The sequence below is a fragment of the Tachyglossus aculeatus genome, chromosome 2 (genome assembly GCF_015852505.1).
Source record: "Tachyglossus aculeatus isolate mTacAcu1 chromosome 2, mTacAcu1.pri, whole genome shotgun sequence".
Lineage (NCBI taxonomy): Eukaryota > Metazoa > Chordata > Mammalia > Monotremata > Tachyglossidae > Tachyglossus > Tachyglossus aculeatus.
Genome location: NC_052067.1, coordinates 61952849 through 62018899, shown reverse-complemented (window position 1 = coordinate 62018899; position 66051 = coordinate 61952849). Strand labels below are relative to the sequence as shown.

The 66051-nt window shown below is 45.2% G+C and overlaps 1 long non-coding RNA gene across 1 annotated transcript; it reads right to left on the bottom strand.

Annotated features, from left to right (window-relative positions):
• Nucleotides 1-20837: 20837 nt before the first annotated feature.
• LOC119923143 lies at nt 20838-45309 on the bottom strand. Its single transcript, XR_005448781.1, has 4 exons — nt 45209-45309; nt 41788-41899; nt 41442-41545; nt 20838-21224 (listed from the first exon to the last, which is right to left on the bottom strand). It is a non-coding gene; the product is annotated as an uncharacterized LOC119923143 (long non-coding RNA).
• Nucleotides 45310-66051: the final 20742 nt, after the last annotated feature.

The window sequence follows — 66051 nt, the reverse complement described above, 5'->3', positions numbered from 1 at the left end:
ACCATTATTTTTATCAATAATACAAAGTCAATCATATTTATAGAGCACTTACTGTAGGCAGAGCACTGTCTTAAGCACTTAGGTGAGTACAATTTAACACCTAACTGCAGCTCCCTGTACCAGGAGTGCCACCACCATTATGTCAGTTATCCCCGATTTTGGTCTCCCTTCCTCACCCCTTTAATTCAAACCCTGAGCCCAGCCCATTCCTCAACCCCCTCAATCACCATGATCAATAAAGTCACTAATATTCCAAATCTAAGCATCCAACTCCCCTCACAAACCCCTCCCTCACCAATTAGGTCAACATCAGTTAGCCCAACCTTAAGCTGCCCCCCAAAACCATCAAGCCAAGTCACTCCTGCACCATCAAAACCAAACCATTTGCCCTACCCACCTCGGGAGCACCAGGGCCAGTGGTGTATCAAGTATGGAGAGAAAGCCCACTATATCAACTACCACAACTGAACAAAAGATAAGCTAACCAAGAGGGCATCACAAGCCCTCCTCACCACAGCCCCCAAGTAACACACTCTGTCTTCTCTCCACAGCCTACAGCAAATAAAACCCACAAGCCTTACTTCTGGGACTTTAAAGGGGCAGCAGCACTTACTCCATTGAAGGGCACCTAATGGAGAGATTGGGTTTTCAGAGGATGGGGCTGCAGCAGGAGCAAGGAAGAAAGAAGCAGAAGGCTATTAAGGAGAAGGGGATTTGCAGCTGCTCATCGTTTAAAGGATCTGGAAAAACATCCTTAACTATAAACACCTGCAACCCATTCACATACTCCTCGATGAGAGGGTCGAATTCTCCTCCAGGGCTTTCCCAGCACCTAGTACAGTGCTTTGCACCCAGGAAGATTTTCAATAAATAAGAATGAATGAATGAACCAATCAGTCAATGAACTCAAGCTCTTCCCTGAGGCCTTCCTAGTCCCCAGGCCCTACTGTCCTCTCCACTCTGTCTCTCCTTTTTGTTTCCTTTTTAATGGTATTTGTTAAGTGCTTTCTGTGTGCCAGGCACTGTGCTGGGAGCCACTGTGTATACGAGATAGGTTGGACATGGTCTCTGTTCCATGTGGGGCTTACACACTTTTTCCCCCACTTTGCAGATGAGATGATTGAGGCCCAGAGAAGTGAAGCAACTTGCCCAGAGTCACACAGCAGATGGGTGGTGGAGCAGGGGTTGGAACCCAGGTTCTCTGACTCCCAGACCCGAGCCCTTTCCACTAGGCCGTGCTGCTTCTCTCTTACCTGCTTCTATTCCTCTCAGCCTCTGAGGAACAACTGTTGGTGTCAGAAATAATTAGAGGAGGCCAGGTTTGGGGGGCTCTTAATCCAAGAGCCTGGGGAGAGTGGAAGGAAAAGGCAGGGAAGGTGAAAAAGACAGGAAGGAAGGGCAGGTCAGCTTTAAGGCTGGCCACTGGGGTGGCCGCTAATGGCCCTTGCAGATCTTGGATTGACAGATAATAATAATGGTATTTGTTAAGCACTTACTTGGTAGCAAGCACTGCACTAAGCCCTGTTGCCCAGGGTGTCACATGTCTTACGGAACACTTTTTTATGCTATTTGTTAAGTGCTTACTATGTGTTCAACACTGTTCTAAGCCCTGGGGTAGAAACAAGTGAATTAGTTTGGATACAGTCCCTGTCTCTTATGGTGCTCACAGTCTAAAAGGAGGGAGAACAGGAGAACCGAGGCCCAGAGAAGGAGAGTGACTTGGCCAAGGTCACACAGCAGACAAGGAGCAGAGCCAAGATTAGAACCCTTGACCTTCTCACTCCCAGGCCCATGCATGACTGACTTTTTTGAACTTCACAGCGTTGATCCTTTCCTTTCCACTCATTCTTCAGTGTGCCATTATTTTACTCAAATTCACCCTTCATCTGTGCTCCTCATTTTAGGGAGGTAGAATTTAGGGAAAATGGGGGAATTTTATGGTTCTTTCCAAGGTACATCTCCTCCGAGAGGCCTTGCCTAATTAAACTCTCATCAAACCTGGGGAGATGGGAGAATTTTATGGCTCATTAAGGCACAGCTCCTCCAAGAGGCCTTCCATGACTGAGCCCTCATTCCCTTTTCTCCCACTTCCTTCTTTGTCACCTTGACTTGCTCCCTTGATTCACCCCCTCCTTCAGCCCCACAGAACTTTTGTCCATATCTGTAATTTCTTTATTTATATTAATGTTGACTTCCCCCTCTAGGCTGAAAGATTGGTTTGGGAAGGGAATGTGTCCGCTAATTCTGCTGTATTGGACTCTTCCAAACAGTGCAGTGCTCTGCATACAGTAGCCACTAAATAAATATCACTGATTGATTGGCTCTTAGATTGAAAGCCTGGAGCTTGGACAAGGTCCCATGATGCTTTCTCATGCTGCCAACAAATACCTCAAAGGTGCGGAAGTTTCTGGGTCCCAAGTGGGACAGAAACTTTGAGGTGATTGTCTTCTGATCTAAAAGCTTCATATATTAGAGGCCACACCATTTATCTCGTGCCTCATCAGGTGCATGAATGTTTGCAATTTGTGGTTAGGTTGCTGTCTCTTTGAAGTGGCCCAACTAATTCCACAGAAAGTAGTTTTTTCAGCTGGGAGAATTTGGTCAACAAGCCAAGCTGAAAAATTGCTAGGGGTTCTTGGCACTAAGCTGAAACCAATCCAGGAATTGTGACACTGATAATTGACCTTTGGGATGTTAGTCCCAGCTCAAGTCCATGAATATGCCTTGCTTGTCACTATTCAGTCTATCAGTCAATGGTATGTACAGAGCCCTTACTATACGCAGAGCAGTGTAAGTACTGGGGAGAGAACTATAGGACTGAGTTTGTAGATACACTCAAATGGAGCAATCAATGGTATTTATTGAGTGCTTACTCTGGGCAGAGAACTGTATTAAGCGCTTGGAAGAGGACAATAGAATAGAGTTGCTAGATGCGTTCCCTGGCCACAAGGAGTTTACAGTGTAGAAGGGGAGACAGACATTAATATAAATCAGTAAATTTCAGATATGTGCATAAGTGCTGTGGGACTGAGGGAGGGGTGTATAAAGGGTGCAAATCCAAGCGCAAGTGTGAAACAGAAGAAAATCTTCTCTCTTGTCCAGGCTTGGTGCAGTTTCTAGTTTCAAAGAAAAAACTTAATAAATACCATCACTATCATACACACCTTGCTTCTGCTGCAGGCACATGGGACAGTTGTGAGGAGTGGGGATAAACACATACACATGTGCTTCTCCCCTCTTTCCCTTTAGCTCATCTTTAAACTCCATTTCTCCCCTCTGCTTATAAGATATTGTAGTGTCCATCTCTCCAACTAGATTTTAAGCTGAGGTGTTGTGTCTCAATGTTTCAGCATTCCTTGCTCCCCACTTGTGCTCTTAAATTATGAGCCCCCCCATTCTAATTCTCACCTGTGCCTTCTCTCCCCACACTTAGTATAGTGTTCTGCATCCAGTAAGAAAGTAATTATTACTATTATCACTAGTAACAATAGTAATGATGGCATTGGTTGGTTAAGTGCTTACTATGTGCCTAACAAATACCATTATTGTTATTATTATTCTTATTATGAAGTCAATCAGGGTGGGTTTCCTGGAGGAGGTGAGCTTGGATCTTTGTCATAGTAGCAATAACAGTCTTTGTAATGGTATCCATTTTTCTCCCACCCCAACAATCTGTGTGACCTCGTGCCATGTGTGTCCCGCTCCGTAAGTCAGGAGTCGCGGTTCACCAGTGACCGAGCATGGCCATGGACTAGTGTGTGGTCCGGATTCCCTCGGCCTGGGGGAATGATGCCCCCGGCTACCACATGAGGCTCTGGGTCCGAGGCTGTGGTTGACCATAGGCCACCTGTTCAGCCCCACCCCCATGCCCAGAGGAGATGCCCTCTGCTTCACTATCATTCATTCATTCATTCATTCATTCAATCAATCAATCAATTGTATTTATTGAGCGCTTACTGTGTGTAGAGCACTGTACTAAGTGCTTGGGAAGTACAGGTTGGTGACATATAAAGACAGTCCCTACCTAACAGCGGGCTCACAGTCTAGAAGGGGGAGACAGACAACAAAACGAAACATATTAACAAAATAAAATAAATAGAATATGTACAAGATAAATAAAGAGTAATATGTACAAACACATATACAGGTGCAGTGGGGAGGGGAAGGAGGTAAGGCGGGGGGATGGGGAGGAGGGGGAGAGGAAAGAGGGGGCTCTATCTGGGAAGTCCTCCTGAAGGAGGTGAGCTCTCAGTAGGTCTTTGAAGGGAGGAAGAGAGCTAGCTTGGCGGATGTGCGGAGGGAGGGCATTCCAGACCAGGGGGAGGACGTGGACCGGGGGTCGACGGCGGAACAGGCAAGAATGAGGCACAGTGAGGAGATTAGCGGCAGAGGAGCGGAGGGTGCGGGCTGGGCTGTAGAAGGAGAGAAGGGAGGTGAGGTAGGAGGGGGCGAGGTGATGGAGAGCCTGGAAGCCGAGGGTGAGGAGTTTTTGCCTGATGCATAGGTTGATTGGTAGCCACTGGAGATTTTTGAGGAGGGGAGTAACATGCCCAGAGCATTTCTGCACAAGGATGTTCCAGGCAGCGGCGTGAAGTATGGATTGAAGTGGGGAGAGACAGGAGGATGGGAGATTGGAAAGGAGGCTGATGCAGTAATCCAGTCAGGATAGGATGAGAGACTGAACGAGCAGGGACCAACATATGCCTTATTGAAGGCACATCTCCAAGAAGCCTTCCCTGACTAAACCCCTCTTTCCTCTTCTCCTACTTCATTCTGCCTCACACTGACTTGGTCTTTATTCATCCCCCCCCCAACCCCCACACCACTTCTATCTGTAGTTTTATTTATATTAATGTCTGTGTCTCTACCCTGTAAGTTTGCTGTGAGCAAGGAATGTGTTTATATTGTACTCTCTCAAGCGCTGAGTACAGTACTCTGCACACAGTGAGCACTGAATAAATATGATTGAATGAACTGAATGAATCAAGCGTGGCACCATGTGAACCACCAGACAACTGCTCCTCCTCCTCTTCATTATCCCCCACCCCCAGCACTTGTGTCTCTGCAGAGAAAACAGAAGCACAAACCCTGATGAGCTGGTGGTGTTGGCATGTCATTTAACTTCTCTGTGCCTCAGTTGCCTCATCTGTAAAATGGGGATGAAGACTGTAAGCCCTACATGGGACAACCTGATAACCTTCTATCTACCCCAGTGCTTAGAACAGTGCTTGGCACATAGTAAGCAGTTAACAAATACCAACATTATTATTATTATTATTATTATTATTATTATTGTCAGATGGGATTTTAACAACTTTCATTCACTAAGATAGTGTTTTGGAGAAGTAAAGCTCTCCTTTGAATACCTGGAAGGGGGAGAGGTGGATCAGGTTTAGGGAGCTGGTGGGGTGTATGGGGGAGGGGGCGTGTTGGAAGGAGGGGTACCCAGGGTTGTGGGGGGAGGTGGACAGGGCTGTCAGAGACGACCCCAGGCCCCAGAAGACACCCTGTGTCTTGGGTATGGAGTTGTGTGGGGTTGGAGCAGAGTCAGGAATGCTTCAGGATGGTTTCCCTTGGAGTATGGAGAGTCCAGGAAGAAGTTAGAGCTGGCTTGGCTGGAGGGCTTGGATCCTTAGGGTGGGGGCAGGAGTGCTTCAGGATGATTTCCCCTGGGGTGTTGAGTGTCCCAGACAAAGATAGAGCTGGCTTGGCTGGAGGCCTTGGGTCCTCAAAAGTTGGGGTGCTGTTGAAACAATATTTTTTCCTTTTATTTTAGGGAAGAAAGGGAAAGAGGAGAAATGTAAGTGGCTGGGGAAAAGATAGAGAAGGGGTCCCCAGCAACCCCCTCTTCCCTGGCGCTCCCTCCCCTGCACTGCCACTGTCCCCCCTGCAGTGGTCCTCCCACTGAGGATCAGGGGGCACCTAGTGGCAGGGCCACAGTGGGCTTAGACCCTCCATCCCCCAACCTCGCCAGGCAGGCCTGATCCACCACCTCCCTCCTCCCCTGGTCCCCTCTCACCAGGCTGCCCCTGCTTCCCCCCTCCCCCTGCCCCGCCACTGCAATAAGGGACCGTGGCTATGCCTCCGACGGCAGGCACAATCGTGTGAATTCTCCTTCTTGGTCTGCTGTCCCTTCTCCTCATTTCTTTCCTGCATTTAGGAACACCTATTCTCTCCTTGCTGTGTGTGCAGAACAAAAATCCTACCTGCAGATTTTGAAGTGAAAAGCCTAAGGCATGCGCAAATGCACTGACACCCATCAAAGCAATACTTGCCTGCTCCCAGGGCCACCCTGAGAATATTCCTTGAACCACTCTTCCCGGGAATTAGGACATTTCTCCCTTCTGGCCCACATTTACCTCAGCTCCTACCAGGGCCTACCTCATCCAGGAAAGATCCAGTTCAGAGCAGCAGCCCCTCAAATCTGTACAGGTTCAAAACCTTGAGGACAAAATACTCAGTGGGTCAGACATTCTTAAACAAAGCATAGGAAGTGAAATTGCTTTGAAATTGGATGGAATTTTCCCTGGAAGTCTTTGCATGGGTCTATACTGTTATAGTCAGTTTGCGTTCTTAAAGCCATTCATCGAATAACGTTAGAATAGGCAGAGATAAACCTCACCGTTTTTGGTCTTTGACTGCATGGTGTTTTTCTTTGGCTTTTTTTTTTAATCCTAAAATATCCCAGACATCTACGTTCAATGGAATGAGTTTTGTATGGATCTATATGTCAATTATATGACCCCCTTCTATGTTCCCCTTCTAGACTGTGAGCCCAGTGTTGGGTAGGGACCGTCTCTATATGTTGCCAATGTGTACTTCCCAAGCGCTAAGTACAGTGCTCTGCACACAGTAAGTGCTCAATAAATATGACTGAATGAATGAATGAATTATTTTATGTTAGTGATTTTAGTATTAATTTTTATTTTAAACTATTTTATTGCTTATTGTACTGCCTGTAGTTATGTTTTACTTTTAGTTTTTATTTTATTTAGCTATTTTATTTACTTTTAAAATGTTGGTGTGATGTGCTGCATAAATCTTTTAGTTGTTTTCTATCAGTTGAGTGAGAGAAAAATAACATTCCATTGAACATTGAGTTGGCCAACCAGGATTTAGTGAAGAACAAGGAGTTATCTCTGTTGTGCTTTTGTCGAACAGGTTAGAAATTGAAATCCTGACAAAACACTATAGAATTTTCAAAGGTATCTCCCGATAAACCTGGACAATTTCTTGACATGGAAAATGAGCCTACACGGTCCGATTGGAGCAGCTCTAACTTTTCTGAAAACAGGAAGGCTCCCAAGAGAGACAGCCCAGAGTGTCTATGAGGATAATAATCTCTTGGTCCAGAAGTGCAGCCCTAAAAGGCCAACTGGGGATTTCTTGGACAACTGGACCATGTTTTTCAGGAGATTCTGCAAAAAGAGACTCTCCTCCCATACGCCCCCATGAGTTTCTTCGTAGTTTCCCTCCTCCGTCCACCCCCCCTCCCCCCGCCCATTAGCCCGGCCTCCACCAACCAGCACAAAGACCAGAGTAGACAGATGGGAGATGATGGAGCAAACAAGATATTTTGGCAAGAAGCTACGTTCTCCCTACTAGCCCCTGGGCCTTGAGACCCAAGGAAGGAGATCATCGGAGGAGAGGCTGTTGGATGAAAAGCTAAGTTTTTCAAGAATTTGGCATGATGCAAAAATCACTCCTCCTTCTCCTCCTCTACCTCAAATTTTCGCTGATCACCCTCCAATACCCTAGATCAGAGGCTCGAGACTGAGCCTGGGGTCCAGAAGAGATTCCCGATGGACTGGCATGAAGCACATGCCACCTTTTTCATCTCAATTCTGAAATGAAAGGGCCTTGAAGGCCTGATGTGAAATAATAAGCAGAAGGGTTGTTTGCATGAAGCAAGTTTTACCTTTTCCTTTTGTCCCAAATATTTTCTTTTCTCCCCTAACGAAATGGCTTTGGAAGGCATTATGCCTTTGGTGACATAATAAAGGGGAAAATTTTGCAGCAAGAAAATTTCTCCTTTTCACACTGAGTAGATCATGTTTTCTATGTCAGAGAACACAAGGACTTTAAGGATGAGGTTAAGAGAGTAAGGAGTGAGGAAATTTGCAGTTGGGCCTTGTCTCCTTTCCCTCCTCAAATGTTCTCTTTGCAGGCCTTAGAGGCCACGGGTAGAGAAATAAAAGAGAGATTTTTTTGGCATGAAGCAAATGACTCTTTTTCTACCTCATATACTGTCTATGCAGGTTTTGAAGGGTTGAGGTTAGAGAAATTCAAGCATGGAGATTTCTCCTTTTCTACCTCATAGAGTCTCTTTTCAGGCCTTGAAGACCTTCAGCAGAAAAAAAACCAGGAGATTTTTGTGCATGAAGCAAATTTCTCCTTTTCTACCTCAGATAGTCTCTTTTCAGGCCTTGAAGACCTTAGGTATACAAATTGGCACAATAATTTTTGCATGAAGCAAATTTCTCCTTTTCTACCTCAAGTATTCTTTATTCAGTCTCTCTTAAAAGGCCTGCAAAGCTGCAGGTAGACAAGCTCAGGAGACATTAATGTAGGAAGTTACATTTCTCCCTTTCCAGCTCATATATTTATTTTCTCCTCAGGTCTTGTAGATTTTATGCAGACACACTTGTGGGAGAGTTTTTGCATAAGGCAAATTTCTCTTCCCCTCCGATATTCTCTTTTCAGGCCTTGAAGACCTGCGGTAGAGAAGTAAAAGTAGGGGGTTGTTGGCATGAAGCAACCTTCTCCTTTTTCACCTCTAGTAATCTCCACTCACTCTCCCTTCAAAGGCCTTGAAGGCCTGAGGTGGACTGAAGGCCTGAGGTGGACCAATGCCCAGGAGATGTGTCTGCTTGAAGCACACTTCTCCCTTTTCTGCTCATCTTTTTTCTCTTCAAGCCTCAAAGACCCTAAGGTAGAAAGATGATCAGGTGAGTTTTTGCATGAAGCAAATTTCTCCTTTTTCAATCTCATATATCATCCTTTCATTCCCTGAAGACATTAGGTAGACATATTCAAAAACGGGAGACTTTTTGCATGAAGTACGTTTCTCCTTTTTCACCTTGTATATTCTCTCTAAATTCACAAGTAAAGGCCTTGAAGGCCTTAGGTGCTGTAATAAACAGGAACACGTTGCACGAAGTGAAAATTCTTCTTGGCCAGTGCATATGCATTCTCTTTTAGCAGGCCTTGAAAACCATAGGTAGAGAAATAAGGGGATATTTTCTTCTAGGAAGCAAATAATTTCCTTCGCCCATTCGATAGTCCCTCATTCTCAATTAAAACAGTTGAACAGCGAGAGGTGGTAAATGTTTCCAAGTTTGTTGTGGTTAGGATATGAGGAGATACTTATTTCCCCTCCCTCCCCCACCCCCCCACGGATAGGTGGACTCCCATCTTCTCTTGGGGATCCCACCCAAGGAGTCACCGGGAGGTCAGGTCGGTGCCTCTCTGACCTAGTGGGCGAAGCCAACGCTGTCTCTCTGACGAGTTGGGTAGGGACCGTCTCTATATGTTGCCAACTTGTACTTCCCAAGCGCTTAGTACAGTGCTCTGCACACAGTAAGCACTCAATAAATATGATTGAATGAATGAATGAGTAGATTCCCCATCCTCACAGAGTACCCCCAACTGGAAAAAAAACCCTCCTTTCCTACCTATTCTTTTAAATCCGATTAATTCTGCCTTTAGATAGCAAAATAACCCCTAAAAATTGTGAATACAGTGCAGAATCTGAAACCTATTCATTGTATGCCACCAAAGACAGTTTTAGGCAATTTCTGTAATGAATCCTTAAATCAAACCAATGATCGTTCCTCACATGAATAAACAAATAAAAAAATAAAACTACGAATGAAATGGGCTCTTTTTTTTCTGTCCTGGTCTAATGTCGCCTTCTCCCCCTCCCCATTCCTTTCCCTTTTGTGTAACCCAGGCAACTGGATTTGTAAACTTTAAGCACCTTCCTAAGTGTTTGGGAGGCTACAATGCAATTGACACACGTGATCCCTACCCACAAGGACTTTACAAATAAAGGGGGAGACAGACAGGAAAGTCAAGTGGAGAAACAGCATGGCCTAGAGGCAAGAGCACGGGCTTGGGAATTGGAGGACGTGGGTTCTAATCCCTGCTCCGCCACTTGTCTGCTGGGTGACTTTGGGCAAGTTGCTTAACTTCTCTGTGCCCTCAGTTACCTCATCTGGAAAAGGGGGATGACTACCGTGAGCTCCATGTGGGACAACCTGATTACCTTGTATCTCTCCAGGAGCTTAGAACAGTGCTTGGCACATAGTAAGCATGTAACACCATAAAATATTTTTCTCAAAGCACTGAGAACAGTACTTGGCACATGGCAAGTGCTTAACAAGTAGCATAATTAGAATTATTATTATCATTATTATTAATTAATGAGGGGAAGTGATGGAGTAGATGGATGTATTGATGAGGCATTTTTGTCACCTAAACTGCTGGCAGTAGGATGTAATTTTTCCATACTTAACCACTGCTGTTGGAGCAATGGCCCCCACGGGTCACGGGACCAGATGAGATGCCCAACGGTGTTTTTATGGAAAAAACGTGCAATAGCCTCTCTCAAAAATACAGATTCTCATAGATGCAGTCTCACCAATAGAGTTCCTTAGGATTGAGAGCCCAATCTCGGTCATGTGCCATACAGCTTTCCAGGAGGAAAGCAAGAAGTCACCAGGCGAATGTCCAGTAGTAACCAATGATTATTCTGATGTTGAATCAGAATATCAGAATGCTGACCCTTTACCTTTTTTAATGTTCACCTGTAAGCCTGGTTTCTAAAATCCTCTCTGTGGAATTTTCTAATGAATGCTTTCCATTCATTAAAAACAGAATTAAAAACACTATCTGATACGTTTTACTGTCATTTGCTAAGCAGCATGGCGTAGTGGATAGAGCATGGGCCTAAGAGTCAGAAGGTCATGGGTGCTAATCCCATCTCTGCCATTTATCTGTTCTGTGGCCCTGGGAAGGTCGTACCATGATTAGTAGTAATAGCAGTATTTCCTATGCTTAATTATAAAAAAAATGCTCTATTACTGTTTCCACAATGGGAGTTAAGGATTTAATTTTTTATGGCTATTCTATAGGTCCCTCAATTTTGAATGGAGCTAAGAGTACAAGTGGGGATACTTGAAAGTAGAGAGATAAGCCTTGCTAAGAGCAATTACAGCCATTTTGCCATGGTAAAGTAGGCTGGTCTAGACCCAGCAGGAACTCTTGAGACCTGCAATTGTTGGCAGCAGCATATTTTTCTCATCTGCTCTACCAGTTTCTGCTCCCTGTCACCAGCTCTTACAACCCAAAATACAGAGTCAGTGAGGGGTATATTCAGTTAAACAGTGGCAGAGAAGCCGTGTGGCTTAATGGGTAGAGACCGGGTTTGGGAGTCAGAAGGACCTGGGTTCTAATCCCAATTCTGCCACTTCTCTGGGCCACAGTTCCCTCATTGGTAAAATGGGGATTCTGACTGTGAGCCCCATGTGGAACAGGGTCTGTTCAACCTGATTAGCCTGTATCTAACTTATCGCTTAGTTCAGTACCTGTCATGTAGTAAATGTCCAACAGATACAAAAAAAAATAGGTATGGTGGACCATTTTTAAACCAAGGAAACTAAAGAGTAGTATAATGTACCATATCATTCAGAGAATTAGGTAATTCCAGAACCTCAATTACATTATGAGTCACAGTACTTCTCTCTTCAGGAAGCAATTTTTTTTTGTATCAATGAGCTGGCTATTTGACTAAGTATCTTAATAACAACAAAAATGACTTTCTGTTGGATTATTTATTCAAAAGCTGCTCTCCTCTATCTCCCTGTGACTGTGTTTCAGGCTTTTGCTCCAACTCATCAAATCTCAGCAGACCTACTTTGCCTTGGAAAAGAACTTTAGGCTCAGGAAGAAATTGATCTCTGAGGTGAGTGTAGATGTCAGGTTTTCATTTTATTTTTGTGTGGTTTTGTTAAGCACTTACTATCTGCCTGGCTCTGTACTAAGCGCTGGGGTAGATACAAGCTGATCAGGTTGAACATAGTCCATGTCCCACATGGGGCTCAGAGTCTTCAGTCCCATCTTACAGTTGTGGCAACTGAGGCCCAGAGAAATAAAGTGACTTGCCCAAGGTCACCCGGCAGACAAAAAGTGGCAGAGTCAGGATAAGAACCCAGGTCCTTCGGACTCCCAGGCCCAGACTCTATCCACTAGGCCACGCTGCTTCTCAATGGTGGTGCCTTCATTTTCATTCAATAAAGTAGTTCTCATTTATTCAGTGGTTGATTTTCTAGTGCATTGATATTTCAAACCCCTGTTTTTTCTCCCCCCTTCTCCGTGCCCCCCACCCCTCACCCCGGCCTTCAATTTTTGGACACTTGACTATTTTTTTAGGTAGATGGGCACTTAAAAGAGCTCAACATCAAACTAGGGGAAATACATAAAGGAGACGTGTCAGAGGCAGGAGAATACAGAAAACTAACGAAATTACAAAGATACCAGAGATCTGTGGGAGGAGTTAGAGTAATTAGAATAAGTACTAGTGAAGGCCTATTTCTGCCTAGTTACTGGTGACAATCTCCTCTTTCTTATATTACATCTGTAAAACAAAGCCTTTCATTTCTTTTCTTTTCATTTCTTTCTCCCATCTGCAAATGTAGACTCATGGCTAACCCTCATTTTAGTTCCCTGAAGAATCTAAAAATTGGTTTAAAACTCTGAAGATGGAAAAAATTTATTGCTTGTGATAGGCAGGACAGCTAGTTAAATTTCGGTTCCTGGATAAGGGATTCCCCCAAATAAAGATGGAAACCCCTAAAGGAGTCCAGACTGTAAGCTCGTTGTGGGCAGGAAATGTGTCTGCTAACGCTGTTGCATTGAACTCTCCCAAGTGCTTAGTATTGTGCTCTGCACACAGTAAATGCTCAATAAATTCCATTGATTGATTGACTATAAACTGTGCTTCTGAACTGTAAGCTGCCTGTGGGCAGGGAAGATGTCTAATAATTCTGTTGCATTGTATTCCCCCAAATGCTTACTACATTTCTGTGCACGTAGTAAGCGCTCAAGTGATTCCATTGATTTATTGATTCCATTTCAGATTCTTCCCACTCCCCGCTTCTCAACCAGTAGCTGACTGCGAGCTCGTTATGAGCAGGAAATGTGTCTATTGGTTGTTGCATGTACTTTCCCAAGTGCTTAGTACAGTGCTTTGCACACAGGAAATGCTCAGTAAATACGATTGAATGGAATTGGTGGAGATTTATGGCTATTCCCTGACCAGCAGAAGAGACTCCGACACCCATAAAGATTGAGAACCACAAGAAGCATTTCGTATTTCTTTGACAGGTACTTTAGGGATGCTTTTTTTATCTAGTATTCATTAAGTGCTTACTATGTGCTAGGCACTGTACTAAGCACTGGGGTAAATACATGCTAATCAGGTTGGACACAGTCCCTGTTGCACATGGGGCTTACATTCTTCATCCCCATTTTACAAATGAGGGAACTGAGGCCCATTTCCAAGCTGATAAAGTTATATTTACCCCAGTGCTTTGAACAGTGCTTGAGGCATAGTAAGTGCTTAACAAAAACCATAAATAAAAATCTGACAAAACAACCACTAGTTTAATCGTTTAAAAATAGTCCCTCAGAGGGAGGAGAAGTCATAATCATCGCACTGCTTGGGTAGAAACATTTCAAACCATTTTAAGTGTATTTCTATTTCTGGGCCACTGCCTGATGTAGCAGAGAAACAGTGTAGCTTCATGGAAAGAGCATGGCCCTGGAAGTCAGAAGCACCTGGGTTCTCATCCTGGCTCTGGCACTTGTCTTCCATGTGACCTTGGGCAAGTCACTTCACTTCTCTGGGCCTCAGTTCCCTCATCTGTAAAATGGGGATGAAGACTGTAAGCTCGTATCCACCCCGTTGCTTAGTTCAGTGGCCAGCACAAAGTGAGTGCAAAACAAATGTTTTTACTTCCCTCAATTGCAGGTTATGGGAGAGGATATTGTTCCAGATAAAGTCACAGATGAAGGTCATGATGAAGTGAAATGTGTTGGCTCTGCAGCTCTGGATGCCTTCATAATTGCATCCATAAAATAATTTGAAGACAGGTGGTTCAGAAAGATTGAAGATCATACCAAAGCTTTTGAAATAGGGGCTGCTAGTAGGTAGACATTTCAACCTAGCACCCAATTTTAAAAGTTCTTGCTTCTATTTGGCTTTTTTTTTTTGGTATTTATTTCAGGCAGGAGTTGTGGCTAATAAGAGATGTACTGAATTAAATTGTATCTTTGTGACATCTATGGAGTGCCCCCTACCCCCCCAATTTTCCACTACATTTATTATTTTTGTTTCTTTTAGCCCTTCACTCTGCTTTGGGCACTACTTGAATTTTATTTCTTCCAGAGCTCTTGATGTTTTTGAAAGAGTATTTGTGCATAGTATATGTTTATTATCATCAATGGTGTTTATGGAGTGCTTACTGTGTGCAGAGCACTGAACTAAGGGTGTGGTAGAGTACAATATAACAGGGGTGGTATACATGTGTCCTGCTCACATTGAGTTTACAATCTAGAAGGGGACACAGGCATTTATAAAAAAAACCCTGATCAATCAATTGCATTTACTGAGCACTTCCTGTGTGCAAAGCACGGAACTAAGCACTTGGGAGAGTTGGGTACGTTGTGGGCAGGAAATGTGTTTGTTTATTGTTATATTGTACTCTCCCAAGCACTTAGTATAATGCTTTGCACACAGTAGGCACTCAATAAATATGACGCAATGAATGAGTGAACATAATAGGTAGACATATGCCCTCCTACAACCAGCTGCATGAGAACTCGGGTCCTCTCTTGTCACTCTACTGAACCATACTGCCACCTACTGGCCGCCCTTGAGGGTGACCTCCCTCTCCAAAACAGAGTCAATTCATTCATTAATTCAATCGTATTTATTGAGCGCTTACTGTGTGCAGAGCATTGTACTACGCGCTTGGGAAGTACAAGTCAGGCCAAGTTTATTCACATGAAGCTAGGAAAAAAATCCCATCTTAATTCCTTTTCCAGATTGACAGCCCTATTGTTCTCATATAAAATTTATTCCAGTCCTGAATGTGGGATCCTGAAATCAGTCTTTGGTCAATATTATTTTTTATGATATTTGTCTAAGCGCTTACTATGTTCTGGGCATTATTCTAAACGCTGATGTAGGTACACACTAATCGGGTTGGACACAGTCCATGCCCTACATGGGGCTCATAGTCAAAAATCTCCATTTCATAGATGACATAACTGAGGCACAGAAAACTGAAGTGACTTGCTCAAGATCACATGGCAGACAGGTGGCAGAGTGGGGATTAGAATGCAGGTCCTTCTTACTTTCAGGCCTGTGCTCTACCCACTAGACCATGCTGCTTCTCATTTATTTATTCAAATTAGGGGAAAAAACCCATCTGAATTCACTTTCCAAATTAACGGGCTAGTGTCTCCTATAAAATGTTTTCCAATCATTAATATATGATCCTGAAAGGCCTTTATCCCAAGGTTAGCTGCCCAATAAATGGGTGAGTTAAACCTTTCCCCAATGTGGTAAGTATCCAACCCATGTATTTTGAGGTTGATAGGTTTACCAAAAGAAAAATAATTTAACGCATCCCATCCGGTGACTCTTTCAAAAGAAGAAAATATTGTCCTTGAGAGTGTAAGCGCACAATAAATACGATTGAATGAATGAATGAATTAGGTATGTGAGAGATTTATCATCCCTGATTTGTTCACTCTCTATGTACTTCCTAAGCCAATAAATGGAATTTCTCCTGTTGTTTCCCTTAAATGGATCAAGCCTATGTGAACAAAGTAGGTAGCATGACCTAGTGGATAGAGTACGGGCCTGGGAATCAGAAAGACCTGGGTTCTAATCCTGGTTCCGCCACTTTATGTCTGCTGGATGACCTGGGGGCAAGCTACTTCACTTCTCTGTGCCTCAGTTACCTCACCCATAAAATGGGGATGAAGACTGTGAACTCCATATGGGACAGGGACTGTGTCCAACCTAATTAGCTTATATTTACCCTAGTGCTTAATACACTGCCTGGCACATAGTACACACCTAACAAATAAAGTCTGTGATCTTGATTGATTAATCAATCATGAGAAAGAAAGAGAGAGAAAGAGGAGGGAAGGGCGGGGAAGGGGGGGGGATCATATTCCCCCCTCCCCTCCCTTCATTTTTAATCATTAATGTTAATATTATCATTATTGTTATCATTCTTATTTGACAAAGGTATTGTTCCTGTCATTATTACTGTATTACCATTAATTGTTTTAAGCTGTTCTCAATTAGCCTTGTCAAGTATAAAGAAAAGGGAAAATAAAATTTTGAAACAGGATGAACAAGCATTTACCCCCGTGAAGCCAGGTGTGGTCTAGAAGAAAAGTAACAACCTTGAAAAGCTGGAGGCCTGGATTCTAATCCCCCTTCTGGTAAGAGAATTAAAAACAAAAAGATTGAAAATACACCCGAGGGTTTAGAGTAAATCACCTAGAAGTGCTGAGATAAAGTTTTTAATCCTACCTTGTCAGTAACATCTTCTGCTTGTTCATCCTATTTCAAAATTTTATTTTCCCTTTTCTTTATACTTGATAATAATTAGTATCATTATGGTATTTGTTAAGCACTTACTATGTGCCAGGCACTATACTAAGCACTGGGTTGGATACAAGCAAATAGGGTTAGATACAGTCCCTGTCCCACATAGGGCTCATACTCTCAACTCCCATTTTCCTGGTGAGGGAACTAAGATACAGAGAAGTGAAGTGACTTGCCCAAGTCCACGCAGCAGAAGAATGGGTGAGCTGGAATTAGAACCCATAACCTTCTGAGGCTTGTACTCTATGCACTACATCTTGCCAACCTCCCATCCCTTCAGGATAGGATAAGTGCTTGGATCTGGGGGGTATCAGTTTGGATGGAGAAGAAAGGGTGGATTTTAGAAATGTGAAGATAAAACCTCCAGGGTTTGGTGATAGGTTGAGTGAAGGAAGAGCCAAGGACAATGCCAAGGTTACTGAATGAGGGATGAGCTGAGCATAATGTCAAGGTTACAGGCTTGAGGGGCAGGGAGGATGGTGGCATTGTCTACAGATGGGAAAGAATTTGGAAGAGGAGTGTTTGGGTGGAAATAAGGAATGTTTGGGTGGGAATACGAGGAGTTCTATTTTGGACGTGTTGAGTTTGAGGTGTCGGCGGGACATCCGAGTAAAGATGTCATTCATTTGATCATTCAGTTGTATTTATTGAGCCCTTACTGTGTGCAGTACACTGTACTTAGCCCTTGGGAGAGGGCAATACAAGAACAGACATATTCCCTGCTTATGGTCTAGAGGATGAGGTCACAGGAAGGCAGGAAGAAATGTGAGGCAACATGGCCTAGAGGATAGAGCACAGGCCTGTGAGTCAGAAGGACATGAGTTGTAATCCCAGCTCTGCCACTTGTCTGCTGTGTGACCTTGGACAAGTCACTTCACTTCTCTGTGACTCAGTGAGCTCAATCATAAAATGGGGATTAAGACAATGAGCCCCAGTGGGACAGTATATGTGCCCAACACGATTACCCTGTTTCTACCCCAGGGCTTAGTACAGTGCCTGGCACATAGTAAGCACTTAAAAAATGCCGTTCAGAAAAAAAGAGAGAGAGGTCCAGGCTGGAGAGGTAGATTTGGGAATCATTCACATAGAGATGGCAGTTAAAGCGTGGTTTAGTGGATAGTGTACGGGCTTGGGAGTCTGAGGGACCTGGGTTCTAATTCTGCCTCTGCCACATGTCTGCTGTTAGGATAATAATAATAATAAGGGTATTTATTAAACACTTACTATGGGCCAGGCAGTATTCTAAGAGCTGGGGTGGATACAAGCAAATCCAGTTGGACACAGTCCACATCCCACACAAGGTGCTCATTCTTCATCCCCATTTTACAGATGAGGTAACTGTGGCACAGAGAAGTGAAGTGGCTTGCCCAAGGCCACACAGTCCACAGGTGGTGGAGCTGGGATTAGAACCCATGACCTTCTGACTCCCAGGCCTGGGCTCTAGCCACTAATCCATGTCTTAACTTCTGTGTCTCAGTTACCTCATCTGTAAAATGGGGATTAAGAGTGTGAGCCCCTCATGAGACAGGGACTCTGCCCAACCTGATGAACTTAAATCAACCCCAGCACTTTCAATAGTGCTTGGCACATATTAGGTGCTTAACAAGTGCCATAATAGTTATTAAGGCTCCCTTCAGTTCTCACCTGTGTATTTTTTCCCAGCGCTTGGCACAGTGACCTCTCTGCACAAGGGAGACAGAGACGCTTAATAGTCCTCCTCCTCCTCCTCTTCATTGCCCCCAACCCTACTTCTCCTCTTCCTGTTTCTTCTCCCACTTCTCCTCCTCCCCATCCCCCTGCTCCTCCTCCTCTTCCTCCTCTTTCATGCCCCAGTGGGAAGATGCCTCCTGGAAGGACTAAGGGAGTGTTGAGGGTACTGCACAAGGCGCCGGCACTATCATCAACTGCTTCATGGGTTTCTCAGGTTCAAAGTTTCAGGGCCCAGGGTCACCCGCCATCTTCAACAGGAGACTTTCTCTTCATAATTTTTTCCTTGTTTATTCATCTCTCCCACCCACTAAGCTAAGTTTTTGGAGGGTAAGTGGGAGAAACTGTCTTATACTTCTCTTGTAATAACAATTGTAATTATTAATAACTGTGGTATTTGTTGAGTACTTGCTCTGTGCCAAGGACTGAGAAGCAGCAAGGCCTCGTGGATAGAGCGCAGGTCTGGGAGGCAGAAGGAACTGAGTTCTAATTCTGGCTTTGCCACCTGTCTCCTGGGTGACCTTGGGAGAGTCACTTCACTGCTCTTTACTTAACGTCATTTGGAATATGGAGGTGAAGACCGTGAGCCCCATATGGGACGGGGTTTGTGTCCAACCTGATTAGCTTGTATCAACCCCAGTGCTTAGAAGAGTGCTTGATAAATAGGAAGCACTTAACAAATACCATCTCTCCCTAAGATAATTTTTTGATGTTAAATGGGGGAAATAGCCCTATACTTCTCTTGTAGGAATTATAATAATAATCGGACTTGGAATAATTAATAATTGTGGTATTCGTGAAGCATGCACTATGCACCATGTACTGAGAAGCAGCGTGACCTAGTGGAAAGAGCACGGGCCTGGGAGTCCCAAGGGCCTGGATTTTAATCCTGGTTCCGTCACTTGTCTGCTACGTGAAATAGGGTAAGCCACTTCACTTCTCTGGGCCTCAGTTCCCTCGTCTGGAAAATGGGGATTAAAACTCTGAGCCCCACATGGGGCAGGGACTGTGTGTCCAACCCAATTAGCTTGTATCTAGCCCAACACTTAGAACAGTGCCTGGGCCATAGGTAAGTGCTTCACAAATATCATTTAAAAATATTTAAAAAGGCATTTCTTTCCTGGGACGTTATCTGCTCATAGTAGCGGAAGCAGGGAACAGAAAGTCCTCTCCTGACTTTCTCCTCATTGTAGGAGGCACCAACGTCCTTCCCCTCTCACAGGCCTGTAACCTTGGTGTTATCCTTGACTCCACTCTCTCATTCAACCCGTCACCAAATCCTGTCAGTCCCACCTTCACATCGCTAAAACTTGCCCTTTCCTCTCCATCCAAACAGCTACCACACTAATACAGTCACTCATCCTCTCTTACCTTGATCACTGCTCTTTGCCCAACCTCATGCCTCTCCCCACTCCAGTCCACACTTCACTCTGCTGCCCGGATCATCTTTCTACAGAAACATTCAGGATATGTCAACCCCCTCCTCAAAATTTTCTAATGGTTGCCAATCCATCTTCATATCACACAAAAACTCCTCACGACTGGTGTTAAAGCACTCCAATACCTTGCCCCCTCCTACCTCACCTCGCTTCTCTCCTACAACCCAATCTGCACACTTCGCTCCTCTGGTGCTAACCTTTTCACTATGCCTCCATCTCACCTGTCTCTCCAATGACCCCTGGTCCATGTCCTACCTCTGGCCTGGAATGCCCTCCTTCCTCAAATCCACCACACAATTACTCTCGCCCCCCCCTTCAAAACCTTACTGAAGGCACATCTCCCCCTTCTAGACTGTGAACCCGCTGTTGGGTAGGGACCGACTCTATATGTTGCCAACTTGTACTTCCCAAGCACTTAGTACAGTGCTCTGCACACAGTAAGCGTTCAATAAATATGATTGAATGAATGAATGAACATCTCCTCCAAGAGGCCTTCCCAGACTAAGCCCCACTCTTCATCTCCCACTCCCTTCTGCGTTGCCCTGACTTGCTCCCTTTACTCTTCCCCCCTCTTCAAGCCCCACAGCACTTAGGTATAGTTCTGAAATTTTATTTATTTGTAGTGATGTCTGTTCACTACAGGGCAGGGATTAGCACTCTTTATTGTTGTACTGTACTTTCCCAAGCACCTAGTACAGCACTCTGAACAAAGTAAGTGCTTAATATATATGACTGGCAATGAATGAGTGAATAAAAGTGAAGGCCCTGAGCCACTAACATGAGGCCCAGTGGGTTTCGAGCGCCCTCTTGGACCCGTCCGTATCTGGCTCAACTGCAGAGACTGAGGTCCCTGGGTTGGCAGAACAGTGCCGGATTCCCCGTCCCTCCTCGGGGGACCCCGTATCTGAAGCCCCCAGAGCATAGCCTTACCCTGGCACTTTCTTGGTGATGTGAGACATACAGATCAGGATGGGGAGGAAACGATAGTTTCTCTTGTCTCCATGTCAGTCAAAAGTGATTTAATTTCTTTTCTAGAAGTACAAAAACATTCAAAAGAGCATTCAGTTTTAGGCTGGAAACAACAAGATAGAATTGCCACGACCAACCGGACACAAAGTAAACAATATGTTTCTTTCCCTCCTCATACTTCCCTCCTCCAATTTGACCCTCCTTGGTTATGATGATCAAATCGATTCCTGCCTAGATTAACAAGGGCACAGCGAATCTCCCCAAAACACACATCCATGCGGCACATAAAAATCACAGATTGTTCACCCCTCAGATCAGTGGTGGATCCCAGGAATAAATATCCCCTTGGAGCCCAGAAGGATTGTTCCTTGTCATCACTCCCACATGGACTTTCTTCTCAAACTCTGGTTGGTGATTTTCTGTGGAAAGAAAGAACAGAAGAGAGATTAATCCTGCTTTGCTGAGTCCAAGCCCCTGGACCCATGCCAACTCTTTGTGCCCTTGAAAAACGATAAAAGAAGGAGGAAAAAAGAGGGGTGGCATCTGTTGTTAAGGGCTTACTAGATTGCAGGAACTGTACTCGATGCTGGGGTAGATACAAGATAATCAGATTGGCCACAGTCCATGTCCTAAGTGGGGCTCACAGTCTTTATCTCCATTTTACAGAGGAAGGAACTGAGGCACAGAGAAGTTAAGAGATTCACCTGAGGTCACCCAGCAGACAAGCTGCCAAGCCGGGATGAGAACCTGAGTCCTGACTCCCAGGCCCGGGATCCACCCACTAGACCCCGCTGCTTCCCTTCCCCACTACTACACGGGCTGACTCCTCCCCAAGTCCCTTCTCCGCTATGTCTGCCCCAGCTGCCAGGACACGGGGAAGGGTTTCTTCCTTTCTTAGGGTGGCAGGGGGCTCACCGCTGAGACCGGGGGAGGGGGCTTCCAAAGCATGGTTCTTGAGACAGACATGAGCTCATAGTGCAAAGGGAAGGGGATCAAAACCAAAAAAATCTGTTCCAGAGAGATCAAGAGGAGTCTTTGGTGTTCAAAACACCCCTCAGTATCTCCATCGACTACAACACCTTACTGAAGGCTAATCTCCTCCAAAAGGCCTTCCCTGACTAAGCCCTCTTTTCCTCTTCTCCCACGCCCTTCTGCATTGCCCTGACTTGCTTGCTCCCTTTGTTCTTCCCCTCTTCCAGCCTCACAGCACTTATGTGCACATCTGTAACTATTTATATTGATGCCCGTCTCCCCCCTTTAGACTATAAGCTCACTGTGGACAGGAAACGTGCCCATTTATTATTACATTGTACAATCCCAAGTGCTTAGTACAGTGCTCTGCGCACAGTAAGTGCTCCATAAATACTATTGAATGAATGAATGAATCCTCCTTTTACAAATGCCTGAGGAAATTCGTATTTTAAATTCATTTCCATTCCCTTTTAAGTCTCTTCTCATGGCTGAGCAATCATCCAGAAGGCTGCCAATTCTGCCTCTTCCCAAGTGTGTGAGAAACTGTGGACAGATCCCTGCCTTCGAGGAGCTTAGGGTCAAACTTGTGAGGAGCACTGTCTGTGTCTTTGTATGTCTGTGTCACTGTCTGTCCTCACAAACTTGTGAGGAGCAATTGGGAGTCTGATAGCATTATTAGCCATGATCCCTGCCTTCCAAGAGCTTACAGTCTACTAAGGGCAGAGCACTGTACCATGGACATGGGAGAGCACATTAGAGTTAGTAAAAAAGAGCCCTTCCTTCAAGAAGCTTATATCAGCTGTGCACAGAGGGCTATGCTACATATCTGGGAGAGTGCAATAGGATAGCATTGGAATACACGAGCCCTGCCCTCAAAGAACTTACAGCCTAGAGGGGGATATGCTTACCACATCTGGAGCACTGTGGTGGATGCCCATATGCAAACCACTGAATTAGGTATCTACCATGCAGCAAGAGAAGCAACGTGGCTTACTGGAAAGAGCACAGACTTGGGAGTCAGAGGACTTGGGTTATCATCCCAGTTCTGCCACTTGTCTGCTGTGTGAATTTGGGCCAGTCACTTAACTTCTCTGTGCCTCAATAACTTCATCTGTAAAATGGGGATTAAGACTGTAAGCCCCAGGCAGGACAAGGACTGTACCCAACCTGACTAACTGGTATCTACTGCAGGCCTAGAACAGTGCTTGACACAGAGTAAGCCCCTAACAGAATGTCATTTAAAAGAAAAAAAAAATAAAAAGGAGGAGGTAGCCAGGCTGAAGAGTCAGTCAGTCATATTTGTTGAGTGCTTACTGTGTGCAGAGCTTTGGGCTAAATGCTTGGGAGAGTGCAGCAGAATAAGATAAAGTCAGGTAAACTTGGGCACTGTGATAAGCCACCAGTGATTGAGTGGATGGACTCGTCCTCATGTTTCTTGGGTTTCATATAGATCCTGACAGACTCTGCCTTTCTTCATATTCAGATGGATGCAGCTTTGGAGTGTCTGTCTTTCTTGAACACTTTGGTGCTTTTGAACGCCACAGCCACACAGCTCCCCCCAACAGAATTCTTCAAAATGAGGCATTTCAAAGATGGTCCCCAGTAACCTACACATCAAGCAAAAACTCCTCACTCTCAGCTTCAAGGTTCTCCATCACCTCACCCACTCCTATGTCACCTCCCTTCTCTCCTTCTACAGCCCAGCCCGCCCCATCCACTCCTGTTGCTAACCTCCTCACTGTACCTCATTCTTACCTGTCCCGCCATTGACCCCCAGCCCACGTCCTCTCCCGGCCTGAAATACCCTCCCTCCACACATCCGCCAAGTTAGCACTCTTCTTCCCTTCAAAGCCCTACTGAGAGCTCACCTCCTCCAAGAGGCCTTCCCAGACTGAGCTCCCTTTTTCCTCTCCTCCTCCCCATCCCCCCACCCTACCACCTTCCCCTTCCCAGAGCACCTGTATATGTTTGTACATATTTACTATTCTATTTATTTTGTTAATGATGTGCATATAGCTTTATTTCTACTTGTTCTGATGACTTGACACCTGTCCACATGTTTTGTTTTGTTGTCTATCTTCCCCTTCTAGACTGTGAGCCCGTTGTTGGGTAGGGACCGTCTCTATATGTTGCCAACTTGTACTTCCCAAGCGTTTAGTACAGTGCTCTGCACACAGAAAGCGCTCAATAAATATGATTGAATGAATGAATAAACGGGCACATTCCCTACCCACAAGAAGCTTACGGTCTAGAATCAATAGAAATCAATATTTGACAGATATGGACATGAGTGCTGTGGGGCTGGGCAATATATCCAACAGCTGGCCTTGTGGAAGGAAGGTAGGGCTGGGAGTCGGAGGTTCTGTGTTTGATTCCCAGCTCCACTCGTCTGTTGGGTGCCCTTGGACAAGTCGCTCGACTTCTCTATGCCTCAGTACCCTCATCTGTAAAATGGGGATTAAGACTGAGACACCCAAGTGGGACAGGGAAGTGTCCTTCTTGATGAGCTTGTGTCTACCCAGGGCCTTAGAACAGTGCTTGACACATAGTAAGTGCTTAACAAATACCATCATCATCACCTCACTTGGCAGAGCCTTTGTTCCCTCATCTGTAAAATGGGATTCAATACCAGTTTTCTTTCCTACTTAGGCTGTGGGACAAGCACTGTATCCATCTGATAATCAGGTCAGATAAGGTCCCTGTCCTGTTTGGGACTCATAATGATGATGATGATGATGATGATGATGATAATAGTAATACTTAAGTGAATAATAATCATAATAATAATGATGGTATTTGTTAAGAGCTTACTATGTGCAAAGCACTGTTCCAAGCACTGGGGGGGATACAAGGTGATCAGGTTGTCCCACGTGGGGCTCACAGTCTTCATCCCTGTTTGACAGATGAGGTAACTGAGACCCAGAGAAGATGAGTGACTTGCCCAAGGTCACAAAGCAGACAAGTGGTGGAGCCGGAATTAGAAACCATGACCTCTGACTCCCAAGCCTGTGCTCTTTTCATTGAGCCACATGTGAAGTCTGTGTCCCACATGGGAAGTAGCCTCCAAAACTTTCCAAAGTACAGCACACAGGAAGAATTGAATAAATATGATTGACTGAATGAATGGATGTTATTTGCTCAGCACTTACTATGTGCCAGGCACTATTCTAAGCAGTGGGATGCCTGATGGCGGCGGTTGTTCTGGATGGCCACCAAGTTGCCGGGAACTAAAGAATTAGTCATACAGCATGTGACTGCCAGAAGTTTTAATAAAGTTTTATTGGTAAGGCCGAAGACCGAATGAGGGTAACGCACTCGGTGGGCTCATTTCCTTAAGGGAAACCCGAATGCACCATACAATGGGCTTATATACTGCTGTTGCTGATCACAGTGATTGGTAGATTTGAAAACAGTGGTGGTACAGATTTGGTGCAGAGCTGGGCGGAGTCTATCTCCTTATTTGGTTTGGTTCCTGGACCCAGCCAGTGGGCTGCAGGGTCTAAGGCCCATACCAAATATGGCAACAGAACCACGTACATTCAAACAATATCTGCAACCTTTCCATGGTGCATGGGGGGGCCCCCATCATACCTACAAGATAAACTGGTTTGGCATAGTCCATGTCCCCCATGAGGCTCACAGTCTTAATCCCCATTTTACAGATGAGGACACTGAGGCACAGAGAAGTGAAGTGACTTGCCTAATGTCCCCCACAATCAGTCAATCACATATACTGAGCACTGACTAGTTGTAGAGCATTGTACTCAGCCCTTGGGAGAGTACAGTAGAACAATATAACAGACACATTCTCTGCCCTCAGTGAGCTTACAGACTAGAGGGGGAGACAGACATTAATAAAAATAAATAAATTACAGACAAGTAGCAGAGCTGGGATCAGAAGCCAGGTCCTTCTGACACCCAGGCCTGTGCTCTGTCTGCTAGGGAACAAACCAAGCAGCAGAAAAACCTTAAAATCCCAGTTCCTACTGCAACCCTTCTCATTTCTCTCCCCTGCCTCACATTCATCACATTATGAAGCCAAAAATATTGAAGTTCTAATAAGCAGAAATAGGAAAATCAAAAAGCTGGTTTTTCAGACTCTAGACTGTAAGCTCCTTTTGGGCAGGGAACGTGTCTACTAATTCTATTGTATTGTACTCCCCCAAGTGCTTAGTACAGTGCTGTGCTCCTAGTAGCATTCAATAAATAACTTTGAATGATTTTTAAGCAGTATGTGGAGGAAGGAGTGTGGCCTAGTGGAAAGAGCAACCAATCAATCAGCCATATTTATTGAGGGTTTACTGTGTGCCAACCATAAGCCAGGGAGTCAGAGGACCTGGGTTCTAATCTCAGCTCCACCACTTGTCTACCTTGTGGGTAGGGATTGTCTCTGTTGCCGAATTGTACTTTCCAAGCGCTTAGTACAGTGCTCTGTACACAGTAAGCACTCAATAAATATGATTGATTGAATGAATGAATGAATGAATGAATGAATGAATGAATGAAAGTAGGAGACAGAATAGGTATTTAATCCCCATTTTACAGTTGAGGAAACTGAAGCACAGCGAAGTGAAGTGTCCTGGCCGAGGTGCTCCAGCAAGCAGCTGGCAGAACTGGGATTAGAACCCAGATCCTCCGACTCCCAGGCCCGTGCTCTTTCCACTAGGGCACGATCCTTGAAGTTGGTAGTGAGGAAGCACAAGCGTCAACTGGTCCTGCAGTTGTCTCTCTTTCTTTGTTTCTGACCACTCTCTCTAAGCTGTTTCAGCCCTAAAACTGCTTGACCACTCACATCAGGTGACTTTCACTTGATTTACTCAAGACAATTCTGGCAATGACTCAGATCACTTAAGGACTGGATTTACTCAAGACAATTTAGTTACAAGGATGAAAGTACTCTCTTGTGCTAATCAAGATCCCTGGCCCTGCCTATCAGTATTATCAGATCACTAAGAACAAAGCAGATCCAGGGTTGGACGGAAAACGCCTGGGGGGTTTACTACTTTCTATGTTAAAGGACTTCTCTTGTATTGTATTCTTCTGATAATATGAATTGTTGTTCCAACTGCATGTAGAGAAACTCTTTACTGCTTGAAGTTGAACTGGCCTTGATGGACAGAGATAATTTTGCCACTTAACCAGCACTCCCTGCTAACACTTTTAGAAATAAACTTGTCTCTGACATAGCCTCTAAACACAATGCACAGTTTGGGAAGTTGTTGGATTCCTGCCCTCAAGGTATCTTAAAATCTACTAGGAGTGGGGGATCAATCAATCAATCAATCGTATTTATTGAGCACTTACTGTGTGCAGAGCACTGTACTAAGCGCTTGGGAAGTACAAGTTGGCAACATATAGAGACAGTTCCTACCCAACAGTGGGCTCACAGTCTAGAAGGGGGAGACAGAGAACAAAACCAAACATACTAACAAAATAAAATAAATAGAATAGATGTGTACAAGTAAGATAAATAAATAGAGTAATAAATATGTACAAACATATATACATATATACAGGTGCTGTGGGGAAGGGAAGGAGGTAAGATGTGGGGGGATGGAGAGGGGGACGAGATGTGGATGTTAGTTTTACTCTCCTAATAATAACAATGACCACGGTAATAATGGTGGAATCTTTTAAGCGTTCACTATGTGCCAAGCACTGGGACAACCACAAGATAACCAGGTCAGACACTGTCTGCCCCAGAAAGAGGCCCCAGTCTGAGGAAGATGGAGAACGGGTATTGAACCCCTGTTTTCAGAAGGGGAAAGAGTAACCGAGGGAAGTGAACTGATCTGCCCAAGACCACATGGTGCTCGAATCCCCATTTTGCAGATGAGGAAACAGAGGCATAGATAAGTTATATGGCTTGCCCAAGGTCACACGGCAGGCAATGAAGTGCTTCCTGCACATAGAGCATTGTACTAAGCAGGTGAAAGAGTACAATACAAGAGTTGGTAGGCACACTCCCTGCCCAAAATGAGCTTTTACAGTCCAGAGGGGGAGACAGACGTTAATATAAATCATTTATGTACATTCATTCATCATCATCATCATCATCATCATCAATCGTATTTATTGAGCGCTTACTGTGTGCAGAGCACTGTACTAAGCGCTTGGGAAGTACAAGTTGGCAGCATATAGAGACAGTCCCTACCCAACAGTGGGCTCACAGTCTAAAAGGGGCTCACATTCATTCATTCATTCAATTAATTCAATCCTATTTACTGAACTCTTACTGTGTGCACAGCACTGTACTAAGCCCTTGGGAGAGGACAATATAACAATTCTCTCGACTGTAAGGTCATTGTGAGCAGGGAATGTCACTGTTTATTGTTGAGTTGTATTTCCCCAAGCACTTTGTACAATACTCTGTACACGATAAGTTTTCAATAAATGCAACTGAATGAATCAATAATAAACAGGCACATTCCCTGCCGACAAAGAGCTAGAGCAATCCAGAGCCGGGGAGACAGTCAGCAATACAAATAAACAAATGAAATATTTGGACATAAGGAGGGGGCAAAGTGATAGAGAGCCTTGAAGCCGAAAGTAAGGAGTTTTTGCTTGATTTGTAGGTTGACAGGCAGCGGCCGGAGATTTTTGAGGAGGGAAATAACATGCCCAGAGCATTTCTGCACAAAGATAATCCAGGCAGCAGAGTGAAGTATAGACTGAAGTGGGGAGAGAGAGGAGGATGGGAGATCAGAGAGGAGACGGATGCAGTAATCTAGTCGGGATAGGATGAGAGATTGACCCAGCAAGGTAGTGGTTTGGATGGAGAGGAAAGGGCGGATCTTTGCGACATTGTGGAGGTGAGACTTGCAGGTTTTCATGATGGATTGGATGTGTGGGGTGAATGAGAGAGCGGAGTTGAGGATGTACTCTTCCGAGCATTTAGTACAGTGCTCTGCACTCAGCAAGTGCTCAAGAAATATGATTTAATGAATGAATAATAATAATAATAATAACGGTATTTGTTAAGCGCTGTCTGAAAGCAGACAAGCATTAAATACTATTCAATGAAAGCTTGGAGAGAAAAAAAATAAAAGGCTTCTAGACAAGCGGTGTGGCTTAGTGGAGAGAGCATGGGCCTGGGAGTCTAATCCCAGCTCTGCCACTTGCAGGACAGTTGATGCTAGGCAAACTGATGGGGGTCCCCCTCATGCACCGTGGAAAAGTTGCAAATATTGTTTGAATGTACACGGTTCTGTTGCCATATCTGGTATGGGCCTTAGACCCTGCAGCCCACTGACTGGGTCCAGGAACCAAACCAAATAAGGAGGTAGACTCCGCTCAGCTCTGTACCAAATCTGCACCAATCCAGTCCCCACTGTTTTCAAATCTACCAATCACTGTGATCAGCAACAGCGGTATATAAGCCTGTTGTATCAGGTACTAGGGGCCTTTTCCCTTAAGGAAATGAGCCCACCGGGTGCGTTACCCCCTATTCCATCTTCAGCCTTACCAATAAACTTTATTAAAACTTCCGGCAGTCACATGCTGTCTAATTCTTTAGTCGCCCGGCGACTTGGTGGCCATCCGGAACAACCGCCGCCATCATTTTGGTGGCCCGTACGGGGAGATCCAGTAGATGTGACTGCCACTGTCCTGGCTGACCACAGCACAGCCTGAAGCCATCGGAGTGGTGAGTTCTTTTTTTTGAATTGTTCTTGACTGTTCTTGTGGATGCACCCTCTAGTTCCCGGGTACACTGGGGGGAAGGAAAGACCGACTGGGTCGGTCCGGGAAAAGGACCTCTCGTCAGGAGGTGGTCCGGGAAAAGGACCTCTCGTCATGAGGCAGTCTGGGGAAGGGACCTCTCATCAGGGGATGCCTTGAGTTGGAGGGACCACAGCTTGGGCAAGTGGGATGCCACGTGGCGCTCGGGCATAACCCGAGACAGGCACAGAGCCGGAATTGTTCTTGTCTGCTCTCGCGGAGGCACCCACTAATTCCCAGGTTCCCTGGGGGGAAGGAAGGACGACCGGGTCGGTCTGGGAAAGGACCTCTCATCAGGAGACGGTTAGGGCATTTCAGCAACAGTGGGACGCCACTCGGTGCACGGGCATAACCCAAGACAGACACAGAACCGGGATTGTTCTTGTCTGCTCTCGCGGAGGTACCCTCTAGTTCCTGGGTACACTAGGGGGTAAGGAAGGCCGAATGGGTTGGTCTGGGAAAAGGACCTCTCATCAGGAGAAGGTCCTGGTATTTCAGCGCCAGTGGGACGCCATGCGGCGCTCGCACATAGCCCGAAACAGACACAGAACCGGAATTGTTCTTGTCTGCTCTCGCGGAGGCACCCTCTAGTCCCCAGGTTCACTGGGGGGAAGGAAGGCCGACTGGGTCGGTCATCACCCGAAACAGACACAGAACCTCAAAAAAGGAACGTTTTCCACCCATTATGGGACAAATTTTTTCCAGCACCCCAAAAGAGGAACGTTTTTCACCCATTATGGGACAAGGTTCCTCAATCCCAGGCCAGCAACTGATTTTCTTGTGCACCACAAAATGGCCCCAGTATGAATTAGAGGATCAGGAAGTCTGGCCCGAATATGGGTCACTAAATTATAATACCATTCTCCAGCTGGACTTCTTATATTGCAACCAGTTAGAGAAATGGTCAGAAATCCCATATGTCCAAGCTTTTATGAGTTTGTCTCAGAGCCCTGAGGGAAAGACTGTCACGTGTTTTTCCTGGGCCCTTCCCAGGGGTCCAGCTCTAATGCCCGATTCCCCAGATGTACTGGATGATCCTCTCCTCGGCCAGGGACCCCGGGAGGATGGCTTTCCATACCAGTCCACCTTGTGGGCCCTAAGCCCTTCCAGTACCCAGGGAGGCACACGTTTTGCCCTTCCAGGGACAGAGGAAAGGATACTCCCCTTGAGGGAGGTCACATGGGAAAGGGGACAGATAGTGGGGGTACAGGCACCCTTCTCTTTGAGTGAGTTGGAAATGGCAAAATGGAAATTGGGACAATATTTTGCAGACCCCACATGCTTTTGGGAAGAATTCCGGAGTCTGACCCTGCAGTACGATCTGTCATGGGAAGATCTTAACCTGCTGCTTTATAGCTGTCCTTCCCTCCAAACCAGAGTGGAGTTATCAGGAGGAGAATACTGATAGATAGCTCCAGGATCATATGATTACATGCCTACTGGCGGGCATGGAGAAAGGAATTAGGAAGCAAGTTAACTATGATCGGGTCTGAGCTGTGACCCAGGACTCTACCGAGAATCATGCCATGTTTAGACTCAGGCTGGCGGAGGCAATTAGAAAGTACACCCAGCTTGATCCCGACTCGGTAGAGGGAAGTGTCATTCTAAATCTGTATTTTATTAATTGGCTGAAGATATCTACTGAAAACTAGAGAAGGAGCAGTTGGGGCCACAAACCCCCACAAATCAGTTGTTAGAGGCTGCCTTTAGAGTTTTTAACAACCGTGACCAGGCAGCCTGAGATTAGAAGAACCACAGGGCCAAAGTGAAGGGCAGGGAGCAGGCCCAGTTATTTGTGGTAGCCCTGACGAAGGGTCGGACTACCCTGGAAGGTCGCCCGATGCAGCCACGGTGCTTGCCTGTGGCCCAGGGTCTGGGAAGCCCTGTCTTGTGTGCCACCAGTCTGGCAATTGGGCTCGGAAGTGCCCCCAGGCATGGAGACCTGGTTGCGGCCACCAGCCACCTGGACAGTGCCCCTTCTGCTGGGGACACAGGCACTGGAAGCAGAATTGCCCACTACTGGAGGCAAGCGCCGAACCTGAGGCTGGCCAGTTCCTGGCTGTTGGTGCGTCTGAGAGCCGGGACTGATGGGGCCCAGGGAACGGCCGGGCCCCTGCAGGAACCATCTCCATGGCCGAACCATGGCCGAACCCAGGGTGAGCGTGGAAGTGTCCGGTAAAATTATAAATTTTCTTATCGATACGGGGGCCCCCTATATTCTGTCCTTCCCAGTTTTCGTGGTCCTACCCATCCATCTGGAGTAAGGGTGGTGGTGATCGACGGCATCTCAAAATCTTGTCGCCAAACTGCCCCCCCCCCACACCATGTTTATATCAGCAGGAACTGTTTGGCCTGACCTAGCCAAACCTTTTGCCTTATATGCAGACGAGCAGCGACACCACTGTGCTGCGGTTCTAGGTCAATCCTTGGGGTCAGACTTTTGGGCGGTAGCGTATTTTTCCAAGTGGTTGGATAGTGTCGCCTCTGGTTGGCCAGCATGTCTCCATGCAGTAGTGGCCACTGCCATAGCGGTACAGGAGAGCAGAAACCTGACTTTGGGCTGACCCCTTACCGTCTATACTCCACATCGAGTCCTAGCAGTGCTAGGAAATAGGGGTGAGCATTGGCTCATGGGAGGCCACTTGCTGCAATACCAGGCCCTCCTTCTTGACACCCCTGAAGTTATCTTAAAGACCTGTAACTCTCTGAACCCAGTAACCCTTCTCCCTCTCCCAGAAGATGGGGAAGGGGACTGGCCAGCCCCAGTTCATGATTGCCTAAACAAAATTGACGAGAGGTACTCTAGCAGACCAGAACTTAGGGACTTACCCCTTGAAAACGTGGATGCTAACTCGTTCACGGATGGGTCCAGTTACATGGACCAGGGAGTCCAATATGCAGGGTACGCAGTAGTGAGCCTCCATGAGGTCACGGAGGCACAGCCCCTCCCTCCAGGGACCTCTGAGCAAAAAGCAGAACTAGTACCCCTATCTCAAGCTAAGGAATTGGGAAAGGGGATGCGTCAACATATTTACTGACTGCAAATATGGCTTCCATGTCTTACATGCTCATGGGACTATTTGGAAAGAGCTGAGGTCTCCTCACTGCCTGAGGCAGCCCTATCAAACATGCAGAGGAAATCCTCCAGCTACTTGCAGCAGTTTGGGAACGCCGGGAAGTGGCTGTAATTCACTGTCGGGGACACCAAAAGGGGAATACAAAAATAATCAAGGGAAATCATTTTGTGGACTCAGCTGCTCAACAGGCAGTCCACACCAAAACAGAGGACACCTCTTGTCCCAGATTTTTCTGATTCTCCTCAGGAGGACACTCCCTCACAATACACCTGTGACCGAATTGGCGACCTCAGCCTCCGCAGGGAAGAGCACCAACCCATGGGACAGAAGTCAACTGAGGAACCTGAGGGAACACTGCCCCCATCTTACAGGCTCTACAAGAAATCACCCCGACTGTGACACCACCAGCAAGCTTACGGCCGGTTTGCGGTACACCCATATGACCCTGAACACATCTAGTTATGAGTTCATCGCCCACTGTCAGCATGAAGCCACTCCAGAAGATGGACCATCGACCCTCAGCAACCCCTTAGGAATAAGGGTTGTATGTCTTTGGGGGGGGGAATGATGGGGGGCCCCCCCCATGCACCATGGAAAGGTTGCAGATATTGTTTGAATGTACATGGTTCTGTTGCCATATTTGGTATGGGCCTTAAACCCTGCAGCCCACTGGCTGGGTCCAGGAACCAAACCAAATAAGGAGATAGACTCCGCCCAGCTCTGCACCAAATCTGCACCAATCCAGTCCCCACTATTTTCAAATCTACCAATCATTGTGATCAGCAACAGCAGTATATAAGCCCATTGTATTGGGTACTCGGGGCCTTTTATCTTAAGGAAATGAGACTGCTGGGTGCATTGGCCCTTATTCGGTCTTTGGCCTTACCAATAAAACCTTATTAAAGCTTTTGGCAGTCACATGCTGTCTGACTAATTCTTTAGTCACCCGGCGACTTGGTGGCCATCCGGAACAACCACCGCCATCAAAACCACTTTACTTCTCTGTGCCTCAGTTGGACTGTGAACATGGACTGTGTCCAATCTGAATAGCTTGGATCGTTCCCAAACTGGCACAGTACCTGGCACACAGTAAAGACTTAACAGATACTAGTTAAAGAACAACAACACTTGGATTGGCTCCCGTTTATTCACCCCTCCCTCATTCCCACAGCACTTACGTATGTATCTATAATATATTGATTTATATTCCTGCTGTCTCCCCCTCTTGACTGTAAGATCACTATGGGCAGGGTATGTGTCTATGTGTTATAGTGTACTCTCCCAAGAGCTCAGTACAGTGCTCTGTACACAGTAAGCACTCATCCTATGGTGGGGAGACAGACATTCATATGTAATAAATGCCAGACATGGACATAAGTGTTCTGGGGCTGGGAGGAGGGATGAATAAAGGAAGCAAGTCAGGGCAAGGCAGAAAGTACTGGGAGAAGAGGAAAGGAGGGCTGTCGTGGAAGGCCTTCCAAGTGCTTAATACAGTGCTTTATACACAGTAAGTGCTCAATAAATACGACTGACTGTCCAGCTTGATAAAGAAATGGTTGTTGGACTGATTGACAACATGGTTGGTGACAGGAAATATGAAGAACCTCTGATGATATTTAACACCTATTCCCTCCCTCCATTATCCCCTAGGTTTCACAGGGGTTTCTTCCTAACAGAGTTTCATACTGGGACCAAGTCACGGATTTGACTGTCCTGGGGCCTGAGCCAGGCCAAGTTACCCAAGAGGCCTGAGTTGAGGTAAGCTGGGCTGAGCTTTTAATTCGTTCATTCAATCCTATATATTGAGGATTTACTCTGTTTAAAGTACAGGTCAAATGCTTGGGAGAGCACAGTAGAACAATAAACAGATACATTTCGCCTCCCACAACAAGCCAGGGAGCTGGCCAGGAGCTTGAGCCCCATTTTGACTTGGCTGGTGACTTCTTCATTCACTATTTCAATCGTGTTTATTGAGCACTTACTGTGTGCAGAGCACTGTAGTAAGTGCTTGGGAAGTACAAATCGGCAACATATAGAGATGGTCCCTATCAAACATCAGGTCCCAAGCGCTGTGGAGAAGCCGCCTAGCCAAGTGGCTGGAGCGCAGAGCCTGCAAGTCAGAGGACCTGAATTCTAATCTTCGCTCTTCCACTTGTCTGTTGTGTGACTTTGGACAAGTCACTTTACTTCTCTGGGTCTCAGTTACCTCTTCTGTGAAATGGGGATGAAGACTGTAAGCCCCAGGTAGGACAGGGACGGTCCCAACCTGATTAACTTGTATGTAGCTCCAGGGCTTAGAACAGTGGTCAGCACAGAGTAAACACCTAAAGAATGCCATTTCAAAGAAAAAAAAGAGGGAGGGAACCTAGCTGAAGAATCAGTCAGTCAATCACATTTATTGAGGGCTTACTGTGTGCAGAGCACAAGCCAGGGAGTCAGAGGACTTGGGTTCTAAGCTCAGCCCCGCCATTTGTCTGCTGTGTGACTTTGGGCAACTCACGTCACTTCTCTGCACCTCGGTTCCCTCTTCTGCAAAATGGGGATTCAAGACCTGTTTGGAACTGTGAGCCCCAATGTGGGACCCAATTGTTTCCTCTCTACCCCTCTTTAGCACAAGCCGTAAATACCACAACTATCATTAACCAATCATCTTACTGTCTTCTAGAAATTAGCATAGGAACAGAGAGGAGTTCCATCGGTCCAAGGAAATATTGGCTTAGTGGATAGAGCACAATCCTGGGTATCAGAAGGACCTGGTTTCTAATCCAAGCTCCACCACGTGACAGCTCTGTGACCTTGGGAAAGTCACTTACCTTCTCTGAGCCTCAATTACCTCATCTGCAAAATGGGGATTAAGACTGGGAGCCCCATGTGGGACAGGGACTGTGTCCAACCTGATTAACTTGTATCTGACCCAAAGCTTAGAACAGTGGTTGGTAGTAAGGGCTTAACATGTATCATTATCATTATAATATTACACCCTCCTCCATGATAAACATGTGGAAACCATTCTCACAGGAAGACAGGCCAAATAATATGAAGCCGTGTGGCCTACTGGTAAAAACTCGGGCCCAGGAGTCAGAGGACCTAGGTTCTGATCCTGTCTCTACCACTTGTCTGTTGTGTGATCTTGGGGAAGTCATTACGTCCTCTGTGCCTCAGTACCTCATCTGTGAAATGGGGATCAAACAGAAACTCCTTACTGTCGGCTTTAAAGCTCTCCCTCAACTCGCCCTCTCCTACCTCTCCTCACTTATTTCCTACTACAACCCAGTCTGCACACTTTGCTCCTCCAGTGCTACCTCGATCACTGTCTCAATCTTGTCAATGTCACCACCAACCCCCTTCCCACATCCTCACTCTGGCCTGGAATTCCTCCCCCCTCCATCTACACCAGACCGCTACTCTCCCCACCTTCCAAAGTCACGTATCCTCCAAGAGGCCTTCCCAATTAAGCCCTCTTTTCCCCAGCTCACTTTTCTCCCTTTTGCATCATCTCTGCACTTGAACCTGTGACCTTTGTTCAGCCTACCAAGAATGTGCTCCCCCCAGATCCTACCTGGAGGTGAAACAGGACCAATGTCTGGTGTAGGGGGAGGGGAAATAGGGCTGGTGTTTGGTTGAGGGAAGGGGGATAAGGGGAAAATCGAAGAGAGGGAATAGGGCCAGGGTCTGGGGTGGTCCAGGATTATGAGCCCATTATTGTTAGTAATAATTATCATTATTATTATGGTATTTATTAAGTGCTCACAATGTGCCAAGCACTATACTAAACAGTGGGTTGGATCCAAGCAAATAGGGTTGGAGGCAGTCCCTGTCCCACATAGGGCTCATGGTCTTAACTCCCATTTTACAGATGAGGGAATTGAGGTACAGAGAAGTGAAGTGATTTGCCCAAGTCCACGCAGCAGACGAGTGGCAGAGCTGGGATTAGAACCCATAACCTTCTGACTCCCAGGCTCGTGCTCTATGCCCTACATCCAGCCAAACTCCCATCCCTTCAGGGTAGGATAAGTGCTTGGATCTGGGGGGTATCAGTTTGGATGGACAAGAAAGGGTGGATTTTAGAAATGTGAAGATAAAACCTCCAGGATTTGGTGATAGGTTGAATGAAGGATGAGGAGAGGATAATGCCAAGGTTACTGAATGAGGGATGAGCTGCGCATAATGTCAAGGTTACAGGCTTGAGGGGCAGGGAGGACGGTGGCATTGTCTACAGATGGGAAAGAATTTGGAAGAGGAATGTTTGGGTGGAAATAAGGAACATTTGAGTGGGATTACAAGGAGTTCTATTTTGGATGTGTTAAATTTGAGGTGTCAGAGGGACATCTGAGTAAAGATGTCATTCATTCGATCATTCAATTTTATTTAATGAGCTCTTACTGTGTGCCAAACACTGTACTAAGCTCTTGGGAGAGTGCAATTCAAGAACAGACACATTCCCTGTTCGTGGTATAGAAGATGAGCTGACAGGAAGGCAGGAGGAAATGCGAGGCAACATGACCTATTGGATAGAGCACAGGCCAGTGAATCAGAAGGACATGAGTTGTAATCCCAGCTCTGCCACTCGTCTGCTGCGTGACCTTGGACAAGTCACTTCACTTCTCTGTGACTCACTGACCTTATCTATAAAATAGGGATAAAGACTCTGAGCCCCCATGGGACAGGGAATGTGCCCAACACAATTAGACTGTTTCTACCCCAGGGCTTAGTACAGTGCCTGGCACATTGTAAGCACTTAAAAAATACCATTAAGAAAAAAAGAGAGAGAGGTCCAGGTTGGAGAGGTAGATTTGGGAGTCATCCACATAGAGATGGCAGTTAAAGCGTGGCTTAGTTTATAAAGCACAGGCCTGGGAGTCTGATGGACCTGGGTTCTAATCCTGGCTCTGCCACATGTCTGCTGCTTGGGTAATAATAATAATAATAATAATGGTATTTATTAAACACTTACTATGTTCCAGGCACTGTACTAAGAGCTGGAGTGGATACAAGCAAATCCAGCTGGACATAGTCCACGTCCCACACAGGGCATACATTCTTCATCCCCATTTTACAGATGAGGTCACTAAGGCACACCGAGAAGTGATGTGGCTTGCCCAAGGCCACACAGGTGGTGGAGCTGGGATTAGAACCCATGGCCTTCTGACTCCCAGTCCCATGCTCTAGCCATTAATCCATGGCACTTAACTTCTGTGCCTCAGTTACCTCATCTGTAAAATGGGGATAAAGAGTGTAATTACCTCATCTGTAAAATGGGGATTAAGAGTGTAAGCCTCACATGTGACAGGGACTCCGCTCAACCTGATTAACTTGAATCAACCCCAGCATTTAGAATAGTGCTTGACACATATTGGGTGCTTAACAAGTGCCATAATTATTAAGTCTCCTTTCAGTTCTCACCTGTGCATTTTTTCCCAGCGCTTGGCACAGTGATCTCTGCACACGGGAGACAAAGATGCTTAATAGTCCTCCTCCTCCTCATCTCAGCCCCACACCATTCACTCATTCAATTTTATTTATTGAGCGCTTACTGTGTGCAGATCACTGTACTAAGTACAATTTAGCAACATATAGAAGCGGTCCCTACCCAAAAACAGGCTCATAGTCTACTAGCAACCCTATTCCTCCTCTTTCCCTTTCTTCTCCCCTTCTCCTTCTTCCTATCCCCGTGCTCTTCCTCCTCCTCCTCCTCTTCCATGCCCCAGTGAGAAGATACCTCCTGGAAGGACCAAGAGAGTGTAGATGGCACTGTGCAAGGCGCAAATACTATCTATCATCAACTCCTGCACGGGTTTTCAGGTTCAAAGTTTCAGGGCCCAGGATTAAGCACTACCATCCGTCCCATCTCACAAGCCCGCAACATTGGTGTCATCCTTGACTCCGCTTTCTCATTCACTCCACATATCCAATCCGTCACCAAAACCTACAAGTCTACCTCCACAACATCGCCAAGATCTGCCCTTTCCTCTCCATCCAAACCACTACCTTGCTGGGTCAATCTCTCATCCCATCCCGACTGGATTACTGCATCAGCCTCCTTTCTGATCTCCCATCCTCCTGTCTCTCCCCATTTCAGTCTATGCTTCACTCTGCTGCCTGAATTACCTTTGTAACAGAAACGCTCTGGGCATGTCACTCCCCACCTCAAAAATCTCCAGTGGTTGCCTGTCAACGTACGCATCAAGCAACAACTCCTCACTCTCAGCTTCAAGGCTCTCCATCACCTCAACCCCTTCTACCTCACCTCCCTTCTCTCTTTCTACAGCCCAGCCCACACCCTTCGCTCCTCTGCTGCTAACCTCCTCACTGTGCCTCGCTCTCGCCTGTCCCGCCGTCCACCTCTGGCCCACGTCCTTCCCCTGGCCTGGAATGCCCTCCCTCCACACATCTGCCAAGTTACCTCAATTCCTCCCCTTCAAAGCCCTACTGAGAGCTCACCTCCTCCAGGAGGCCTTCCCAGACTGAGCCCCCTTTTTCCTCTCCTCTTCCCCTCCCCATTGCCCCCCTTCCCTTCCCCACAGCATTTGTATATGCTTGTACATATGTATTACTCTGTTTTATTTGTACATATTTACTACTCTATTTTATTAATGATGTACATATAGCTATAATTCTATTTATTCTGATGGTTTTGATACCTGTCTACTTGTTTTGTTTTGTTGTCTGCCTCCCCCTTCTAGACTGTGAGCCTGTTTTGGGGGGAGGGATCATCTCTATATGTTGCCGACTTGTACTTTCCAAGTGCTTAGTACAGTGCTCTGCGCACAGTAAGTGTTCAATAAATGCAATTGAATGAGTGAGTATTAAACAGGAGATTTTGTCTTCATAATTTTCGCCTTGTTCATTCATCTCTCCCACCCACTAAGCTAGGTTTTTGGAGGGTAAATGGGAGAAACCATCTTATACCTCTCTTGTAATAACAATTGTAATTAATAACTGTGGTATTTGTTAAATGCCTACTCTGTGCCAAGGACTGAGAAGCAGCATGGCCTCGTGGATAGAGCACAGGCCTAAAATGCAGAAGGACCTGAGTTCTAATTCTGACTTTGCCATCTGTCTGCTGGGTGCTGGGTGAGTCACTTCACTGTTCTTTATTTAACTTCATTTGGAATATGGAGGTGAAGACCATGAGCCCCATGTGGGACAGGGATTCTGTCCAACCTGATTAGCCTTTATCAACCCCAGAGCTTAGAAGAGTGCTTGATACATAGGAAGTGCTGAACAAATACCATCTCTCCCATGCAGTAAGATAACACTTTTTAGGGCAAATGGGGGAAACAATCCTATACTTCTCTTGTAGTAATTATTGTAATAATCATACTTGGAATAATTAATAATTGTGGTATTTGTTAAGCACATACTATGCACCAAGTACTGAAAAGCAGCATGGCCTAGTGGAAAGAGCACAGGCCCTGGAGTCAGTAGGACCTGGATTCTAATCCCAGTTCCACCGCTTGTCTGCTGTGTGACCTAGGGCAAGCCACTTCACTTCTTTGGGCCTCAGTTCCCTCATCTGGAAAATGGGGAATAAAACTGTGAGTCCCACGTGGGACAGGGACTGTGTCCAACCCAATTAGCTTGTATCTAGCCCAGCACTTATAACAGTGCCTGGACCATAGGTAACTGCTTTACAAATATCATTTCAAAATTATTAAAAAAGGCATTTCTTTTCTGGGACACTATCCGTTCATAGTAGCGGAGGTAGGAAACAGAAAGTCCTCTCCCAGACTTTCCCCTCTATGAGGACGACACCACCGTCCTTCCCATCTTACAGGCCTGTAACCTTGGTGTTATCCTTGACTCGGCTCTCTCATTCAACCCACATATTCAATCTGGTCACCAAATCCTGTCAGTCCCACCTTCAGAACATCACTAAGATCTGCCCTTTCCTCTCCATTCAAACTGCTACCACATTAATACAATCACTCATCCTCTCCCGCCTAGATTACTGCATCAGACTCCTTGCTGACCACCCAACCTCCTGCCTCTTCCCACTCCAGTCCACACTTCACTCCACTGCCCGGATCATCTTTCTACTGAAACAATCAGGACATATCAACCCACTCCTCAAAAAATCTCTAATGGTTGCCTATCCATTTCCCTATCAGACAAAAACTCCTCACCACTGGTGTTAAAGCACTTCATCACCCTGCCCCCTCCTACCTCACTTCGCTTCTCTCTTACAACCCAACCTGCATACTTTGCTCCTCTGATGCTAACCTTCTCACTGTGCCTCCATCTCCTCTGTCCACCAATGACCCCTGGCCCATGTCCTACCTCTGGCCTGGAACACCCTCCCTCCTCAAATCCACCACACAATTACTCTTGCCCCCTTCAAAGCCTTACTGAAGGCACATCTCCTCCAAGAGGCCTTCCCAGACTAAGCTCCACTCTTCCTCACCTCCCACTCCCTTCTGTGTCACCCTGACTTGCTCCCTTTGCTCTTCCCCCTCTCAATGCCCCACAGCACTTATGTATATTTTTGTAATTTTATTTATTTATATTGATGTCTGTTCATTTGTATGGATGTCTATCTCCACCATCACCACCCTCCCTCCCCACCAAGACTGTGAGCTCCTTCTGGTTAGGGATTGTCACCCTTTATTGTTGTACTGCACTTTCCCAAGAACTTAGCACAGCACTCTGCACAGAATTATTGCTTAATAAATGCTACTGAATGAATGAATAAAAGTGAAGGCCTTGAACCACTAATGCGAAGCCGGTTGAGTTTTGAGCATCCTCTTGGGTCCAGCCATGTCCGGCTCGACTGCCGAGACTGAGGTCTCTGGGTTGGCAGGACAGTGCCAGATTCCCCATCCCCCATGGGGGGACCCTGTATCCGAATCCCCCAGAGCCTATGCTTACCCTGGCACTGTCTTGGTGGTGTGGGACACGCGGATCAGGATGAGGAGGAAATGATGGTCTCTCTTCTTGCCTTCATGTCAGTCAAACGTTATTTAATTTCTTTTCTAGAAGTATACAAACATACAAAAGGGGGTTCCATTTAAGGCTGGAAACAACAAGATAGAATTACCATGACCAACCGGACACAAAGGAAATAATATCTTTCTTTCCTTCCTCTTACTTCCATGCTCCAACCTTACCATTCTTGATTATGATGATCAAATCAATCCCTGCCTAGATTAACACGGGCACAGTGAATCTCCCGAAACACACAACCATGCGGCACGTAAAATCACAGACTGTTTACCCCCAGACCAGTGTTGGATCCCAGGAATTAACATCCCTTTGGAGCCCAGAAGGATTGTTCCTTGTCTTCACTCCCGCACGACCTTTCTTCCCAAAACCCGGTTGGTGATTTTCTGTGGAAAGAAAGAACAGAAGAGAGATTAATCCTGCTTTGTTGAGTCCAAGCCCATGGACCCATGCCAACTCTTTGTTCCCTTGAAAAAAAACAAAAGAAGGAGAAAAAAAAAGGGGATATCTGTTGTTAAGGGCTTACTATGTGCCAGGCACTGTACTAGATGCTGGTGTAGATACAAGCTAATCAGGTTGGACGCAGTCCATGTCCTAAGTGGGGCTCACAATCTTTATCCCCATTTTATAGATGAAGGAACTGAGGCACAGAGAAGTTAGGAGACTCACCCAAGGTCACCTAGCAGACAAGCTGAGGAACCTGGATGAGAACCCGAATCCTTCTGACTCCCAGGCCTGGGATCCATCCACTAGGTCCCGCTGCTTTCCTTCCCCACTGCTACACGGGCTGACTCCTCCCCAAGTCCCTTCTCCGCTGTATCTGCCAGGGCATGGGGAAGGGTTTCTTCCTTCCTTAGGATGGCAGAACATTCACCGCTGAGCCCAGGGGAGGGGGCTTCCGAAGCATGGTTCTTGACACAGACGTTAGCTCAAAGTGTAAAGGGAAGGGGATCAAAACCAAAAAATCTGTTCTGTAGAGATCAAGAGGAGTCTTTGGTGTTCAAAACACCCCTCGGTAATTCCATCGACTACAAAGCCTTACTGAAGGCTCATCTCCCCCAAAAGGCCTTCCCTAAGCCCTCTTTTCCTCTTCTCCCACTCCCTTCTGCATCGCCCTGACTTGCTTGCTCCCTTTGTTCTTCCCCTCTCCCAGCCTCACAGCACTTATGTTCACAGAGAATCAGCATGGCTTAGTGGAAAGAGCCTGAGCTTGGGAGTCAGAGGTTGTGGGTTCTAATCCCTGCTCCACTTGTCAGCTGTGTGACTTTGGGCAAGGCAATTCACTTCTCTGGGCCTCAGTTACCTCATCTGTAAAGTGGGGATTAAGACTGTGAGCCCCATGTGGGACAACCTGATTACCTTGTATCTACCCTAGTGCTTAGAACAGTGCTTGGCACATAGAAATCGCTTAACAGATACCATCATTATCATTACTATTATCTGTAATTTTATTCATTTATATTAATGTCTGCCCCCCTCCCTCGCCAGACTGTAAACTGACTGTGGGCAGGAAATGTATCCATTTATTTTTGTATTGTATGATTCCAAGTACTTAGTACAGTGCTCTGCACACAGTAAGTGCTCCATAAATACGATTGAATGAATGAATGAATCCTCCTTCTCCAATTGCCTGAGGAAATTCTTATTTTAAATTCATTTCCGTTCCTTTTTAAGTCTCTTCTCACGGCTGAACAATCATCCAGAAGGTTGCCAATTCTACCTCCTGCCATGTGCATGAAAAACTGTGGATGTGATCCCTGCCTTCGAGGAGCTTACAGTCAAACGTGTGAGGAGCAATTGGGAGAGTCTGATAGCATTATTAGCTACGATCCCTACCATCAAAGAGCTTACAGACTACTATGGGCAGAGCACTGTACCATGGACTTGGGAGAGCACATTTCAGCTGTGTGACTTTGGGCAAGTCACTTCACTTCTCTGGGCCTCAGTTCCCTCATCTGTAAAATGGGGATTAAGATTGTGAGCCCCACATGGGACACCTGATCAACTTGTAACTTCCCCAGTGCTTAGAACAGTGCTTTGCACATAGTAAGCGCTTAATAAATGCCATCATCATCACATTAGAGTTAGTAAACAAGAGTCCTGCCTTCAAGAAGCTTAAGTCAGCTGTGTACAGAGAGCTATGCTACATGCTTGGGAGAGTGCAATTGGATAACATTGGAAGACATGAACCCTGCCATCCAAGAACTTAAAGTCTAAGCAGGGAGATGCTTACCATGTCTGGAGTGCTGTGGTGGATGCCCACATGTGGACCACTGAGCTAGGCATCTACCATGCAGCATGAGAAGCAGCATGGCTTAGTGGAAAGAGCACAGACTTGGGAGTCAGAGGATGTGGGTTCTAATCCCGGTTCTGCCACCTATCAGCTGTGTGACTTTGGGCAAGTCACTTAACTTCCCTGTGCCTCAGCTACGTCTTCTGTAAAATGGGTATGAAGATTGTAAGCTCCTTGAAGAACAGGGACTGTGACCAACCTGATATTAACTTGTAGGTACCTCCAGGGCTTAGAACAGTGCTTGACAAAGAATAAGCACCTAAAAGAATGTCATTTAAAAGGAAAAAAAAAAAAAGAGGGAGGGAGCCAAGCTGAAGAGTCAGTCAGTTAATCATATTTATTGAGTGCTCACTGTGTGCAGAGCATTGGGCTAAGTGCTTGGGAGAGTACAATAAAACAATAAATGGACACATTCCCTGCCCACAGTGAGCTTACGGTGTAGAAGGGGAGACGGACAATAGTAGAAATCAATAAATGACAGATATGGCCATAAGTGTTTTGGAGCTGGAAAGAGGGGATGAATAAAGGGAGCAAGTCAGGGTGAAGGGAGTGGGAGAAGAGGAAAAGAGGGCTCAGTCGGGAAAGGCCTCCTAAGGCCTTAGTACAGTGCTCTGCACACAGTAAGCACTCAATAAATAAGCATTACTGACTGACTGTCCTACCTGATTAACTTGTATCTACACCAGTGCTTATAACAGTGCTTGACAAATAGTACGTGCTGAAGAAATGTCATTTCAAAGAAATAGAAAAAAAAGAGAGGAAGCCAGGCTGAAGAGGAATGAGCTCTATTCTCAATCTGGCCAACTACCCTGAGGCTAGCGGGAGGAAGGGGAATACTCTTCCAGGTGAATCAGCGAAGCCTAGCGGGTAGAGCCCAGGCCAGGAATTAAGAAGGACCTGAGTTCTAATTCCAGCTTTGTCTCTGGTCTGCTGGGTGGCCTTGGATAAGTCTCTTCACTTCTCTGGGCCTCAGTCACCTAATCTGTAAAATGGAGCTCAATCCTAAATTAATGTCTATTTATAATTTAATCTCCAGGATGATTTTATCAAGGTAATTGTTGGTTGATTGTGGTTGGGGTGACCTAGGGGTATGATACCCTCTCAGGGTCACACCTGGAGAGTTTCCAAGCTGATACAAGTCAAAACTCACCGGTGCTGTGCAGCAGCGGCATGGGAGAGAGTTGAGGGCAGAGACTTAGGTTCACTGTGTGGAAGGAAGCAAAGGTAAACCACTTCCATATTTTTACCAAGAAAACTCTATGGATACACTACTGGGACAATTGTAGATGGAGGTGGGGCTTCTGGGAGAGATATGTTCATAATATCGCTGTGGGTTGGACACGACAACAGCATAAGACAACAACAACAAGGGGTATGATAAAACCTCTGAATGATGACTTACAATTCTACTCATAGCATCACTGGCAATATATCCGATAGCTGGCCTCATGGAAGTAATGCAGAGCTGGGAGTCAGAGCTTCTGGCTTTTAATTCTTGCTCCACTCATCTGCTGCAAGTCACTTCACTTCTCTGGGCCTCAGTACCCTCATCTGTAAAATGGAGATTCCCTCATCTGTAAAATAGAGATTAAGACTGTGAGACCCAAGTGGGATGGGGAAGTGTCCTACTAGATGAGTTTGTACCTACTCCAGCCCTTAGAACAGTGTTTGATGCATAGTAAGTGCTTAGCAGATACCATCACTATCACCTCACTTAGCAGAGCCTTAGCTCCCTCATCTGTAAAACAGGGATTCGGGCTGTGGGATGAGCACTGTATCCATCAGGTGATAGGTTCGGACACAGTCCCTGTCCCGTGTGGGGCTCGTAAGCATAATAATGATGATGATGATGATAGTTAAGTGAAGTCTGGGTCCCACATAGGGCGTAGTCTAAGTAGAAGGCAGGCAGCGAATATGTCTGTCCACTGTTGTAATGGACTTTCCCAAGTGGTTGGTACAGTGCTCTGCACACAGGAAAACTTAATAAATATGGCTGAGTGAATGAATGAATGGTATTTGTTAAGCACTTACTACCTGCCAGGTTCTAAGCTCTGGGGTACATTTGTTAAGCACTTACTACCTGCCAGGTTCTAAGCTCTGGGGTACACATGAGGTAATCATTGTTTGACACAGTCAATGTCTCCCATGGGGCTCACAGTCTTAATCACCATTTTACAGTTGAGGTCACTGAGGCCCAGAGAAGTGAAGTGACTTGCCTAATGTCCCCCTCAGTCAGTCAATCACATTCACTTAGTGCTTACTCCGTGCAGAACACTGTACTAAGCACTTGGGAGAGTACAATAGAACAATATAATGGACACATTCTCTGCCCACAATGAACTTACAGTCTAGAGGGTGAGATGGACATTAATATGAATGAATACATTACAGACGAGCGGCAGAACCGGAAGTAGAACCGAGGTCCTCCTGATTCCCAGGCCTGTGCCTTATTCTTTAGGGAACAAATCGAGCACCAGAAAAGCCTCAAAATCCCTGTTCCTAATGGCAAACCTTCTCATTTCCCTCTCCTGACTCACATTCGTCGCATTTATGAAGCCAAAAATATTGAAGTTCTAATAAGCAGATATAGGAAAATCAAAAAGCTGTTTTTTTTAGCATCCAAACTCCAAGATCTTTATGGGCAGGGAATGCGCTTGCTAATTCTATTGCATTATACTCCCCCAAGTGCTTAGTACAGTGCACTCTGCATGTAGTAAGCATTCAATAAATCCCTTAATCAGTGTTTAACCGGTATGTGGGGGAAGGGGTGTGACCTAGTGGAAAGAGCAAAGGATCAATTAGTCAATCAATCAATCAACCGTATTTATTGAGCACTTACTGTTTGCAGAGCACTGTACTAAGCGCTTGGGAAGTACAAGTTGGCAACATATAGAGACAGTCCCTACCCAACAGTGGGCTCACAGTCATATTTACTGAGGGCTTACTGTGTGCAGAGCACCAGCCAGGGAGTCAGAGGACTTGGGTTCTAATTTCAGCTCTGCCACTTGTCTGCTGTGTGACCTTGGGCAAATCACTGCACTTCTCTGCATCTCAGTTCCCTCATCTGCAAAACGGGGATTCAAGACCTGTTTTGAACCATGCACTCCATGTGGGACCTAATTATTCCCTCTCTCCCCCAGTTTAGCACATGCCACAAATACCACAACTATCATTCATCAAACTTCTTACTCTATTCTAGAAATTAGCTGAGGCCCAGAAAGGAGCCCTGTCAGTCCAAGGAAATACCGACTTAGTGGATAGAGCACGGTCCTGGGTGTCAGCAGGACCTGGGTTCTAATCCCTCCTCTGCCATGTGACAGCGGTGTGACCTTGAGCAAGACACTTATCTGAACCTCAGTTAGCTCATCTGGAAAATGAGGGTGAAGACTGCTGCTGCTATGTAAACTTGGGCACGTCACTTAACTTCTTTGGGCCTCAGTTGCCTCATCTGTAAAATGGGGATGGATACCATGGGTCCTGTGTGGGACAGGCACTGGGTGCAAACCGATGGCCTTATATCTACCCCAGTGCTTGGGGCAGGGCCTGACCCATGGTAAGTACTTTACAAATACCCTAATTATTATAACAACTATTACAATAAAACAGAGTTAGGAGACATAGTCCCTGCCCACAAGGAATTTATGGATTAGAGGGGGAGATAGACATGAATATAAATGATGAATATCCTTTCATTCAATCGTATTTATTGAGTGCTTACTGTGTGCAGAGCACTGTAGTAAGCGCTTATCCTGGAACTTAGTAAATGCTTAATACAACACTTATTGTGATGATCATTATTAGAAAAGGGGGAGGGGAAAGCAGAGATCCATAGAGATTGAGGTTGTAAAGACTTGGCCCTTTCAGTAAATCAGTGCTATTTATTGAGTGCTTATTGTGTACAGAACACTATACTAAATGCATAAGAGTACAATTCGATAGAGTCGATAATCAGTCATATTGAGTGCTGTGTGTGAAGCCCTGTACAAAGCACTTGGGAGAGTGCAGTCTAGAGTCCCCCTTCTAGACTGTGAGCCCACTATTGGGTAGCGATCATCTCTATATGTTACCAACCTGTACTTCCCAAGTACTTAGAACAGTGCTCTTCATACAGCGCTCAATAAATATGACAATGAATGAATGAATTGAGGGACACCTCTTAGGTCACACAGCAAATCAGTAAAGTACAACTGATTGACTCACTGACTGACTAGGTAGTGGAACCTGGGACAACTGCCCACCCCCACCCTGCGCTGCCCTCTCCCTGGCTTTTGGGTCTAGAGGGTCCTGCCTCCCACCTTAGCCTTGCCGGGCAAAGTTGACAGGGGCAGGGAGAAATCTGAGACTTTCCAGCCAATGAGAGCCACACTCTTCTGGGCCATTCCTCTGGAGACCCTCAGGCTGGATGCAGGGGAGAGGAAAGTAGAAAAAGAGGGTGTCATCACCCCCTCTCTTTGAGCTCTCCAGCTTCCAGCCCCCTTCCCTGACCTGGGTGAGACTGAAAGAATGAAACCTAGGGGTTGGGAGGAAGGAGTGAGAGTGCTAGGTTGTCAATCTGTAATTTAGAAGCTGGTGGGATCCCTCCTGCTCTGAGTACACAGCTGGTCCCTCAAGGTTATAACCCTCCTGTGGGGCAGCAGCTGCCGCCACTGGCTCAAGGAGACTCGGGGGTGATGAAGAAGGTATACATTTTATTCCAGATACATTTGGCCTTATAAAGCCCAGGCAGGCAAGGGGAAAGAGAGGGCAGGAAGAGAGGAGGGAGCTAAACTGTGCCATTTCCTGTAGTGTGCCTGTGGGGAAAACACTTAGCATCATCCCACTCTTAGATTTGCTACTAATCCTCCCCATCCCTCATTCGGCTCCTCCAGGAGGGATGGATGATACATGGCAGTCACGCACATATGCACTCAGACACACACACACACCCCTGACTACTCCTGTCCCTATATCCCGCTCCCTTAAGGCACCCCTCTCAGGCAGGAAAATGAGTCTATACTCTTGAAGCCAGAGATGGGCAGATAGCTCCAAATGGACCAGACCCGGAGGAAGTTGCACTGACTATAGAATTAAAGGCCCTGGGCAACTTCATACCTGCACTAGAGGTCCATCAGCGGAGCACCTGTCCAGAACTCTAGACCCCTGTTTCCAGAACCCATCTCCCCGTCCAAAGAGGGGCGGCCCCTCTCACCATATCTCTGGTCCCGGCCCTTATTCTCACAACAGATACACACAGCCATCATCTCTAGGAGTTGCCAGAGATTGGTTTGGCACCTATGATGCAGTGTTTGACCCTTTCCCATCAAAGGAAATGGCATTGTCTGGAGGGAGGAGATATAGTTGTGGGCTGGGGGGTAGGATGGGTTGGGTTGGGGGGGGGCGGGGAAGGGTGGCCAGGTGGCACCTGGTGACAACCAAGTGCCTCTTGGTGGGGCCGGTGCAGTGCTGTGGCATCCCATGAGTGGCTGGTTAGTCCTCCACTGTCCGCAGGACTGTGTGGTCCAGTTCAGATCTGGATTGTGGCTTTCTGGGGATGGACGTGACCATTAGTTGGATGATAAGGCGTGCCCCTGCCTGCCCTTGGGGAGAGTACCAATCAATCACTGTTGGGGAAAGGGGTTGGGGGGTGAGCCTAGAAAGAGAAGAGAAAGCTTGGATGGGCCTCCAGTGGAGAGCCCAGTCCTCCAGTCAGGGAACAGGAAGTTGGATGTAGGGTCAGAGCCTGGGCCTGGTTCCCCACTGGCAGCTTTAAGTTGCCCCCTAAAGCACCAACCTGAATCACTTCTGAGCCACCGAAACCAACCTGTCTCCACAAAACCCCTCAGCACCACCAATTCAATAGGCATCAACACAGCTGATCAAAAGAAAAGCTAACCAAGGGAGCATCACAGACACTGCTCACCCAAACTTTCTCTACACAGCTTACAGGAAATAGCACCCATGGGCCCTTTATGGGGTAGGAAAAGGCCCAGTAGCCTCTGGGGCTTTAAAGGAGCAGTGGCCCCCGCCCCACTGAAAAGCACCTAAAGGAGAGATTGGATCTTTGTGGGGTGGGGCTGTAGGGTCAAGGAATGAAGAGGCAGAAGACTATTAAGGAGAAGGGGATTTGCAGCTGCTCATCATTAAAAGGATCTGGAAAAACATCCTTAATTATAGACCCCTGCAACCGATTCACATACTCCTTGAGGGTCTGGTCTAATTCTCATTTAGTGCTTTCCCGGAGCTTAGTACAGTGCTTTGCACCTAGGGAGATATTCAATAAATAAGAATGAATGAGTGAATGAATGAATCAATCAATCAACTCAAGTTCTTCACTAAGGCCTTCCCTGTCCCAAGCCCCACTATCCCCTCCACTCTGTCTCTCCTTTGTCTTTTTTGTTTCCTGTTTGATGGTATTTGTTAAGCACTTCCTATGTGCCAGGCATTGTGCTGGGCGCTGCAGTGGATAGAAGATAGTGGGGTTAGACACAGTCGCTGTCCCACATGGGACTTGCACTCTTGACATTTCATTTTACAGATGAGGTGACTGAGGCCCAGAGAAGTCAAGTGATTTGCAGAGGGTCAATCAATCAATCAATCAATCGTATTTATTGAGCGCTTACTATGTGCAGAGCACTGTACTAAGCGCTTGGGAAGTACAAATTGGCAACACATAGAGACAGTCCCTACCCAGCAGTGGGCTCACAGTCTAAAAGGGGGAGACAGAGAACAGAACCAAACATACCAACAAAATAAAATAAATAGGATAGAAATGTACAAGTAAAATAAATAAATAAATAAATAAATAGAGTAATAAATATGTACAACCATACTGGTCACACAGCAGATGGGTAGTGGAACCGAGGTTGGAGCCCAGGTTCTTTCCACTAGGCTGCCCAGCTTCTCTCCTTCCTGCTTCTGTCCCATTCAGCTTCCAGGGGAAGACTGTTGGTGTAAGAAGTAGGTAGAGGAGACCACCAACTTTGGGGGGCTTTTAATCCAGGAGCTGGGAGAGAATGAAGGGAAAACACAGGCGAGGGGACCGGGGGCCAGGGGGAGAGGAAGGAAGGGTGAGTCAGCTTTAAGGCTGGCCACTAAGGATGGTCAAGGATGGCCTTTGCAGATCTTAGACCAATCAATCAATAATAATAATGGTATTTGTTAAGCACTTGATATGTGCCAACCAATGTACTAAGTGCTGATTCCAGGGGTGTCATGTATCTCATGGAACACTTTATATATGCTATTTTGTTAAGTGCATACTATGTGTTTGGCACCATTCTAAGTGCTGAGTCAGATACAAGTGAATTAGGTCGGACACAGTCCCTGTCCCACATGGGCCTCACAATCAAAGAACCGAGAAGAGAACCAAGGCCTAGAGAAGTGCAGCCACTTGCCAAAGATCACATAGTGGGAATTTGGCAGAGGCGGGATTGGAACTCAGGTCCTTTGACTCCTAGGCCTGGGCTCTTTCCACAGGGCCATGCTGCTTCTCAGAAGTACACCTGAATCTTATCCGTTTGTCTCCAGAAGTACGGGCACCCAAGTTCAAGTTCATGGAACTTGGTAGTCGGAGTAAAGGAGTGGACGGAGGCTGGGAGTGGAAAATGAAAATGGTGGGCAGGAAGGTGTTTGACACTGACCTGTACAGTATTATCTGAGAATCGGATTAGGACAAATAGCCATTCTACTGGCCACTGTATCTCCAGGCCTGTGACTCACCGGAGGCCACGTGGCAACCAGGTCTGCCGTGGGGTTCTCCGGTCTCCCCTCCCAGAATGCCTGGGGTTGGGACATGCCGTACAAGGCCCCTCAGGACTTTCCGTGGAACAGGTTTCCTGATATAGGGTGCAGAGGATGGACTGAGATGCCACATCTCTGCTGTGTTACCTTGGGCAAGCCACTTCATTTCTCTGTGCCTCAGTTACCTCATCTGTAAAATGGGGATTAAGACTGTACTTTCCAAGCGCTTAGTACAGTGCTGTGCCCACAACCAGCGCTCAATAAATATGATTGAATGAATGAATGAATGACTGTGAGCTCCATGTGGGACAGACTCTGTGTCCACCCTCATTGGCTTGCATGTACCGCAGTGCTTAAAATAGTGCGTGGCACATAATAAGTGCTTAACAAATACTACAATTATTATTATGAGGCAGGTTTCAATCCAACAACAGTCAATCAACAGTATTTACTAGCACTTTAACTGTGTTGAGCACTGTATTAAGCAACTGGAAGTGTCCACTAGAGTGAGTAGATACAATCCCTACCCTCAAAGGGCTAAGGAGCCAGCAAGTTGCCATCTGGGTTTCCTTTCAGCCTTAATTGGCAACTCTCCAAGACCTGGGCAAGTGGGGACGTGGAAAGTTGGGTTATTGATTTATATGAACGTCTGTCTCCCACTCTAGATTGTAAGCTTGTTGTGAGCAGGGAATGTGTCTCCCAATTTTGTTCTATTGGACTCTCCCAAGTGCTTAGTACAGTGCTCTGTATAAAGTGCTCAATAAATACAATGGATTGATTGAACTGAGAGAAGGCAAGACTCTCCATCATTGCCCCCTCTTCCATTGAGACAGAACGTTTCTATCCAGAGTGTGGCAGGAGCGATGGACTGTGCAAAATCCGTCAGGAAATAATCTGGGTGAATCCAGGAGAAGTTCATGATCTTGGACTGGAGATACATCTTGTCTGGATCACACAGATGAGTTCAACACCCATCTGACTCCTTGAGCCTTTGCCAGTAGTGGGGAGCCTGAGAGTGGGTGTGCGGTGGCCAGGGCCTCTAGACAGGAAGCTCCTTATGGGCAGGGAACATGTCTGCCAACTCTGTTGTATAGGCCTACTCCCAAGTGCTTAAGACAATGCTCTGTATGCACTAACCACTCAATAAATTCCACTGATTGAGTGACTTTAGACTGTCCCTCTAGCCTGTAAGCTTGTTATGGGAGGGAATATTTATTACTCTATTTATTTATTTATTTATTTATTTTACTTGTACATTTCTATCCTATTTATTTTATTTTGTTGGTATGTTTGGTTCTGTTCTCTGTCTCCCCCTTTTAGACTTTGAGCCCACTGTTGGGTAGGGACTGTCTCTATGTGTTGCCAATTTGTACTTCCCAAGCGCTTAGTACAGTGCTCTGCACATAGTAAGCGCTCAATAAATACGATTGATTGATTGATTGATTGATTGAATATGACTGCCAAGTCACTTATAGTGTATTTTCCCAAGTGCTCAGTACAGGGCAGGGAACATGTCTGCTAATTCAGTTGTACTGTACTCCACCAAGCACTTAGTACAGAGCTCTGAACATAGAAAGTGCTCAATAAATGCCACTGATTGATCATTTTACTCTAGACTCTCCCTCTAGAGTGTAAGCTCATTATGAGCAGGAAATGTATGTGCTAATTCTGTTGGAGTGTACTCTCCTAAGAGCTTAGTCCAGTGCTCAGCACATAGAAACCGCTTGATAAATTCTATTGATTGGTTGAAAGCTAACTCCCTAGACGTCTCCTAGTGAGATCTGTTTCTTCTCAGGAATTCTCCCTTGGGTACTGATTCTTCAAGGGGAAAAAATTCCTGAGAATTGGGTTTACATTTAGAAACAACTGAAAGGCAGGGTGTGAGGAGAGACATACAGACCCCCTTCCCTTTCCCAAGACAGGTATGTGACGGAGCTGGGATTAGAACCCAGGTCCTCTGACTCCCAGGCCCGAGCTCTTACCTCTAGGCCACCCTGCTCCTCATTGCAGGTCCAAAGATGAAACTGAACCAATCCTGAGTCAGGAGAAGCACTGAACCATAAGGGCCATAAATCATGCTCCAAAGCCAGGAGGGACTACAAGCCCCACTACCCTCACCCCTACCAATGGGGGCTCCTGAGTCAGCCCAGCATATTGTTTGGGCTCTTACTGTGTACAGAGCACTGGACTGAGAGCTTGGGAAAGTACAATATAACAGACACCTTCCCTGACCACAATGACCTTACAGTCTAGAGGGGGAGACAGACATTGACATAAATAAATTCAATTACAGATATGTACATAAGTGCTGTGGGGCTGGTTATGGGGCGGAGTGGGGGAGGTAAATAAAGAGAGCAAGTGAGAATGGTGAAGAAGGGAGTGCAAAGCCCTATTGAGAGCTCACCTCCTCCAGCAGGCCTTCGCAGACTGAGCCCCCTTTTCCTCTCCTCCTCCCCTTCCCCTCGCCCCCCCCGCCCTACCTCCTTCCCCTCCCCAAAGCACTTGTATATATTTGTACATGTTTATTACTCTATTTATTTTACTTGTACATATTTACTACTCTATTTTATTAAATGACGTGCATATAGCTATAATTCTATTTATTCTGATGGTTTTGACACCTGTCTACATGTTTTGTTTTGTTGTCTGGCTTCCCTTCTAGACTGTGAACCCATTGTTGGGTAGGGGCCGTCTCTATATGTTGCTGACTTGTACTTCCCAAGTGCTTAGTGCAGTGCTCTGCACACAGTAAGCACTCAATAAATACGACTGACTGAATGAATGAATGAATGAATGAATGAGTGGAAGAATAGGAAAAGAGGGCTTAGTCACGGAAGGCCTCTTGAGGAGATGTGCCTTCAGTAAGGCTTTGAAGGTGGAGAGAGTCATTGGGGGGCCATTCATTCAGTCATTTTTATTGAGCACTTGCTGTGTGCAAAGCACTGTCCTAAGCACTTGGGAGAGTACAGTACAGCAATAAACAGTCATATTCCCTGCCACAAAGGGCTTACGGTCTAAAGCAGGGGAGAGACATCAATACAAATAAATAAAATGACAGATATATATATATATATCTATATCTATATATATGTATATATATATATATATACAAGTGCTGTGGGGCTGCAAGGGGAAAAGAGCAAAGGGAGCAAGTTTGGGTGACCCAGAAGGGAGTGGGAGAAGAGGAAAAGTGGAGCTTAGTCTTGGGAAGGCCTCTTGGAGATTTGCCTTGAGTAAGACTTTGAAGCGGGGGGGAAATAATTGTCAAATTTCAGCTGGGAGGGCATTCCAGGACAGAGGCAGGACATGGGCTAGGGGTTGGTGGCGAGACAAGAAAGATCGAGGCACAGTTAGAAGGGTAGCACTAGAGGAGCACAGTGTGTGGGCTGGAATGTAGAAGGAGAGAAGTGAGGTGAGGTAGGAGGGGTCAAGGTGGTGGAGTGCTTTAAAACCAATGGTAAGGAGTTTTTGTTTGATGCGGAGGTGGATGGGCAACCACTGGAGTTTTTTGAGGAACCAGTGTCATGCCCTGAATGTTTCTGTAAAAAAAAAATGATCTGGGCAGCAGAATGAAGTATGTACTGGAGTGGGAAGTGACAGGAAGCTGGATGGTCAGTGAGGAGGCTGATACAGTAATCCAGACAGGATAGGATGACTGATTGTATTGATGAGGTAGCAGTTTGAAATGTGAGGAAAGGGCTGACTTTAGCTATGTTGTGATAGTGGGGTTGACAGGATTTAGGGATGGATCCAATATGTGGGTTGAATGAGAGAGAGAAGTCAAGAATAATGCCAAGTTTACAAGCTTGTGATATAGGAAGGATGTTGGTGCCATGTACAGTGATGGAAAAGTCAGGGGGAAGACAGGGTTTGGGTGGGAAGATAAGGAGCTCTAATAATAATAATAATGATGATGATATTTGTTAAGCACTTACTATGTGCCGTTCATTCATTCATTCATTCAGTCATATTTATTGACTGAATCCCTGCCCACATTGGGCTTACAGTCTTGAAGGTCAGCAATGAGATTGATGTGATAGTCAAGGCAGGAGAGGATTAGTGTTTGGTTCAACATGGTAGCAGTTTGGATGGAGAGGAAAGGGTGGATTTTAGCAATGTTGTTAAGTAGAACTGACAGGATTTGGTGACAGATTGAATATGTGGGTTGAATGAGAGATGAGTTAAGGATAATGCCCAAGCTTGTGAGACAAGGAGGATGGTGATGCTGTCTACAGTGATGGAAAAATCAGGAGTTCTCTTTGGGACATGTTAAGTTTGAGGTGTCAGCGGGACATCCAGGTAGAAATGTCCTGAAGCACTGGGGGAGATACAAGGTAATCAGGTTGTCCCCTGTGGGGCTAACAGTCTTAATCTACATTTTACAGATGAGGTAACTGAGGCACAAAGAAGTTAAGTGACTTGCCCAAAGTCCAACAATGGACAAGTGGCAGAGCCAGGATTAGAACCCATGACCTCTGACTCCCAAGCCGGTGCTCTTTCCACTAAGCCATGATGCTTGCCCTAATACGTTGTGTTTTGAACACGTTAGGTTTGAGGTAATGGGAGGCCATCCAAGTAGTGATGTCTTGAAAGCAGGAGGAGATGCGAAACTGGAGAGAGGGAGAGAGATCAGAGGTGGTAGTTGAAGCCATTAAAAAAGTACCATGATTATTAAAATTTAACCCTTTTACTTTTTCTTGAATGCCTTTTGTCTAGTGGGGATTTTTATATGTGCCAAGGGAAAACTGATTAAGGTGACAAAGGAACAGAATGGGAGCAGAAAAATGCTCTTTGGACTAACCTGCAAAATGGTGTATGAGACACCATTATATTATGCAGAATGATGTACTCCCACTGCTGGAGTAGCTGCCCTGTGGGGAGAGAAGAAAGGTTCCTAGACAAGAAGGAAAACCACAGCTTAGCCTCTGCATTAAATCCACAGTCCTGAGCATTCTGCCCCAAATGTCTACATCACTGACTGCCTACATAATTCCCTCTGACTCCATAAACTAGAGATTTCTCGAGTCAAAAATATTTTTGAGAAAAAAGACCAGGAACAGTTGAAATTGAACCATTGTTTTGAAAGATGAATATTTATGCTTACAGCAGTTCAGCTGGTGGTTATACTATTCTTCATCAGGTCCTTTTTTTGAGACAAACAGGAGTTGCCTACATTCTCTGGTGCTAATCAGAGACTGACATTTAATCATAGCATTCTTGAGTGAGAGTCACAGTTTGAGGGTGGTTTCGGTATAAGGAGTATGAAGATTTCTTGAAGGAATTCCCCAGTCCTTTCCTTCCCAACATTACCTCCCCCACATCCCTGAAGTTTTTCCAGATTAGTCTCACCTGGTTCTGGCCATTCCAATCACTCATTCAATCACTCATTCATTCAATCATATTTATTGAGTGCTTACTGTGTGCAGAGCACTGTACTAAGCGTTTGGGAAATACAAGTCGGCAACATACAGAGACGCTCCCTACCCAACAACGGGCTCACAGTCTAGAAGGGGGAGACAGACAACAAAACAAAACATGTAGACAGGTGTCAAAATCATCAGAACAAATAGAATTAAAGCTAACAAAGGAAACAGAATAGTAAATATGTACAAGTAAAATAAATAGAGTAATAAATCTGTACAAATATATATAAGTACTGTGGGGAGGGGAAGGAGGTAGGGTGAGGGGGATGGGGAGGAGGAGAGGAGGAGGAGCAGAGGAGAAAGGGGGCTCAGTCTGGGACTCAGTCTGAGTCCTCCAGGAAGGCCTCCTGGAGGAGGTGAGCTCTCAGTAGGGCTTTGAAGGGAGGAAAAGAGCTAGCTTGGCGGTTATGTGGAGGCAGGGCAATCCAGGACAGGGGAAGGACATGGGCCGGGGGTCAATGGCGGGACAGGCGAGAACGAGGCACAGTGAGGAGGTTAGCAGCAGAGGAGCGAAGGGTGCAGGCTGGGCTGTTAGAAGGGGAGAAGGGAACTGAGGTAGTAGGCAGTGAGGTGATGGAGAGCCTTGAAGCTGAGATTGAGGAGTTTTTGCTTGAAACTCCAATCCAAACAATAGAAGCTAATTGATTCTAAACAAAATTTGGAGACCAGCAAATTGCTTTGCCATCACAGCTGATGACACCACCATCCCCCTTGTCTCACGTAAATGACTGAATTTTCCTTTACTCAGCCCTTTCTTTCAGTCCCCATATTCAGTCTGCCAATAATCCTGTTAATTCTTCCTCCACAACATTGCCTGAATCTGTCCCAAGTTACCACGAAACTAGTCCAGGTATATGTCATATGCTACCTTGACTACTTCATCAGCCTCCTCACTGACTTCCCAATTTCCTGCCTCTCCCCTCTCCAGTCCATACTCCACTCTGCTCCCCAGCTCATCTTTCTAAACCATTTTTCATGGTATTTGTTAAGCACTTAGTATGTGCCAGACACTCAACAAAATGCTAAAGTAGATACAAGATAATCAGGTTGGATTATAGTCAGGGGCCCTGACCCACATGGGGCTCAGATTCTTAATCCTCAATTTACAGATAATGTAACTGAGGCACCGAGAAGTTAAGTGATTTGCCTAAGGCCACACAGCAGACAAGTGTTGGTGCCAGGATAAGAACCCAGGACCTTCTGACTCCCAAGCCCATGCTCTATCCACTAGCCCACAGTGCTTCTCTGAACGCCATTCTAAACACTACTCCTCACTCCCCAATGTACTCCAATTGTTGCCCAGCATAAGGTACTCAATCAGTTTTCTCCTCATTTCTTATCCTCTCTTCTCTCATTATAATCTAGTTCATGCACTTCAGTCCTCTCAAGTCAATCTACTAACTGTTCCTTGTTCTTCTTTCTGCTGCCAGCCTCTTCCTCGCATTCCCCCTTCTGCCTGGAACTCCCTCCCCTTCACATTTGGCAGACCACTGTTCTCTCTATCTTCAAGGCCCTTCTGAAATTACATCTTCTCCAGGAGGTCTTCCGCACCTTAATATCTTATCACCCTACCCAAATAATTACTAATTTCCACTTTAACACTTTTTTTAATGGTGCTTGTTAAACGTTTATTATGTGCCAGGCACTCTTCTAAGCCCTGGGATAGATAAAAGCTAGTCAGGTTGGACATGGTTCATGTCCCACAAGGGGCTCATTTTACAGAAGTATATGAGACTCAGAAAAATGTCCAGGTGACCTCTCCAAGGGACAAATTTATCCAAGAGACAAATGACCTCTACAAGGTCACACAGCAGACAAGTGGTGGAACCGGGACAAAGACTTCCATGTTGCTTAAACCCTTGGGTACATACATCTTCAGTAGCACTTTTGAATGTACATATCATTATACTTGATTACTTCCTCCTATCTGCAAGTTATGGAAGTGTCTGCCTCCTCCACCGTCTGGTAAGTACCTTAAGGGCAGGGATCATGTCTACTACTTGCACGATTTTGCCAAATATTTGGTACAGTGGTAAATACGATTGATTTATTAGTCAAGATATTCCCTGAGTAATCTCCATTTCCAGATCAGTTCATCCCCAGCTCCCTCCCCGCCCCTCCCCCTGCTCCCAACACACAAATATGTGCATGCCTGTCTCCCCCATTAGATTGTAAATTCAAGGCAGGGACCATATTTTCTTCTGGTATACATTCCCAAGTGTCTATTAGAGTACTCCACACAGATACACACTCTCAAAATACTGATGATGGTGTTAAAGTGCAGTTTTCTTGAATAATTAAAAACTTCTGTCTATAGAAGTGGGAATAAACTATATAATCTTGTGCCCTATGATAGAATCTATATGCACACCAAAGATAATTCCAATTGTATCACCCCGAAATGAATCGAATCAATCACTTACATTCTGGCTTCATATAACATCATGTGGTCTGATGTTGCTCATTAACTGTGTAGAATGAACTGAAAAGAAGTGGATAAATTTAAAGGGCAATGGATGTGGTAGGAATGGTTTCTTATTGACAGATGTTTTGGTGATTCAGCCCTAAACTAGCAGAGAATGGTCACACATTGCCATCTCCTGGTGATCTAGGGAAAATTAATTGGCAGAAGGAGCTCAAGAATTTGTTGAAGTCTTCACTTCAAAATGGACCAAACCACCTTCTGAAAGGTAAGACAATGAAGAGAAAGAACAATCATACTAAGTGGAAATGTCAGTACAAATTATTTCAAAAAGTTTCTGAAAGGATTTCTGCATAAAGAAATCTGAATTGGACAATATGTAAAGGTAATACCAAGTCTTTCAGAAAGAGAACAATCAGTCAATCGATCATATTTATTGAGTGCTTACTGTGTACAGAGCACTGTACTAAGAGCTTTGCAGAGTCAGTAGATATTTACCCTGCCCACTAGGGGCTTAGAGTCCATAAGGAAGCTTACAATCTAAGGGACACAAAACCTATTTTTGATAGATTCATTCATTCAGTCATTCATTCATTCGTATTTAATGAACAATAGTATATGCACAAGGTCTTTGGGAATTTTCAATCTAGTGGGGGAAACACTATAGATGTAGGATCCCTGTCGGCAGGGACCATGTCTACTGACTCTGATGTATTGTACTTTCCTACGTGCTGAGTACAGTGCTTTACACTCAGCAAGAATTCAATAAATAGCATTAACTGATTGAAAAATGCAGATCTAAATTGTAGTTGCACAAAGAAAAAAATAAAGTTGGTAACAGTATGAATATGGAAAATGAAATAAAGTGATAAGTGAAGTATGTACATCAATATACAGCAAAGTCCCACGTGAATTTTTTCACTGGTTTTTAAATATATATTTATATGTTTTTAATCCATATTTTGGGCCTTGGGAATGCATTAGTGCACTTCATTTCTATGTGAAACCATTTAGTGCTTTTTTATATTTATTTCACTCTATTTTCATTGAACCTATTGATACTGCTATCAGGACTTTAGCAGAGTACATACATGCCAAGGGTGGCTAACAGAGTGACAAGATAAATGCCTCCTGGAGGAGGTAGGTTTTCAGGAGGGTTTTGTTAATGAGGAGAACTATGGCCTGAGGAACTTGAAGTGGGAGGGATTTACAGTTTGAGGGAATGGCATGTGGTGAGAGCCTTGAAGGCTAGCTACAGGAAGAAGGTTTGCTTGGGAGGAGCAATGTATGAGCTAGAGAGTAGGGGTGAAGAAGGCAGTTAAGAAAGGAGCAAGCTGCTGGAGGGCTTTGAAGTCTTAAATCTTCCACTTGACTCAGTAGTAATAATACAAATGGTACCATTAAGTGCTTATTATGTACCATGCTCTGTTTTAAGCACTGGGGTGAATATAAGCAAATTGGGCTAGACACAGTCCCTGTCTCACATGGGGCTCACAGTCTCAGTCCCCATTTTATAGATGAGGTAACTGAGGCCCAGAGAACTGAAGTGACTTGAGCATGGTCACAGCAGACAAGCGGCAGAGCCTGGATTAGAACCCATGACCTTCTGACTCCCAGGCCTGTGCTCTATCCACTATGCCATGCTGCTCCCATGTAGTAGATGGGGAACCAGATGATCACCTTTCTTCCTCTATCATGCTGAACGATTCTGATGGGAGGTCCAGTGTCTGCCATTTTCTTTAACTTGTTGGAGACCCAAAGTGACACCTTTTGGCTACTGGTGCTCAGTAGCAGCTTTTACTGTGCTAACAACAAGAGAAACTCTGCCAGCCTCACCCCTTTCCACTTGGCAGACTTCCCCACTGCAGTCCATCCAAACTTCACTTTGCTGCCCTGATCATTTTTCTACAAAAATGGTCAGTCCATGTTTCCCCACTCACCAAAAACCTCCAGTAGCTGTCTTTCCACCTCCACATCAGAGAGTCCTTACCATTAGCTTGAAAGTACTCAATCACCTTGTCCCCTCCTACTTCGCCTTGCTACTCTCCTACTAGAAACCCAGCCCACACACTTTGCTCCTCTCATGCCAACTTACTTACTGTACCTCGATCTTGCGCTTAATAAATACCATTATTATTATCCATCTCACTGCTGACCTCTCATCCACATCCTGCTCTGGCCTGGAATGCCCTCCCTCTTCATATCTGACAGACAATTACTCCCTCACCCCTTCAAAGCCTTATTGAAGGCACATCTCTTCCAAGAGGCCTTCCTTGACTAAGCCTTCTTTCCTTTTCTTCCACTCCCTTCTACCACCCTGACTTGCTACCATAGTAAATATGGAGAAGGAGAAAGAATGGCTCTGAGCAGTAGCTCAGCTTTAAGCCTTAGGGTGCCCTAGCCTCACTTCACCTCTGTAGCCTAAGCAGTAGTGTGTGGGAACTCCTCAGGAACATTGGTGCATGACCTGGATGACACCATAGAACTTGAAAAGAAGTCTGTGTGTCATTCATTCATTCATTCAATCGTATTTATTGAGTGCTTACTGTGTGCAGAGCACTGTACTAAGCACTTGGGAAGTATAAGTCAGCAACATATAGAGACGGTTCCTACCCAATAATGGGCTCACAGTCTAGAAGGGGGAGACAGACAACAAAACAAAACATGTAGACGGGTGTAAAAATCATCAGAACAAATAGAATTAAAGGTAACAGTGAGAAGCAGCATGGCCTAGTGGAAAGAGCATGGGTCTGGGAGTCAGAGAACCTACGTGCTAATCCTGGCTTTGCCAAATGCTTGCACTGTGACTTTGGGCAAGTCACTTAACTTCCCTGCCTCAGTTCTCCTGTTATCCCTCCTACTTAGACTGTGAGCCCCATGCGGGACAGGAACTGTGTCTAACCGTATTCTCTTGTATCTATCCCAGCATTCGGAACCGTGTTTGGCACATAGTATGTGCTTAACAAATGATATTAATAAATGACAAACCACCTCTCCCCACTTCAAAGCCCTCCTAAAATCACAACTTTGACAAGAGATCTCTCCTGACCTGGTCCTCATTTTTCCCATTTGCCTACCTTCTATGTTACCTATTCACTTGGATTTGTACCCCTTAAAAACTTATACTTATCCTACCCTCAGATCCACATCACTTAAGTACATATCCCCATACTCTCCCATTCCCCTATCAGTAATGTATTTCAGTGGCTAACTCTCCCAACATAGACTGTGAACTCCTTGTGGTCAGGGAATGTATTTGCCAACTCACCTAATTATTTTTTCCCAAGCACTTAGTACAGTGTTCGTCACACAATAAGTGCTCAGTAAATGCCACTGGTCGATTGATCGATTGATTGAGAGCCTGGGTACCCAGCCCTGTCCTTTGCTCAAGCAGCCAGCAGTTAAATAATGGCAAAACTTGCAGTAAAGTTAAAAAGAAAAGGAAAAAGGACAAGAAGAGAAAAGAAGGGAAGAGAAGCAAAGGAAGAAGGAAGGAGAAGGAATGGAGAAGCAGTGAGGCCTTGTATGACTAAGAGCATGGGCCTGGGAGTCAAAGGACTTGGATCCTAATCCCAGCTCCACCACTTGTCTGCTGTGTGGTCTGGGACAAGTCACTTGAATTCTCTGTGCCTCAGTTATCTCATCTGTGAAACGGGGATTAAGACTGTGAGACCCAAGTGGGACATGGATTGTTTCCAACCTGATTAACTTGTATCTACCCCAGCACTTAGTACAGTGCCTGGCATAAAGTATTTAACAAATATTATAAAAAGAAAAAAGGAAAAGGAAAGGTATGTGAAGGAGGACTAAGAAACTAAGAATGGAACTAGGAAGAAAAGACTACAGAAGGAAGGAAAAAGAGAAATGAAAGGAAGTGAATTGGATGGGGTCAAACAAAGGAAAGGATATTAAACAGAGGACAGTAGAGACTAGAAAATGCATGGAAATGTAGAATCAAGAAAAGGACATACACAAATGGAAAGTAGGAGAAAGGAGAAAAGAACCAAAGAAAACACAAGGAGATGAGGTATCACAGGTAGGCCATTTCATCTACTGAGCAGATTGGGCATTTGCAGAAGCCACTCTGCCCTACAGAATCACTTATATCTGCAACAAACAGCACATCTTCTCTTTCTCCACTCTATCCTCTTCCTTCACTCCACATGCTAACTCTCAGTAGGCTCAGGTCCAAGAGGCAACGGAAGAAAGAGCACATGAGGAGCTTGACATGTTATAATTCAAGGAAGATGATGGTGGGGAGTGAGCTTTGAATTTGAAGTCTTCCCTGACTTCAAGAGAAGCAACCAGGTCTAGTAAACAGAGCACGGGCCTGGGAGAGCGAAGGGTCTGGGCTCCAATCCTTGCTCTGCCACTTGTTTGCTGTGTGGCCTTGGGCAAAGTCACTTCACTTCTCAGTGCTTCAGATACCTTGTCTGTGAAATGGGGATTAAGACTGCGAGCTCCAAGTGGGGCATGGACTGTGTCCAACCTGATTAGCTTGTATCTATGCCAGTCCCTGGCACGTAGTAAGCACTTAAAAAATACCATAAAAAACAACAACAAAAAACCCAACAAAAATAATATTCCTTGGTTCAGCAGTACCTTGAAACTAGCCCTGATCAGAGAAGCAAGAATTGAGTGACAAGGCATGAACTAGTAAGTAAAAGATAAATGAATGGATGGGAAAGAAGTCAAATGAGGGACAGAACAGATGAGACTGTTTTCTCCTTTACATTGCAAATTAATTTACTCAAGATAAATGGATACTTTTACCTCCGAAATATATCAAATCACGTGGAATGCTATGTTATGTAAAAACCCAGAACATATTCTGTGTAATGCTCAGTGAAAGGTATTTCCTTACTTTGTTTTTCTGGCTCCTGCCTCTCAACTCTGATCCTTCTACTGTAAGTTGCTATTGTTCGAAGTTTAAAAAAAAACAATTCAAACAAAACAATGTCTTCAGATATTTAATAAACGGATTCTTTATCTTTTGCAGGCCACCAACATTATTTCTTTTTTACAAAGAACTCTTCTTCCAGATTATTCTAACTAATGAAAAATATAATCCTTTTTATCAGAGCAAAGAAAAAAGGGAACATAGAGAGTGGAGAAGAGAAGAGAATTCAGGACTCTCCAATATAAGTCTCTCAGAATAGACTTGGCTAATGACAGGCATCATACTGGGAAAGGGAAAAACAAAGACATTTCAAAGCTTTAAACTAAAACTTTTAGACACCCACAAACTTGATCATCTCCTTTCACAAGAAGTATATCTATCATCTGAAATGAAACATCTATACCATAGCATATCTATTATTTGAAATGAAGTGATATATTTTTCCCTCTAAAATTACTGTTTTAGGACAATTAATCAAAGGCACCTAATTAGAATTGGTGGACTCTCAATGAAGTATTGTATTCTTTGCTTTTACTTAGTCCAAATGGAAGGCTAAAAACAATGCTATCACTTGCTGGTCCCATCCAGCTATAGGAGTTTTTAATACTACAATTCAAGCAGATTAAGAAATACATACATATTAAGAAATATATACATATGCATATGTATATACATAAAATTCTCCTATTATCATGCCAAAAAGAGGGATAAATGAGAAACAGTACATTTAAATGTCCACTGGAGGCCACCAGACCCAAAGATTTAATTTATGTGCCTGCCAAGGTGGAGAAACTTCCTGGAAATTTGAGGAAAGCATTGTAGAGACTGTTTATTCTTTCTGTATAGGAATATTCACCATGGGAATCAAACTACAAAAGATGGGGACCATCCAGTGATAACCCAATTTTAGCAAACACGAATGATTGTAAATCATCCAATGAAATGTGAGCAACTCCCTTCATAGCTCAAGGAAAAACTTTTATCCTTCAAAATTTCGATCAGGTTCTGGCCATCTGCAAAACTGTAAACTAACTGGGGAAAAAATCCAAGGTGATTAAAACATAAAACAATGAAAGGAAATCCCAGCCTAAATCTCAGCCTTCAGATGGAAAGACTACTGTTTGTGCATGGGCAGGAATTTATATGGGAAGAAATTCCAATGTACTTCATTCTCTTTCTGATATGGTGTGTTTTTTGGAAGGAGGTAGGGTTTAAATCCATTTTGACACATGTGATTTAAAATTCACATACACAATATTGAAAGGTAATCTGTCTAGAATTGTTGGCTATTTAAAAAAGTGTAATGAATGGTATTTTTGTTAGTCTGAATAATCTATTATGTTAGAGCCCAATTTTTTAGAAGCTATAAAATCTGTTTTAAAATCCCAATCAGCAGGAGTTTTTAGTGACAAAAAAGAAAAGATCTTAGTATGGGGTTTTTATAGTACCCGCTTTCTGACAAATTAGATAAGCACTTTGGAAATGTATTTTTAAAAAAGTGTATACATATTACAAAGTGTAAATACAATTCTGTATGTTGAACAAGGTTCCCTTGTTTTTCTCTTTTATTTGGAAGAAAGGAGATGGGCACTATAAACGTTTAAACACCTCTTTCTCACTGCAATTCTTCATCTCGCTGCAATGTTTCTTTCATCAACTTCCTTTAATTTTACTCTTTTCAAGCATACAAATATAATGGCACCTTCCCCTCCACATTAACTTGCAATAACAAATTACAGTTGGATAGGAATAAGTAACATTTGGAAGAGGTCCATAAGTTG